The 72089-nt window shown below is 40.1% G+C and overlaps 1 protein-coding gene across 1 annotated transcript; it reads right to left on the reverse strand.

Moving 5' to 3' along the window:
- Positions 1-3480: 3480 nt before the first annotated feature.
- Positions 3481-55341, reverse strand: LOC118975148 (zinc finger protein 474-like). Its single transcript, XM_037028899.1, has 4 exons — positions 55229-55341; positions 29950-31181; positions 6841-7021; positions 3481-4190 (listed from the first exon to the last, which is right to left on the reverse strand). The coding sequence occupies exons 2-4, from the start codon at positions 30970-30972 to the stop codon at positions 4039-4041; spliced, it is 1356 nt and encodes a 451-aa protein (XP_036884794.1). The 5' UTR covers positions 30973-31181; positions 55229-55341; the 3' UTR covers positions 3481-4038.
- Between the last annotated feature and the right edge of the window lie 16748 nt (positions 55342-72089).

Below are 72089 nucleotides of genomic sequence, written 5' to 3' on the forward strand. Positions count from 1 at the left end.
CAGCAGAATATGTATGCTTTTCAAGTGCACATGGAACATTTTGTAGTATAGACCACATGTTGGGACATAAGTCTCAAGAAATTTAAGAAGATTGAAATCATATCAAACATCTTCTCTGGCCATAATGCTATGAAACTAGAAATCAATCACAAGAAGAACACTGAAAAACACACAAAGACATGGAAGCTAAATAACACATTATTAAGCAATAAATGGGTCAACAATGAGATCAAGGAAGAAATCAAAAGATACTTTGAAACAAATGACAATGAGGACACGACGATCCAAAATCTGTGGGACACTGGAAAGCCATTCTAAGAGGGAAATACATAGCATTACAGGCCTATCTCAACAAACAAGAAAAAGCTCAAATAAATTATCTAACTTCACACTTAAATGAACTTAAAAAAGAACAACAAACAAAGCCAAAGTGAGTAGAAGGAAGGGAATAATAAAGAACAGAGCAGAAAGGAATGAAATATAGTCTAAAAAAAGATACCAAAGATCAATGAATCCAAGACCTGGTTCTTCGAAAAGATAAACAAGATTGGCAAATATTAATCTAGACTCGTCAAGAAAAAAAGGCAAAGGACCCAAATAAATTAAATCAGAAATGAAAGGAGTGAAACAACAAATGACATCAAAGAAAACAAAGGATTGTAAGGAAACATGAACTATATGCCAACAAACTGGACAGACGGGATGAAATGCATAAGTTTCTAGAAACACACAAATCTTCCAAAACTAAATCAGCAAGAATCAGATAATCTGAATAGAGAGATTGCACCTAATGCAACTGGAACAGTAATCAAAAAAGTTCTGACAAACAGAAGCCTTGGACCAGATGGCTTCACAGGTAAATTTTATCCAAGAACTAACACCTCTCCTTCTCAAACTATCTCACAAAATACAAGAGGAGGGAAGACTCCCATTTTCATTGTACAAGGCCAGCATTATCCTAATTCCAAAACCAGATAAAGACACTATAAGGAAAGAAAATGATAGGCCAATATCCCTGATGAACATAGATGCTAAAATCCTCAACAAAATATTAGCAAACTGAATACAGCAATGCATCAAAAAGATCATACACTATGAACAAGTGCAATTTATTCTGGGAGCACAAGGTTAGTACAACATTCACAAATCCACAAATGTGATTCACCACATAAACAAGATGGAGGATAAAAACCACATGATCATATCAATAGGCACAGAAAAAGCTATGGACAAAATCCAGTACCCATTCACCACCAAAACTCTCAGCAAAGTGGGAATGGAGGAAACATACCTAAACATAATAAAGGCCATATATGACAAACCAACTGCCAGTATTATACTCAATGGACAAAAATTACAAGTGTTCCCCTTCAGATAGGGAATACAACAGGGATGCCTGCCTTCACCTCTCTTATTCAATGTAGTACTGGGAATTCTAGCCACAACAATCAGACAAAAAGAATAAGAGACATTGAAATTGAAAAGGAAGAAGTAAAACTGTCTTTATTTGCAGACGACATGATACTGTACAGAGAGAATCCCAAAGATTCTACCAAGAAACTACTAGAACTGATAAATGAATTCAGCAAAGTAGGATACAAAATTAATATCCAGAAATCAGTTGCATTTTTATATGCCAATAATGAATTAACAAAAAGGAAAATTAAGAAAACAATCCCATTCACAATTGCTTCACAAAGAATAAAATACCTAGGAATAAACCTAGTCCTGTACATGGAAAATTATAAGATACTGAAGAAAGAAATTGAAGAAGATGCAAATAAGCAGAAGCATATACCATGTTCATAGATGGAAGGGTTAACATATAATGTCCATACTTCCAAAAGTGATCTATAGATTCAAAATAGTTCCTATCGAGATTCCAATGATGTATTTCACAGAACTAGAACAAATATTTCAAAAATTTATATGGAACCACGAAAGCCCCTGCATAGCAACAGCAATCCTGAGAAAGAACAAATTTGCATGCTACTTTATATCAAACTATCACAAGGCCATAATAATCAAAACAGCACGGGACTGGCATAAAAACAGACACACAGATCTATGGAACAGAATAGAGAGCCCAGATATAAACCCACACCCTTACAGTCAATTAATATTTGATCAAGGAAGCAAGCACACACCATTGGATAAAGATAGTTTATTCAGTAAATGATGTGGGGAAAATTGGACAGATATATGCAGAAAAATGAAACTAGACCACCATACACAAGAATAAATTCAAAATGTATTAAAGACTTAAAAATTAGATTCAAAACCATAAAAATCCTAGAAGACACATAGGCAGCAAAATCTGAGATATTGCTTGTAGAAATTTTTTATCATATATATCTACCCAGGCAAAGAAAACAAAAAAAATATTAAAACATGGGACTATATCAAACTAAAAAGTTTTTGCACAGCAAAGGAAAACATCAACAAAATTAAAAAAAACAGTCCACAGAATGGCAGAACATATTCACTGATACTTCTGATGAGAGGTTAATATAAAAAATGTATGAAGTACTTACAAAACTCAACACCAAAAAAAAAAAAATTAAAAAATGGGCAAAGGACCTGAATAGGCACTTCTCCAAAGAAGACATACAGATGGCCAATAGACATATGAAAAGATGCTCAATGTCACTAATCATCAGAGAAATAGAAATTAAAACTACAATGAGATATCACCTCATACATGCAGAATGGCTATCACCAATAAATCAACAAATTACAAGCACTGGTGAGGATGTGGAGAAAAGAGAACTCTTTTGCACTGTTGATGGAAATACAGACTGGTGCAGCCACTGAGGAAAGCAGTATGGAGATACCTCAAAAACTTAAAAATGTATCTGTGTTTTGACCCAGCAATCCCACTTCTGGGAATATATCCGAAGAAAACCCAAACATAAATCAAAAGAACATGAACACTGCTATGTTCATTGCAGCATTATTTACAATTACCTAGATATGGAAGTAGCCCAGTGTCCATCAGCTGATGAGTGGATAAAACGACTATAGGATATTTACCCAATGGAATACTACTTCCCCATAAAAAAGAAGAGATTTTTACCCTTTCCAACAGTATGTATGAACCTGTAGAACATTATGCTAAGTGAAATAAGCCAATCAGAGAAAGCCAAATACCATATGATTTCATTCACATGTGGAATCTAATGAAAAAACTGAACTAACAAGAAAAATCAGGACAGGTTCATAGATAGAGAGCAGGATGACAGCTAAGAGGGGACGAGGTGAGGGGGTGGAGAGATTGAGCAAAAAGGGAAAAGGACTCACAGACAACAGTCTAGTGATTGCTGGGGTGTTGGGGGTTATTAGAGGACTAAATGGTAATGGACAAATACAATAAAGATTACATTTAAAAAATAAAGACTGCAAAAAATCATTTAAAAAAGAGAATATGTTTTAGATACGGTTCCAGTACTCTAAGTCTTCAGCTCTTTTTTCGAATGTCTCTCCTGTTGAAATGACCTTATAAAGAAGAGAAGATTCCATATAAATACTCAATTAAAAATACTTCCCTGGATCAGAGGAAGCAGGGAGTGGCATATTATTTCAATAAGCACAGTGATGGGAAGGAATCCAGTTTTTTCTTGGGACTAAGGAGTTGCCCGACATTGCCACCCAAAGCCTCTGTTCACTGAATAATAGTCCTGTTTGTGAGGTTCAAAATCTCACTCCGGAAAATAAAACGGGAGGAGAATGGCAACAGTTGTCTCTGAAATTTCCTTGACACAACCATGCCAGGTCTGGTGAAGGGCAACGCACTTGCAAGTACTGCCTGATGAGAGGGTGCCGTGCCGGCCCCCGATGTGTCTGCGCACAAGCATTTGCCCACCATACAGTGATCACACGCCCACCCCCAACACACTGGGCTCACGCCTACACCGTTGTCGTTGATCCGTCCCACTTCTCATTGTTCTTTTCCTCACCAGCTTTCTCTCTTTCCCGCCATACCCCCATCTCTTTCGAAAGGACTTAATTCCTGTAACACTTTCATAGGGAGAAAGGGCTTTACTTGGCGACTCTCGGTTTACAGGATCGTTGGTGAACAATCAGTCTGTCTGGCAGGAAGGTGCGCCCGCAAATATTACAGGCAACCAGCTGGCTCTGGGCACTTGTCCAAGCGGCTTCATTTAAGGCATCGAGATCATAGAAACCTTTGGCTGGAAAGTTAAAGAAAAGGAAAAGAAAATGGTAAAATGGATCAGTTTTCATTGGGGAGAACCATATTCTACTTTTTATGGAAAATATTTTCAGGAAATACCTGTTGACTGAGGCTTTTAAACAAATCATATTACTTGGGCCAGAAAAAAAATAGTTCTGTTCACTCAAGGGTCGAGTAAAGTTAGCTATGAACCAGAGGCTTTTCACTCCTTGGGTTTTAAAAAGGGAAAGGCATTGTTTTATGTGTTATGATATGCATTCTTTACTAATTATTAACATCTTTGCTTACACATTGTTTTCTTGCAAATATAACTTTTGGCCTTCTTTCAGTTGACTCTAAATATAAACTTACACAGGAAAAAGAACGTGTATTTGTATTTTCCTCTTCCATAATCCTTCAGTTAGAATGTTTTTAAAAGCCAAAACTGACAGTTGAGAGTGAATTTAAGATAAATTACATCATAAAAATTTATCATCTTTTTCAGGCCATACACTCAGAGATTCTTTAAGTAATTAAAGTGAAGAATGCAAACAGAATAGTTAATCTGACGAAAAGAAGTGCCCTTAGGAAAACAACGGAGACAGCTGAAAGATGTATAATCTTCATTGGCAGAGCACAGGAAACAAGGCATATGGCTTTATTTTAGAGAAACAGTGTGGGATTTAGCTTTAATGAACCTTATTTAAATACAATGACTTTAGTACATTAAATCGATTTTGTCTTTGAATCTCCCAAGATAGGCCCTCCAAAGGGCCTATTTGAGTAGCCGGGCACTAAAAAATACACATTTTTAAAATTTTTATCATTTTACACAGTATATATTTCATCATTAAAGCCCAGGAAATTTTAGTATGAGCTCTGTCTAATGGTTCACATAATCTTAGCAAACCTCAGATTTCTTAGCACGCCTACTTCAAATATTCTTCCCGCCCCCAGCAAATTAAACCCCAGCAAACCTAGTATTTCTCTCTTGGATATTGCTTTCTGCATAGGATATGAAAGTGTACTGTATGTGCTTTGAAAACTGTTGGAAAAATAATGGCACTCACTTTCTTCTGACTCATAAGCTTTAATATGGACCAAAAATTCCAGAATATTCATTGATTCTCACGTTCAGCGATTCATCACATCTCTAAAAGTGTTGGCATAGGGCTCTGGCTTTGGATATGAATGAAGGGTTATTTGAACTCTATGACTGCAGGAAGTCCATGGGGTGGAAGTGGTAATGGCAATTATTTTGGCGTAGAGATGAAGGACACCTTCAGAAATAAAAGTAACCTGAGGTCAACAGGAAAATTATAGGGGGTGCAGTTATAGGACCTACCTTTTCCATCTGTAGGCAATAACAGAAAAATGAACCAAATAGTGTTCTCAAAGTAGTCATTTCTTTTACCTCTTATAGACTTGTGATAATTATGCTCAAGCAGAGAAAGTGGTTGAGATCAGAAGTGAAGCAAATGTATTTTTGATACCGAATTCGAATTGGTAGGAAAGAGTCTCAGTGAGGTAAACAATCTTTTTGTAGACAAAGATTTTAATTTCAACGAAGGATTTTTTTCATCTTGAGTTCTTTCCTCACCTGTACTCAGAGTCTTTCTCTTAGCAAGACCTGTGAATAGTTGAATTCTAGAAGCATCTAGGACTTCATTATGACAATCTAAATTCCATTCTGTGAATTGTTAAAAACTCTCTTTGGGTTACATCTCTAATAAGAGTGCTTTGGACTAAATGATACTAAATAACCTCCAAGGTGCCTTCCAGTTCTTCAAATCTATGGCTACGTAAGGAGAATGAATGAATTGGATGAAACTCCTCTTAAAACCAAAATGATATTCCTTTGAGTATAACTAGAGGATCCACTGAGAAAATGACAATCATACAAATGAGAAAGTCAGAGCTTGTACAGCAAGTAATATCCTGGGAACTACTCTATTCTCATACCCTAAGTGAATATGCCAAAGTCTCTAACGAGGCCACGCATAGTAGTTCATGGAGTTCCACTTTCATCTGGCTTGTGCATTACTTAATAAAGTACTGATGGCAAAATTTTAAAAACCTGGACATTTTCTATAAAAGTCTATATTTCCAATTCATTTGTATTTTTGAAAGGTAACACCACACTATGCTAAATTTCTCAGTGATAACACATTGAAAAATGTGCTTCAGCTCAAAGCTCCCAGCTGAAACTGGGAGCAGCTGTCTGCGTTAGAAGGAGCTAGTACTTTCCAGTCTTCATGGACCCCTTTCACACATGGACCAGTTTATTCAATTTCAAAACCTGATTAGTGGACCCTGTAAGCCTTCAACTTTGGTGCCCCTGTTCTACAAACTCTAAGATGCATTTTATTTGAAAATATGCCACCAGATATCATACGTTTGATAATACATGAAAACAAATTTGAGACATATTTAAATTCCAGCAGGCCCCTCTCCTTGCACAATTTTGCCAGGATGTGGTATCTTTAGATCTCAGCATCGGAGGAGAACACTTTGGGCAGGCATTCCAAAGCCATTTTTCCGATTCAGCTATAGCCAACACAATAAATAAATATTATTGGTTTCAGTTGTGTGAACAAGAGAAAAAAGTCTAAAGTTTAGAGAGAAAAGTTTCCCCTTATGCACTCAAGCCTTTTCATCCACAAACTTACCACTGATGGTCCTGACTTCAGGTTTCTTAGGTTCTGGTCTCCTTAACTCTTTAGGCAGCAAGTTGTTTTCATTATGCCATTTTTTCAGACACTGTGGCTCATGAATGGCAATAGATTTTGTTCCATATTCACGACCACAAATGTAGCAAATGATTGTTGGTGGACGCCTAATCATTTTCAGCTGCAAATAATAGAAAATATCTGTTATATAAACTTTAGACAATTATACAGGGTCGGGCAGAAGCAGCGCCTACTTGAGTGTGGTTGGGAGGGTACGTGAATGTCTCACACACGGTGGACAGCAATTTGAACACTTCACCTAAAATGTCATATGGTGGACATTTGAGTGTGATATAGTTGTGTTACAGAATTGCATGCTTATGATTTTGTAATAAACATTTTTGTAATAATCAGGGGCATTATTTATGCCAGGCCCTGTATTTCAAAATTGTAACCTTTAAATTATCTATAAAAGAAATGCTTTTTAAAAAAATTCCAAGGAGTCTGGTCAAGTTCACCTTTTGGGGAATTAAGAGAACTAAGTTATGTTATGTGAGTGATTGGAACTGGGTGAGGATGTGGGTTTGGGAGAGGGACAGAAAATAGAGATGAGCTAGCCAGAATTCTACTTATTGGTACTTCATTTAATAAACATTGATTGATTGTCTTCTGACTATTCTCCATGATGGGAGAATACAATGACAAATCAGGTAGGAATCAACCTCTCAAAAACATCGGGCTCCGGAACACCAATATGTCTGAGAAGTAAAGTAATAAGTGTCCTTGGAGAGTTTATATGCCTGCCCTTATTCCCTCGGATAAACAACTTTCTACTGCAAGCTCCTCTGGTTTTCGCCATTTCTGACCTGGTGTAGCCTCCACCCACAGGCAGAATAGCTAGTCCATTACATATGGAAGCTGGTGGATAAATACCCAGCTTCCTCCCTAAGACTGCTTCCACCCCGTCTTCTAGTAAGTCCCCATTGAGACTGTACCACAGTTGTCCATGAACACACTATATAAGCTTCCTCCTCTTCCCCATCTCTCCTGCCACTACTTTCTGGGTTTTTCTGGAATCACGTCCCAAATAAATTGCTTGAACTCAAATCCTTTTCTTAGCATTTGTTTCAGAGAATAACGTCTAAGGATGAGTCAAGAATAAATGCAGTAGGGAGCCTCTGCTTCTGATATTAAAAGTTACAAGAAACATTGCTTCCATCTAAACCATAAGAACAAAACAGCCTACAGAATAATACTTTTTGAGCCCTTTGGAGATTCTAAATTGCAAGATATGTTAATAAATGAAAGGGACTGCATGAATTCAATGGCGGATTGGCAGAACCAAGAGAAGAGCTCCCACATTCCAGCTTTACATTCATACGGGCAGAATTGATCTACCTCATGCAGGGGCAGGGCAGCTGAATGGGAACCCCACTCTCTCACCACCGGGTCTTATACTCACTAAGAGGAGGTGACCGGCTAACCTCTCTTTGGAGAGAGGCAGGAGCATTGAGAGAAACCATTACCTAGTTAAGAACATAGGGCCTCCCCAAATCTGAGGGTAGAGGTTTAGAATTAGGTTTTGCACTGAGTCCCAGATAAGAGCAGTCTACTTTTGGGGTGACAATAAGAGGGACTCCCTTTCTGCCACGGGCATGGCCACTACCACCAGAGTCTAAGGGTGCAGAGGAGAACGGGGAGGGGCCCTTGGGCTCTAGGCCTTACACTAAGTGCAAGGCAGGGGCAGTTTACCACTGGAGGGATTTAAAGGCTGTAGCCCATTGAACATAACTAAAGCAAAGAGAAGTTCCAAACCTTCCCAAATTACAGACTACACTGGCAGGACCACTTATACTCACAGCCTGACAGAAGAGGCATACTCATTTCTGGGCACAAGTAAAATCTACCTCAGAATCTTATAGTGTCCAGTATTCAGTCATGCATACATAAGCACAAAGAAATTAGAATCTAGAATCATCATATCTTAAGTGTAGCCAATATCAAGGTATGACCTAGATTTTGGGATTATCTGAGTAAATTATTTTTATTTAGTTATTTATTTTATTTTTAAATAATCATTAAAATAATTGCAATAAAGTATTATAATTATTTGAAAAGGATCTATGTTAAAGGATCTAGAGGAAGAGATAGACAGCAAGCATAAAAATATGGAAAATTAAAACAGAGATAAAAAGCAAGTAAAAATTATTCAAGAAAACCAAAATAATAGGAAATTGTTAATCAGGAGAATAACCTATAATTGCAGTTCAAGAAAGTCAGTTTAGTTGTTATGTGTCTAAATGGGCTAGAAGGGCAGCATATCTCTGAGAGCTTGAACACTCATGGCCCTGGGCTAAGGAAAGCGTGGGTCCAAGAGNAGTTATTTATTTTATTTTTAAATAATCATTAAAATAATTGCAATAAAGTATTATAATTATTTGAAAAGGATCTATGTTAAAGGATCTAGAGGAAGAGATAGACAGCAAGCATAAAAATATGGAAAATTAAAACAGAGATAAAAAGCAAGTAAAAATTATTTAAGAAAACCAAAATAATAGGAAATTGTTAATCAGGAGAATAACCTATAATTGCAGTTCAAGAAAGTCAGTTTGGTTGTTATGTGTCTAAATGGGCTAGAAGGGCAGCATATCTCTGAGAGCTTGAACACTCATGGCCCTGGGCTAAGGAAAGCGTGGGTCCAAGAGAACCACCGTTTTATTCTAGGTAACAAGGAGTATGGCGGTGACTGACTGAAAGGGGGAAATCAAGAAAGGTTGGAGAGAAAAAAAATAGAACCTGTTCTGGACCTGCTGCATTTGACACTTCAGTAGAATTTAAATGTGAATAAATCCAACATAAACAGGAAATAGAGGCCTGTAATTCAGGGTTAATAAGCTTCAGAGCTATTAACACAGAAAAGACACTAAAACAATGAAAATGCAAGAAAAGGAGTAGATAGAGATTGTTTGAAGAAAAGTTCTCCAGAGGATATGTACAACAAGGAGATTGGGCCAGGGAAACCGCAGCCTACACAGATAAATGTTCCAGTTTGCAGTTAAAGAAACGGGGAATAGAGACAAAAGACTCCACTCAGAATTCTGGAAACACTTCCAGTTTCCAGAAAGACGGTCTCAAAAGTTAGTTTGTCAAAAGCTGCAGAGAAGAAGCGCAGTTGAAAAAGATCGTTAGATTTGGTTACCAATAGGTGATAAGCCAGTGACTTTTGGTTGTTTAGTTCCAATGGGGTGATAAGGATAAAAACCACAGTGTTAGCAGTTAAACATCAGGTCGAGGAGAAGAGGAATACACGTCCAAAAAAGCTCACAGAGAGGACATTTGAGAGATAAGTAGCCTGAAGAAAGATTTGTTTTGTTATTGTTTTCAGGGTAGGAGTACCCCTGGTAGAAAGAGAGTCTGCAGGCCTAAGAGAAAAGGGATAATCAATTTTACAAAGCCCTCAGAAGAGGCAGGCGGAGACGTAATCAAAGGTGTAATTGTGGATGTTAGCCTCTGAGAAAGGGGAAGAAAGAGGACAGATGAAGTTAGAAAAAGGTTGTAGAGAAGGAAGGAAGGTGGAGCTCACATAAGATGAACTTAGTCTTTTATGGATGAGGTAGAGTGACCTTTAAAGAATAAAGAGATTCAGATTCTGGGACATAGCAGAGTGATGAATACCGGGATTAGGCAGCACTGCAAGGAATGTGATGGTGATTCAATGAGGGGAGAACACTCACCTCATGATGGGAAAGACCCAGTTAGGTTGAGTGGCAAGAAATTTTAGTGGTATCAAATGACCTTTTCCACTATGTTCTTAAGTAGCACCAGGTGGCGTGAAAGCAGAAACTAAGCTGGTGGTGTGGTCTTCTTTGGCAAAATAAAACATGGTAAATGTGTGTGTTTGTTTTAGAACCAGCCTGCTTTTAACTAAGACTATTGGAGGTTACACCTGCAGTGGAGGGTGCACAGAGGAGGAATAAAATCAGATTTAGCACGTATATAATGTCTGCATAGCCGAGTGGAAACAACATATTTTAGATGGACAAATCCACAATTAATATAGACAAAACAAAATGCAAAATAGTTATTCACTTGAGGATCTAAGTTTTTTTTAAAGCACATTCTTTGAAGTAGAATATTTTTATTCTGTTATTCTGTACTGAATTATGCCAGTAGACTGCATTCATACAAATAAATAAGTAGTTGTTAATCCTTTCTTGTTATTAGCCATGTAGATTCTAACATCTAAAAAGTGACTTTATGAAGGGAATTCAAGACCTAAGAGAAAGGATAAAGCAGAAGCGATAATTTTGAAAATATACAAAAGTTCTTTACTATGTTTTACACATTTATTTACTTGAAAGATTAATTACATGCAGGGGTTTTTTAGCTTAAACATGAAAAGGGTTGTTTTGCTTTGGGAATAATGAATTTATTAAAATTCCATATGGAAAATATGAGCCAAATCCTGTATTTGACCAAGCATATAAGGAAAATAAATGGTGGGGTCATAAATGAAGAATGTCACATTGTCAGAAGGTTTCTTTTGGAAGGAAAAATTAGAAGAAAACAGGCAGACAGAGGCCAGAAGACATGCACAAAATAACTTAAAGGGATGTGGGAGAAAATTAATACCATAAAAAGGCTAAGATGTTCTACATTATGTTTTCCAAAGCATGCCGCATGCTCTGTGTTTGTGGTTGAACTGCAGTTGAACCTGCAACCTACTCCATATTCTCAGGTTTTGAACATCTCACTTCTAAGTCATGCTCTGGAGAAGTGCAAGCCACCCAGACACAGCCGAAGAGAAAAATGCATCCCTGTGGGTCTGAATGGAGATAAGAGACCCTCTTTTATCTTTCATTAATTTCACAATTGTCAGTCAGAAACTTCCAGGGAAAGTGGAATAATCTCCAACTTGTGGTTATTGCCAGTATCCCAGCTGCCAAGATTTTACCCTTCAGTCTCTTTGTCCAGTTTTCAGATGAAAGTGGGTGTGTGGGAGATGGAGGAGAAGAACAGGAAGAGGAGAGCATAGCCCTGGCAGAAGGGGCAGAGGGCTTGCTTGGCTCATGTGCTAACGTGGCACAGCCTAACAGAGCAAGGCAGAGGCCGTGGAAGGCTTCCCACGGGGCCTGTTTACACAGGCCCTTGCCAGGGCCTGCCAGCCCCAGGAAAGTGTACCCAAAGGAAGGCAAAGGGGAGGTTGGTAAGTCTAAAGTTTCTGCAAAAGATCCCATCAACAGTTTTCCCGTCAACATTTCAGCTGTTTTGGGAGAGAGGCTCTACTTTTTAACATCTAGGCAAAATATTTTTAAAATCTTCACCTCAGAATCTACGTAAGTGCTATTTCGGGTGTAAACTGTTTCATGGGATGGGGGAGACCACGTGCGCCTACATACAAAGTTTATTAGGGGATCATCACGATTTTGCCTTTATTCTTCCAGCTTCCTGGGAAAGTCTGCTAGGACTGGATGCAGACAGAGGCGCTGAACGCTTCAGGGAAAGCTTTCATGTGTGTATTTCTTTTAACTTGAATCCACTCACTTTCATATGTTTTCAATCATTTTGCTGGCCACTATTGGAATAATCATTTTATTTTCCATGCAGAGCCTTTTTCTTTTTATTAATGTCTTTTGTGTGTCAGGAGCACCTCATGTTCAATCTCTGAGGCCAGGACTGTGCAATGCAAAGGGAAGTGAGCATTAACAACTTTTCTCCTACTTAGTGTAGATGACCTGTCATCCATCCATTCACTTTTACAATTTAAAATAATGCCCCCATTAAAGCAAGAGGGAAAGAATAAGGACCAAGAAAAGGGGGTGTTTTGTTGGACAACCTTCAGAGAGGTATTGCCAGAAGAAAAATGGATGTAGTTTCATAAAACTAGACTAGGATGCCTATTTTCAAAGAGTTTCAAATAGCTGTCAGTGACCTCCCTGATAGTGCGGGCTGAAAGGAAGTCACAGTGAACTATACAACTCAATAGCAGATAGAGCTTATAAAGGAAGTATAACAACTGGTTAGAAGAAAAAATATTTCTAACATTAAATACTATTGCATGAGTCTTAAAAGAGATATTAAAACTAAAGTGAAAGTCATTACTAGCAGTTTTATAAAAGATCAGAAACACTCTACATAAGAAACCCTTCTTATATTAATCCTACCATAAATTCTAAGCAATAATAGTGTGAAATTATAGTTGTGCAATATTATTTACATGGGAGTTAGGAGAACATGACTCAAGGATGTAGCTTTTTGAGAATTTGAAGTAGAATAGATATTAGAAGTGATCATTACAGGCAATAGGTCTTTGAAAATGTGATGACTGCTATGATCATCTCCCCAGGAAAATACGCAGGTATACAGAATTATGGATATAATTTTCAATGATTGGGGGACTCAGTAAAACTCGTCCATTAACCCCAGGAAGTGAGTTGTTGGGCTTTCAGGAAGAGCCAAACTTTTTCCCAAATAGATGCTCCTTTGTATAAGGAGCCACTTGGCACTGTTTAAAAGACTCAGAAGGCACTGACTTGAAGCCCGCAGGAACTTATGAAATACACCACTTTTGGCTTTAGGGTCATCTTAAGCCTTGCTTTGCCTAAAACAGTCTCTATTATACCCATTGTCATTTATTCTCTAATTGTCCTTGTTTAATTAATAAATTATATAGTTGCTCTACTTCCAACCCATTTTGAAAAACATCAGTTAATATAAAATATAAGCAATCAAGAGACAAAACAACAAAAAAGCTCAGAAATATTGAAGCTGTGATTATGAGACTGCCAATTAATTCACTTAAATGTAGAAGAAGGTGAAATGACTACAGAAATTATGATTTGATTAGAGAAGAAAATATAAAAGAAGCACACCTTGACAAATAAAAATGCTTGTAAAAATTGGCAAGGGAATGAGAGGGGCAAAGATTTTAATGATGCTAAATTGTTCAGACCTTTCAGGCCAAACAGTCAATTGAAAGAGTATAAAACTAAAACATGGAGTTAAAAAATTTCAAATCCTTTCATAATTTATTTTTGTTTTTAACTTTAGTGGGTCTTTTAAAAACCAATAGAGCAGGAAGACTGCTAAGGGGAAAGGGAGGCTGGGGATGGAAGGATTGAGCAAAAAGGAAAAAGGACTCAGGGACATGGACAACAGTGTGGTGATTGCTGGGGGGAGGGAGTATAGGGGGACTTAATGGTAATGGAGAAAAATACAATCAAGATTAAATCAAAATAAAATACCCCCCAAACCAAAAACTAGTATTTTTTTAGTGAAGAAACATTTTTCTGAGATTTTGCAATATCATCAATTACACATTATTTCCTTTTTGTCAAATTCAAATAAAGTTAAATATAATCTCTATTAATAATAACAGACATGATGATCTCACTTCTATTTAAAAATCTGCATGAATTATTAATTTATATGTTTGTATATATAGAACCGTGCCTGAAATGATATTCACTGAGATCCAACTAGTTTGAGAATAATTTTAATACTTTCCTAATGACTTGAATTTTTATAATGAACCTGTGTCATTTTTACAGGAATAGTAAAATAATTATTAAGAGTAAACTTGAGTCAAAGCTTTAGCAGAAATCAATCCTAAAAAAAAAAAATCAAGTGGAGCCACAGTAACTTTCTGAAAATTCCCTAAATAACTGATAAAAGATGATAGCAAATGTTTTCTATACAATAGTTTAATACTATAATTAATTAGTAATTAAAATTAGAAATAATATTAGGGATGGATTCAGCTTTATATAGCTTAAAATAAAAGTACATTGAAAAATGAAAATATCTATAGCATTTTGAATTACACTGTTCCAATATACTATGTTATTATGTCAACTGTGCATAGTTGAATATACATCAGTTAAATGTTTGTATGATGCAACTCAATTGAAGTCCTACACTTCTGCTCTGTTACTTTGAAAAGCAGTAAGAAGGGCCTGGAAAAATAATCTGAGGACAGGATTTAGCATGAGTCTGTTTCTACCATAAGATAACCTAAATATAGCTTTTGTAGATATTTTAATTTCATTCAGGTTTGTTTTCTTGGCTTGGTTGCATCAGTCAAAAAGATAAATTCACAAATAACTAAATGGGACCATATGGTATTAGCCATCATGTATTGAAAGTGGCAGCCAAAAAGATAATGTGGGGGATGGCTGGAATGAATCATCTCTTGGGTTTTGTATTGCCCATTGTGGCTGGACTGACAAATCACCACACATTTTCAGCCTCCCCCCTCCCCCCTGCACTTGACTATGCTCTGTGTAAACTTGGTCTCTCTGAAATGACACCAGGAATTTCTGTGGTTCTTCATAACTACAGAATAAAGGCCAAATACTTTATACTGACTTTGTTCATGCCCAGTCTTCTCCCTATGAAACAGGTCTGCCAGCCACACCAAACTCAGCTCCCTCCAAGCTAGAGGTCACAGTCCTAGGCTTTGCTGTCTCCATGGCTGTATTCATCTGTTCCTTCCAGCACTGAAATAGAATATAGCACCTTCACCACGCTAAAGGTTATGGGGAACCCCAATCCTCCTTAGTACTAAACACAAACACATAAACTACTAATTAGAACATAAAATAAGTGCCATGATAAGAACATGTAAGTGCCATGACAGCACCATAGGAGGCAGAAGAAGGGAGAAAGGGAAGAGTTGTGACCAGCAGCCAGTGAAGAGGGTGATATTTGAAGTAGGTTTGTTGAATGCATGGAACTGTGCTGGTATGGAGAGGACTCCCTCAAACAAACAGTACCTACTCACAACTGGCTAGTCCTGTAGTGTGTTCATATAAAACCTATAATGTGCATAGTGAAAAGACTAATCAGAGGAAAAGTGAAAGCAAGGATCAGCCTGTTCAATATCAGACTGAAACAGGAGTGGTCAGACCTTGAGAACACAGTCGATGTTGGCACATTTTCTATGTGTCTTTCCACCTTGGTCCTGGCCCCAGACCCCATCCTCCTGTCATTAGGAGCTGCCCATGGGTCAGTAACTGGGAAGCGAGTTGACAGACAGTACTAGAAGCAAGTACTTCCTAGGTCAAGAGAGCTGCATCGAGCACATTAGGATGCTGTGCTGTTTTGGGAGTCGGGCGGAGTGGGCAATGCATAAAGTAATGAAGAGGGTCTTGATCTTGTGGAGACCTGAGTGCAAGGGTAAGGACTCAATACCTATGAGACAGAATCAGATCAAGAAGTAAGCCGGGGGCAATTCATAATTTTTTAAAGATTTTATTTAGACAGAGGGAAAAGGAAGAAGCAAGAGAAGGAAACAAACATTAATATGTGGTTGCCTCTCACGTGCCCCCAACCCCCACTGGGACCCACAACCCATGTATATGCCCTGACTGGGAATCGAACTGGTGACCCTTTTGGTTCACAGACCAGTGCTCAATCCACTGAGCCACACCGGCCAAAGCTATAATTTCTATATATTAAAACATCTTGATTCTTCCATTTTGAAGAAATACAAACTCGCTCTGCCTTCCCTGAAAGAGACTGAAGAACCCTCCAATGATAATAGTACTAATGCAGCTGGAAACATCAGGAATACATAAACAAAATGTAGTAATGAGATCCAATGGAGCATTACTCAGCAGTTAAAAAAAAGAATTGGTGTTATTTGCACCAACATGGATGAAACTCAGTCATTATACTAAACAAAGACAGACACAAAAGAATATGTTACCACCTGATTCCATTTATATAAAATCCAAACTAAGCTGTAATGATTGAAAATCAGACCAGGAACTGCCTGGAAGCTGGAGGTAGAAGGAAGTATGAAGGGGTAAGGAAGCTTTGGGGGTGATGAAAATGAAAATGTTCTGCATCTTGATTATGGTGGTGACCTAACAGGTGCATAAAACTGTCAAAACTCGCTGAATTGCACGTGTTTGATAGACGCAGTTTCGTGTTTGTAGGTTGTTTGCCCGCACAGCAGACCAGAAACCACCCGTGCAGACTAGTTTAGTGGAGTCCTTTTGCATTGCCCTGTTCACGCAGCACAGTCGGTTCAAAGTCAGCTGTACACATTGTCAGATAAAACCCCAAAATTAAATAATGTATTTTAGAGTGGCTTTTGCCAGGAACTGAAGAATATTTTTATAGGTGATCTATATTCTGAACTCTTTAAGTCACCTCCTAAGAAATTTTCCAGTTGGAAAAAAAATGGGAGAAAACTGAAAAAGAAAAAGAACTAAAGAAAACAAGAAAATGTTCTTTTGAGGATTTTTCCCCAGGACATTAAAGCCTTTGCCAGAGAAAGTACATGAGACAGCAATGCGCTCCACATGCAGTTCCCACCAGAAGAGTCCGAGGCTGGGGTGTCAGGGCCTGAGCCCCACAGCAGAGGTGACAGATTCAAAAAGCAGGCCTGCCAGTCTGTGCCCGTGCCCACAGCATCTGGCCTGATGGACACACACCTGACAACAGGTCCTTGTCTTTCAGTAAAAGGAACCTTGTCGTCCTTTAGCATATGAGTGAGTGTGTTTGTGCGCACAAAAGGCATAAAAGGCCAGCCATTTTTTTCAGTTGATTTCAGAAACACCGAAAGTCTCCCTTTGCCTCAAACAATCCATTCCTTTACATTGTCCTCAGCTTTGTTCTTGACCTTCCTCCTAGCCAAAATTACCATTTCTAGGCTCATTCCCCTCAGGAAGAAAGAGAGAGTTGAGAGCTTCGGCCCTAGAAGGTCACAAATACAATTGTGTATCTGCTACCACCAGGGAGCAGAGGAAGCTCCCACATTCGCTTGCTCATTGCGAGGCAGTCCTCGGCTGGATTTATTCGCTGTCATTGACACAGTTGGCCTGTTCTTTGTGAGGGCCCATTTTAGTGGGCTGTGCTCAACCAGCCATGTCAAAATGTTAAAGTGCCCTTTTTATTACCAAATATGCATGCAAATGAAATGCCTGGCTCTTTCCCCCAAGTAACATGTTTCACACATTACTCAGAAACAAACAAACGAAAAATGGAGAAAGTGTAATGGTCTCTCTCCATCTCTCTCTCTCTCTCTGTTTAATTTGCATCATAACAATTCCTGCATCAAAACAGCCACATACCCAGTGTTTATTTGGGGACATTTGTTTACCTGAGTCAAAAAGAAATCAAGGGACCCAGAGGTGAGAAAGCATCTTGCAAGGGACATAGTCCCTGCTGACTTGAACCATGACTGAGTAAATTAGATAAAGGTGCTCCGCTTCAACATCCTTTCAAACCATCTGGTTGTGATCACTAATCTGTATGCGACAAGTCACAAGATGCAGTGTGAAGTGGTGGCTCTGGGAGAGAGACACATGACAATCCTTACCCCGACTCAGGACTCAACCTAGGACCGGCCCTCTGTGTTCATGGCACTTTGTTTCTCAGACAAAGCGTGACTGGTAACAAGCACAGTATGGCCAGTCTGTAAATATCTGGGTTTAATCAGATATTTTTCAACTTCACAGAAGCCAATAAAGCAATGGGATTCCAAATGTGGATACTCAAGTTGCACTGGGAGCAGAAAGAACTGAGACATCTGCTGAAAACATAGCTGAGCGTGATTCGGGAGCTTGAGACCTGCGCTGAATGGGAATGCATCTGGAGGAAAGGCCTGTGTCTCGGGACCACTGCAGCCCAGATGTTGTTGCTCAGGAAGAATGATCTGGTTATGGGCAATGTGCCAGGCACTGTGCTAGGCTCAGAACCGGGAATTGACCCTAACACGGGAATAATCACGCTTAACTCACCACCTCTATTTGGGAACTGTTTCTTGCTTATCCTCAGCTTTTGCTCTAGGACAGTAAGTAAGGCAGACAGATCCCTGTTTGCCATACACAGAGCCCATTCCACCTGGAATCAGTCAAGAGACAGGACAGGGTGTGAAAGGGACGGGCTGAGTGGAAGAAGAATTTTCTTAACTTCTCTGTTCATTGGCATGTTTGAACTCAGGTTGATTAGTTCTGAAAATACTCTCCAGATGTGAAACTGCCCTAGGATCCCAGAGTTTCTGTGGCCCTATAAAATTCTTAGAAGGTTCAGCTCCCAGACACCTGATCCACAAGAATGGCCTCATTGTTTTGGAGACTCCCACAGGTAAATCCATCTATGGGTTGGCAGCTGGAGTGAGTTACCCCGTGCTCAGGTATGAAGTGTGCATGCCAGTGGTCCCTGCACACAAGGACCACACAACGATTGGGTCCCTTCATGGGTCCCTTATGACCCAGGCTGTCCTCTTCAGAGCATCTCACACAGTCTACACACCAGAACTCTTTCCCCTCTGCCTCATACTCTGGGACATCAGGGGGTAAATTAATGGACCAACAACCATTTCAACCATCAGGCAGGCATGGTTTCCTTGATCAGCACAATGTTCTTAACAAGTTTTATATGTGAATGTTTTTAGGTGGGATTCACTCTCCAGGATACCACAGGTTCCACCATTCCCTATTGTCTAATACTCAGCCTGTCCGGCCCTGAAAGCATTTGACCGGGTGACTCTGAGTAGCTTATTTTCCCACTCCCTTCTTCCCATTCATCTCCCCAGTACAAAGCATTCACCTTATATCCCATTTGTAAAAAATGACCCAAACTTATGGTTAATTTGTATGAATGCGCCAATGGCTAAAAAGGGTGTGTTACCTATCTAGGAAATCCGTAGCTGGCATCTCCTATGAAGTTAGCAGTGCTTTGAGTGAAAAGCCTGAATCTCTCACTGTGGAACTAAAACAGCCTGCCAGGGAGTGGGAGAGGTATTTTAGAAAAGAAGTTTGATGCAGTGAGACATTAGAGAGCGTCACGCTGAAAACCCCCTGCTGCCTTTGAATTCAAACACTTGGGCCATTACAACACAATTTGACTGGAGGCTCAAAGCCTATCCTTAGACAACAGAAACACCTACATTAGTGGACGAGACTATTTTCTAAGACCACAGGCACATAGTCAGTAATCATTTAATCCTCAAGTCATTTACTTGTTGCAGGATTTTTTTGGTTCCCTGACTTTTAGCTGGATCCCAGGCTGTCAAAGACAGGGCCCATCCTGCCAGGGTCTGAGGGGAGTGTGTGACTGTGCAGCTGCCGGGGCGGGGGGGGTGGGGTCATTCCATTGACAGTGTTCTCTCTGCATGACCAAGTGAAAAACAAAACAAAGGATACGGACCTACGCTGCTGTTTCAAATTTTCCACACCCATGATCCCTTCCATTAGGCCAAATAATTAAAATATCTGTGGTAAGTGCATAGGGCATATCATAGAATGCAGAAAATTTGGATAGAGAAATAAGGGGGAAAGTGTTTCTTCCCATACTTGAGGCAAAAAGAGTAAAAACTCTTTTAGAAATCCTTGTGAATATTCCAACCCTGAAAATGTCTGACCAAATAGCAGCTAAGAGTTGCCTAGTGCTTTCTGAGTGCCAGGCCCTGTACTAAGCACTTACTGTGCTGTAGCTCAGTAATTCTCAAAATGATTCTCTGGGAAAGACTCGGTACCCCTGTTTTCCAAACCAGGAAACTGAGGCACACTCTGAGCTGTGAGTAGATGATGAAGCTGGTTTTCACTCAGACGGTGGGCCTTCGGGCAGGGCCTCAGTGAAGGGGGCAGGGAGGAGTTGACAAGTGACAACTTCTCAGGTACCACCATCTCAGGCCCTTTCTTTCTCAGCATTCTTTCCTTTTAGCCTCTCACAGTGGGGAAACTGGAGCTGGGGGGAAGTTCTATAATTTGCTCAAAATTGGGCATCTATTACCTGATTCCAGGTCTGTCTGATTCCAGCTGCTTCTAGAAACAGGGGAAGGTCATCAGTGGCTAGTGGAGCATCGTGCTCTGCCCACAGAGTGTGTGTCCGCAGAGTCAGCCATTAGGTGGCATTTGAGAGAAACTATCAAAATTTCTACATCGCTCTCTCTCCATTACTTCAAAAGTTCACTCCTTTGAGTTCAACGCTGCCCTCTCCCCCTCCTCTTGTAAAATGCAAATACTACTATAAGAGATTTTTCTATGAAGGAATTTATCAGATCCTCCCAACCTCCTAACCACAGAACAGGATGGGGTTGGTAGAAGCTGAAAGGAAAAGGGAGATCAGAATATGAGGCCAGGTACCCAAGACTCAGTCTCAAAGTCAGAATTTTGCCTGAGGCCATTGAAAGCACAATTTCAACAAACTTGCCTGAGACTGAATGTGTACCATGAAGTTTCCACTCCCCCAGCCATGTCCTACACATGCAGACATAGTTACATAGCATTTTAATATATAGGAGTAACTACAGAGTTCAACCTCAAACCTCAACAATTACAGAGTTTGATTGTCTAGAAACCACAGGTATTTCACATTTACTTCTGGTGCTTTCAAACAATTCTACTCAAATATCACATCTGGAAGGATCGTTGTTTGAGATGAAATTGTTTTTGGAAATCACTGGATGCCACGTAAAAGAATTTTTCCAATCTAACCTATTGGCCAAGTATTAGTCTGTTACCTATGATTTGGAGATTTATTTTGCTCCTTTGAACAATAAGAAAGACTTGGCCATTCATTTGGAAATGCTGTTAGTATTCAAGTACCTTCATATACCTCATTTAAAAAAATAAACTATTGATATTTTGAATATATGCTTGCATTTTAGTTATTTAATTGCTCATCCTGAGCTGTAGAGCTGGAAAATATAAGTCAAAGAACAAATTCCAGATAAGATTCTGAGTCTGAAAGGAATATAGCTCCTTAGCTGTTTTTTCTTGTGAAAAAACTGCTTTTGATTTTGATCACTTAGAGTGATACTTATTAGAAAGTAAGGGGTTTAAATAAATCTCCTTGAAAATTCTTGTAAGAATAACAAGGACATGCTAGAAAAATATGGACAGAGGATGTCCCTGGTGTTTGGTTCATGCCTGGTACCAGGCCTGACCCTCCTGGTCAGATGGCTTCCAGGTCATGGAGTAAAATGAAGCAACAACGGAGCAGTGGGGACTGGAAAACTCACAAACTGAGACGACCAATCATCTTTTCCAGTGACTATAGTTAGAGAGGAAAAAAAGGAACCTGGAACTTAGAAGGTGGGTATTTCCAGTGCCTGATTTGTTTACAACTTAGATGCTGAAGGGCCTCCAGTTCATGGGGAAGGCCAAGGAAAGAAATTTTCCATTCAAAAAAGGAGAAAGATGTCACCTCGGATAGGCCAGAAAGAATTTTAATCCCAAAAGACAGCTTTGTTTCATTTTATCAGAGTTCTGGAGCCTAATTCCTCCCTATCCTTGCTCAGTCCCTCTGCCTCTGGCTCCCTGAGGCTTTAGGCTCAGACAAGTGACACTTTTATGTTTTTACTTCCTCTGCTTAACCAAAGGTAGCCTGGGATACGAGAGCTTCTTGGGGACCTTAAATGACAGGATCATGGTGTATGAGCCGGTGCTTAGAGCAAGAATATTGGAAAATTACCGAGTTCCTGGATTTATTAGGCCTGTCTTCAATTTGTAGAGCATTTCTTTAAGTATAAGACAGCCTCACAGAAGTGATATTCAAAAGAGACAACGGAAGCAAGAAGGAGGTGAATCACACAATGCAAAGGGAAAGCAAGAGGCAGCACCCTAAGTCGAATCCTCTCAATGCTCCACTGGTCGAAGAGCTAAAGCTGAGCTTCACATTTGGCGGCGACGACATTCTTTGCACAGGAGAGTCGCCTCTGTCTCAACAGGAATTCCTCCAAGGTTTCTTGTATTACCCTTGGGGAAGTTCTAAGAATTTGAGGAGCGATTTTAATTGTTGATGTTGGAATTCAGATTCTTAAGAACTATGTATATCCGTTCAGTCACAACACGAAGCTTCACTCAGTGTCTATCACCAGAAAAGGCAGGCATCTACGTACTTGGGGCTGGAAGCAGGGACGTGGGGGTTACAGGGAGAAGCAGGTTTATGAAGACGTGAAATTGTTTAAGCTAGGTTAATTCTCTGAGAGTATGGCATGTTGTAGTGTTGTTCAGTTTAGACCCCAATACTATTTGAATTAATAATACACAATCCTCTCCTCTCACAGAAGTTATAATTGCTATTTTTTTTTTCTGGAGAAGCAGAAAAGCTCATATTGGAGGTCCAAGGCAATGACCACCCTCTTTTGCTTTGGTCTTCAGGCTCTCAGAGAGGTGGTTGTACCTGTCATGGTCTCTCCCATCATGGATCTGTAATCATAACTTGAACCTGATTTTTAAAGATAATTATGTTAGGTTGTAACTTGTACAGACAAGCATTATCCTTCAAAGTTTTATATTGAAAAGCCATAGAACAATGTTGCTGGTGATGCTCTTGCGCTAAAATTTGTCACTCTCCTCACTACCATCAACACACAAATATTCCACCCACACAATATACAGGGTGGGCAAAAGTAGGCTTATTATTCACATTATTATTCACATGGAAAATAATACAATAATTAAACAAATAATACAAGAATAAACTCTGTTTCATGTACTCACAACTGTAACCCTAGTCTTGCCTCACCCATTATGTACAGATTCTTTCGGAGGGGTTTTAGAAACAACAGCACAGAAGAAAACTGGCCTTATTACCTCCAAGTTGCGCTTTGTAAACCCGAGAGTTATGGGATCCTAAAAGGCTGCCCTGGTGCTCAGGCATGGTTGGCACCAAGGAGAGAGGAAGTGGCGTGTGAACTTGCATATTAGTGGTCCAGCTGCCAGCATCATCGGGCGGGCCCTTTGTGAGGTTGAGGCTGGTTTTTATGACATCAGCAGAGCTGAGGACGTGAACTAGGGCCACTGAAAATGACTACAAGGGTGGAAACCCCCAGAAGAATCCTGTTGAATGTTCTACCTACCACCTCCAAAGAGTTCCAAGTCAGTCCTGTGTTTGGGAGGCAAAGGGTTCATAGAGGCAAAGGGTTCTATGAGCCTCAGCCTTGATTAGCCGAAGGCATGAAGAGACAAAGGACGAAGTAGTCTCTTAAAGTGAACCCTTCTCTCCCCTTACACCTCTCTCTTTCCCACGTGAGACACTTGATAAGATGGCCTGGTATTTCATTGAGACGAGAAAAGCTAACAGATTGTAGCTCCTTCGTCTTCCCATTAACACCTGCAAACTGCCTTCCCCTGTATTCCACCTCCTCCTGAAATGAAAACGTGCCCCCTTATGAAACTCTCTGAATGGGGGTCCCCACCCCCCAGGGAGCATTCCTCCCTTAGACTTCACACTTGCCCTTATCACACCTGCTTCTTCAACTCTCTCCACTGGATCACAGTCCTAAACATCAAATACAGTTAGATACAGGGCTGTCCACCCTTTTGGCATCTCTGGACCACACTGGAAGAAGAAGAGTTGTCTTGGGCCACACAGTAAACACATTGTGACACGTAGTCCCCCACAAAAAACCTCATAATGTTTTAAGTAAATTTACATTGTGTGTTGAGCTGCATTCCCAGATGTCCTGGGCTGCATGTGGCCCATGGCGTGCGGGTTGGACACCCCTGGAACTTTAGAAGCTCCCATCTATTACATCTTCTAAAGAAATTTCTCTTACCCCATTATCTATTCCCAGGCTACCCATTATTTCTCTCCTTGTCTTCAAAGCCAAACTTCTAAAACCACATCCTGTCTTTATCACCCATACACTCTGCAACCCGCACCACCGCACTGAATGGGTTCTTTCCAAGGTTATCAGGCTAAATCCACTTTGCCAAGTCAAATAGACATGTTTCTGGCCCCCATCCTTTTCAGCCTCTCCGCAGTTTTCCACACCCTTCTTCTGGACACTTTCTCTGATCTCAGTTTCTGTGGCACCGCAGTTCTGTCTCTTCTCTGCTGTCTCCAGGCACTCACTCATTCGCCAGCTCCTTCCCCTCTAATCCCTAAGTGTGGGAATGCCTCTTAGCTCAGCCCTGGGTCTATTTTTATAACCCTACACTCATTCTGATGACTTTAAATACATGTTAATACTGAAGAAATGTATATGCCAGCCCAGTCTTCTTTTTTGAAATCCAGACTTATATATTCAGTTTGACTTACCCACTTAGATTTCTCCCAAGCATTCTGAATTCAATAGGCCCAGAGGATCTATTTATCTTAACCGCAAAGAACTACACTTTCTCAAGTCTTCTCCATCTTAGAAAATAGCACAGTTGCTTAGAAATCTGGGAGTCATCCATGACCCCCCTCCTCACCTCCCCACATGCTTACCAGCACCAAGTTTTGCTCACTATGCCTTATCCCCATCTCTGCTACCAATGCTCTTCACCAAACCAGCATCAGCTCTCACTATGTCCACAGAGCAATTGGACAGAACAATGTTGTTTCTACAGCTTTATCTTGTGTGCTTGCCCCCTGCTCCATTAGGCCCTGGCCCTTGTGGACTTCTTAGTTCCATTTTAAGATCTTTCTTACCTCAACACCTTCACACAGGCAAGCTCCCTTTGACCAGACTGTCTTCTCCCCCTATTTTACTCTGAGCTAATGAGTTCACACCATTTATGTCTCAGGTTGAATGTCACTTCCTCTCAGATGTTTTCTTAACCCAAGACCTCGAATGTCCACTCCCACTAAGAGACACTGTCCTATCACAGTTTGAAATTTTATATTGATTTCACATTTCCTTCACAAGTCTCCATGGGATCAAGAACTGTGTCTGTCTTTCTTATGACTATGTTTCATACTTCGCCAATGCCTACCAATAAATATTTGTTGAANCCTTTGACCAGACTGTCTTCTCCCCCTATTTTACTCTGAGCTAATGAGTTCACACCATTTATGTCTCAGGTTGAATGTCACTTCCTCTCAGATGTTTTCTTAACCCAAGACCTCGAATGTCCACTCCCACTAAGAGACACTGTCCTATCACAGTTTGAAATTTTGTATTGATTTCACATTTCCTTCACAAGTCTCCATGGGATCAAGAACTGTGTCTGTCTTTCTTATGTTTCATACTTCGCCAATGCCTACCAATAAATATTTGTTGAATGAACGGACTTCTGTCCTCTTTGTCCTATTTAGCACTCACAGGCTGGCAGCACAGCCACACCATTTTGCGTCACACATGAGCCCCTCTCTATGACAGAAAAGATAGGAGTCTTTGTAACCACATAGATTTGAATCCACTGTGATCCACTGAATCCAGCGTGATCTGGGCAAGTTGCTTAACTTCACTTGCTTCACCAGAAAGTGGGGGAAATAATGTGTCTTTTAGTAATATTATAAAGATTAAAATGAGATCATGTACATAAAGATTGATCATAAAAGCACTCAAAAAAGTTCCCTTCCCTTTCTTCCATGCCTCCAATCCGTCTCACCCAGTAGATACACACACACACACACACACACACCTTTTGACAGTGTGAGACTGTCCATCTAACCCTTCTGAATCTTTCTTATTGTGACTTTCTTAAGGAGAGTTTTGCCTTTAGAGAATGAGACACTTAACCATGAAACAGAATTTATAACATTAAACCAAATATGTAACTGAAGTCCTAAATAACTGGAGTTTATACTATAAGGGTACTTTCTCCAATGTATTTGGAGGTAACACAAAGAGAAAGGCAATGATATTTTTGATAGTGTGGAAGATATTACTTTAAAAGGAAACACCAGATGGCAGCAAAGATGCTAAAGAACTATCTGAAGGGATTTTTAAGCTCAAACCTGAGCATCTGGGGTGGTGGCTTAAAACTGCATTGAGAGATACAATCATTTCTAGAAAAGATAGCTTCCCTAAAGAAAAAAATAAGGCCTACTTTATCATATAGGAAGGGATTTTTGGAAAGGTGTGCCACATGTTACAAGCATAATGTTAAAAAAATAACCCCAAGAATTATCTAACCAATAAAAGATCAGACAAAGGCTTCATTTTGGTTTATAGTTAAATTCAATTAACTCTATCAATTTGTGTTCCAATTAGCTAGAAAGGGCCTAAAACCAAAAAAATGAAATACTGTTGGCTTCTAGAAAGGCCAATATTTTACTAAATATTTAATGTGAATATCAAAATCCACTCATGTTAAAAAGGAGCAGAAATGACCTCCGTTACTGTACTCCTCAGCATCCTTAGCAAACTATTTAGTAAAACAGACACCAACACACCTCACCAAATAAATGCAATATTAAAATTCAAAGTTATCATCTATGATTCTCTATAGTATGCATCAAAATCTCACCTGGGATTCATACCACTACTAAAATCTTGCTAAATTGGATATTGCTTATTCCAGTTTTCCTTCTTTTAGGTGGAAGAAAGGCAGTTTAGTGCTGCTGATAGCACCATGCAGTGGCAGAGCCCCAAGCCTGGGGCAGGCACACCTTCTAAATACAGACCCAAATTGGGGCTTTACTCCTCTCCCATACTGCTTAGTGCCCTTCACAACTTTGCTATGAGATTAGGAGGAGTGAATGCAGCCCTATGTTTTGAATGGGAAGCAACAGGACAACTCAAGCCCGCACACGGTGGTTATACAGCAGGCGAATGCACCGGGCCCACTGAGGTCTTGGAAGAGAATTTGCCTTAGTGGCACTTGTTTAGGTTGAGAAATGATTGAAAGATGACAGAAGCAACTGTGTCATAAGAGGATCGAGCCAATCTATATTGGAAGAACATTGTGAGCAGAAGGTAATTCACTCTGCCAGCGAAACAGTCATTGTTGCCCAACTGGAGGGAGTTGTTTTCCAAGGACCGTGATCATGGTTCTGAAAGTTTTCTTCTTACCTGAGTTCACTACAAGACCAAGGCCCCTGGGAACATCAGCAAGTCCATTGGTTCTAATCAGAAGTCAAATCAAGGATTCTAGAGGGAAATTGTTATAGTTGACTAGAGAAGAAATAAATCAAACATTCGAACTGTAAAAAGAATGCGTGTGCATCATAGTCAGCCAAAAGTCGACCGTCACAGGCAGATGAAATTCTGAAATCTAATAATGAATAGGGCAGTGATCTTTATGGAAAATGTATGATTCATGGCACTGTCTAAATTTTCAATGATATAAAGAAAAAAATCAGTAACAGACAGGATCATTTCACAAACAACATGATTATTTTGTATAATCTGCATGGCAAACCTCTTTTTTTAGCGAAGGAATAAAGTCCATTGCTTTAAGAATCATGCCTCTTTGAAGCCTAGGAGATTTCTCCATTGTAATTAAACTAAGCTTGCTTTAAATCTGGTGACTAAAGAGACCCTGAATTACATGACCTTTCTATGACTTCCTCTGTAGCCCACATGGTCCCCCAAACAGGCTAGCACACATCCATCGGACAGCCGTGGGCACCACTTTCTCGCTGACATGTGCCTTTTCAAGTCTGGAAGCAGGCCAGGTCCTGCAGATGCCCTTGTTCTGACAAACTCCCCCTACACTATTCAAAACACACACAGCATCAAGGGCCATTGCTGGCCTCCCCTCCTGACATGCTCTGCTCCAGCTGACTGCATGAGTCAGAAGGTGTCTTCTTGTGAAGCCATGGGCCCAGGCCAGCCTCTTTTAGCAGTCGTGACTGAGTGAGAACATGCTGTGCTCAGCCTGTTGGCTCCACTCTTGGGAGCACAAAGTATGTGTTATAACAACAAGCCCGAGAATCCTGACCACACTTCCCTATCTCGAGATCCATAATGAGAACGTTTGAAGTAAATGCATACAATCGGGGAAAAGGGCTGAAAGTCATGCACTAACAGAGTTTCTGATTGTGACCCTGAGACACAATCCTTTTGCTCTTTGAATCCAGACCCCACATGTTTTGGAAAAAAAGCAACAACCAGAAGATGAGAAAAACAGATCATGTTTATGAGACCAGCTTGCAGTCCATGCCACATGTAAGAGTTTGGGTTTTTATTCAGCAAAGAAACCATCCATTCTTTCTTCAAGGTTTATCGGAAAACTCACCCAGTTCCCGTGAGTCTGACTCTTCACCTTTAGTATCACTGTTTTAAAATCTTCTAAAACAGCAAGTCCATAATAATTTCATTTTCATCATGGAAATAAGAGAAGAGTACTAGATATTTTCCAAAATAATGCAATGAAAAAGTAAGGAAGAAAACTGGGATTAAAAATAAAAGCTCTCCCCACCCCCCAACTCCCTCTGGTTTAATCCTTTGCGATAGCTTAAGTACCTTTAATTTCCCCAAACAGCCCATTTAAAGAACCCCACAGGTGGGTGTTTCAAGTAGCAAGGTCACAGAAAAAAAAAGACTTGGACCACTTCCTATTTCTCATGATTTGACATTCTGTAAGGTATGATACGGAAGTGTACATCTGCTCCCCAGGCTTAATGGTAGGTCAAAGCCCATGGACCACGCGGTTTTGCATGGAGACACCCTCATAAGTATCCTTCCCCGATCCTGGCTGATGATGAAACACCAGGTGAAGGCCCAGCCCCTGGGGTCACGGAGTCATGCTTATTTGCAATTGCCCAGGTGGTGAGTCAGGGCATGGTGTCTAACCCAAACACAAGGTACAGAGCAGCCGCGGGAGCTCAGCATTTCCCAGAACCATGGACATACACCTAGTTGCTTGGATGTCCAGACTGGGGTTCATTCTCCACATATTACAATCATGTAAGTGTTAAAAGAAAACACGCTGTATTCGCAGAGCATGTCTACTTCTGCAAGTGTTCCAGTGTTTAATTATGGCTAAAGTCATTTGGGGTTTTTGACACAGATTCTATTTTAGTAAGATAAACTCAGCATAACCCAGATTGCCAAAAATGAATTCCTAAGGTAGACGACTAAAATAAACTGGTAATAAATATTGGCTTTTGGAACAGGAATTATAGCCCTGTAATGTAGACATAGCATTAATGACTCATTTTCAAATAACAGTCTCTCCCAAGGATTATTGGTATGTGGGATCAGGGAAGCAAGAGGTCCATCTCTCTCTCTGTTTTAGGCAGCAGAATGGAAAAGGACTATGAACCCACCAGGCAAAGATATTCTTATATCTACTTTGCCAACAGAGATTCAGCCCCTGGAGTTCGACAGGGATCAACTTGGACAGGCTGCATTGAGGCAGAAATAGGCTTTGAAAGAAACCATCCTAGGGGTTGAGGCAGTTGATTCTGGGTCAGTTGTCTCTCATGCCCCTGGAGGCGGGATGTACTACTCCCAGGTCCACCCAGTGCCTCTCATGTGGCGTGAATTACCTTATCAGTCACAGTGGGTGCTGCCGTGTTCCTTTGCTGCTTGACATTAGTGGATTCTTTTAAGCCACCTTTACTCCCTAAGGTCAAGTTCTGGACTTGTGGCCCACTTGGTTGAGCTTTACAACTTCTCTGGTGTACCAGAAGGCGGTCGGGGGCAAAGGTCCGGCTACAATTTGGGCAGGGCACAAGCTGAGCTTGACTTGGCCCCTCCCCAGTAACAAGGGGCTGAGGCTTCTGTGGGAGTGGCTGGCGGAGCTCCCTGGGGAGCCGGTCATTTTCTATTTTCCACTTTTCCAGGCATTTGGGCTCATGGATAGGGAGAGAGAGGGTGCCAAATTCCCTGCCACAAATGTAGCAGATGACAGTCTTTGGCCGAGCTGGGATGCCACCAGAAACTTTCTTAAGACCAGCAAGATCAACAGAGTTGTTGGGGTTTGGTGCTCTGGGCCCCTCTCCCTTTGGCTTGCAACTTCTCTGGTGAACAAGAAGACGATCTGGCAAGAATGTGCGGCCGCAGGATTCACAGGGCAGCAGCTGAGCCTGAGAACTCTGGAATGCTGCCTCGTTCACTGCCTGAAGATTGTAGGACCCACTGCCACCGAGAGGCTGTGGTTTGGAGGGTTCTGGCCTCCTCAGGTGCTTGGGTAACTTGCTGTTTTCAATACGCCACTTCTCCAAGCACTGTGGCTCGTGGATGGCAAGTGACTGGGACCCAAATTCTCGGCCACAGATATAGCATATGGGGAGCCCAGGCCGGCGGGATGGGATCACAGGTCGGCCGGCTTGGCTTTCCGACATAATTTTCTTACTGGATCGTTTTGAGAGTATTACAGTTCCAGGTCTATTTTTCTGAGGATTTTTCTTTATTTCTTTACCAGGATTGACATGCTCTGTTTCTGGCAAAAGGCTAGAATGGGAGTCACGAGGCAGAACAGCTTGATTGATAAGGAAGGTAGTTTCTTTAGAATGGTGGAAAGTCTGTTGTGATTGTTTGGAAACCCTCTTCTCCTTTCCTCTTTCCATTAACAAAGAAATCTTTTTCTAGTCCTTGCTCCAGTTTCAGCCCAGATTCATTTGAGACTTCTTAGGGCAGAGGCTGGCAAAGTTGGCTGACCTGGGGTTCCACATTGTTGCAGCATCTTAGACCTAAAGACCGTGACTCAGAGCTTCAGTGCAAGGCAGCATCCTGGGACACTGGGAAGTCGCCATTAAGCCTCAGATACCTGCAAGATCTGTGGGGGAAACAAGCCAAGAAGTTAGTGAACCTGCCCATACATGCCCCTGCTGGATCAAAAGTTGATAAAGAGCAGTATCTTTTTTTTTCTCTTTTTATTTGATCTAGTGTCTTCTTTGGCTAGCCTGGCAACGAGTATATAAGACTTTTTCTGTGAGTGTTGAAATAAACTTGAAGAAAATTTCTATTATGAATTGCACTTACTGTATTGAAAGGAGTATTCTGCCCAAAGAAAAATGGACACTTACAGCACATCATAGACACATATGACCCAAACCAGCCAAGGCAGCGTGCTGAGATCACAGGAGAGAGAACCAAGAACTGTAGAAACGGTATTAACGGAGCCACAGATCGTGTGAAAAGACCTCCTCCGACTGCCTTAGGTACTCTTCACATTTGAGGGCCGTGGATCTTGTTGGTAGCTCTTTGATGTCTAGGGGCCTCTTTTCAGAATAAAGATTTTAAAAGCAAAAAATAAAATAAAATTCTTACCATTACAAGTGAAACTGATTTTATTGAAATAATTTGCAAATATTTTTACTTGTTGCATATATTTTATTTGCGGTACAGTAATGTGCCAGACTTTTTGAGTGTCTGAGGGTCTAAGGTTAAGAACTCTTACAGAAGAGATAATTCAACAGTGACTATTATGAGAACATTATGAAATATTATTAAACTATTATGAAAACTCTCAGAGGGGGCACACACGTCTCATAACCTACTAGGCAACCACTTTCCTTTACGATGGGAATGGAGCACTAACAAACTAGGGCCCTACCTGTCAAACCAAGAATCCATCTCAAGCCTAGACTCTTCCTGGTGGGGTACACACAGATAGATCTTCCCCGGGAAGAAGCAGCTCAGGTTTTGCTTCATGCTCTTCTTATAACTCTTGTGCTCACTATCCTATTTTATATATCTCTATCTCTACCTATTTATCTATCTATCAGCTTCCAAATGTTTTTTATAAAAATGGCCTATAGTTTTCCCAAACAAACCAGAGAAAAAGGGCTGAAGCCTAAGGAGTTTTTACCTTGGGGAAAGCCATGAGACAATTTTACCCCAGGCTTACAACCTAGCCCCAAGAAAGATTATTGTTCAGAAGTTTTAGGAGCATCTTCACTTCCCGAAGGGTGACCCGGATCTGCGTTAGAGGTTTTGTAGAATCCGGTCCCAATCACAGACAGTTGACCACAGCAGACACTTGAGTTCAGTCAGAGCAAGAACGGCAGTGCCAGGAATATCCAAACCCTGGCGGGGCATCGTGCTTGATAAAGTAACAAAAGAGCCATGAGGCCTGTGCCCGGTTCTTGTATTTTGGTGCCAAGAAAGGTCTGAATCTTTGTAGTTATGACTATCAAATGAGCTCTGGCACGGAAAAGGAAGTTATTCGTCATTTTGACAGATCCTAAGACAGTGATATTAACACATGTGACAAAAGAATGTGTTGGCCTCAGAGTGGCTAGCACAGAAAACGAAGCTTAGAGAAACAAAATTTATCACTTGATCAGCACCATCCAAAGGAGAAAATGGACCTAGAGAACACAGAATTCTGGCAAAATTATTTCATAGGTTTTATCAGCAGATGGGTGAAATAACCTCTCACACAACTCTGTTGGTTCTGATTTCTTGTTCACCAAGGATCTCCTGTTTCGAATTTTCCTTGGTACAAGGAAGTTTCAGGCACCAAAAGCAGTTAAGAAGACAGATTGGAAAGACCAATGCAAACAAATGAACTTACTTCTCCCTTCCTTTCTCAGTCTCTCTCTCTTTCTTTTTCTCTCTCTCTTTCACACACACACACACACACACACACACACACACACTGTTCCCAGCAGATCAGAGTATGGAGAAAGCCCCATGACTTGCCTTAACAACTCCTCCATTTCTCTTGTGATAAGAGAACTAATATGAATTGAATGCCACCAGTGCATCAGATATGGTACTCATTTTTACATATATAATGTAATTCTCAAACAGTTATGAGGCAGGTATTATTATTTTGGTTTTATAAATGTAGAAATTATGACTCAGAAAAGACAAATAACTTGCCCAAGACAGTCAGTGTCTAAATGACAGAACTAGGAATCAGTTCCAACTCCCTTTGGCTCCAATACTCAGCAGTTTCCATTATTCATCCTGCCTAAAATTCCGCCGGCAGAGCTTCTTCTCTTTCGTTTTTATCCATTTTAATCGACAATTCATATGTCCCATGGGAAGGTCATAAAGTCCCCACCAGCCTTTAGGAGGAGGAAGAGGCAAAAGAAAGAAGGGGAATAGGGCACAGAAGGAGAGAAACCTCTGCAGTGGAAAAAGCAGGAAAGACAGATGGGAGCTACCAGAGACAGTGCTTTTCCTTAAGTGACAGAGATCATTTATTTCACTTTGAGTAGTTTTCTAGACGAACCCTTGCCCAGCACCATGTGCAGTGAAGAGCCTTTTCCTGGTCTCACCAACATCCTTAAGAAAAATTCTACACTACTACGCAGGGGTGAGGATGAGCGAGGAGGAACTGGGATGGTATAATGGGTGCAGGGTGGCAGGAAAGGCTGCCCAAAGAGAGCAGCTGGCTTTTGGTTTGAAGCCACTTCACCAGATGAGAGATCGCTCTTTGTGCTTGCAGGTGTGTGCGCACGACACGTATTTTCTCGGAAGCCAACATAAGCATCATAAAATTCCCAATGGCATCTTCTTTTCTTTTTCTACAATTTCTTTCTTCCTCCAATGTCCTCTTGAAATTTTTGTCTCCTTGCCATTAAAGGCATCAAAATATAAAAGCTGAGGTAGCTGGAAGCGAGTGAAATTTTTGGAGATTGAAAAATGTTCTGCCAGGGATTCTGACAAGGCACAGTTTGGTCAACTGCTTCATTCTGTAAGTTAGTTCTAAAAGCAAAAATGCTGGAAAGTACTAAATACATGTGCTTAAATTACTTAAGAAATTGGCCTGTCACCCAGACACACTGTAAATAAACGTTGCTAGTTTCTAAAGAGAACCACGTTGCAAAGCCAGCTAGTTTCACCCCAAGCATCCATGGAGAAATGTCCCTTCCAATTGGCCTGAATTATTCATTTTGACCATAGTTTCACATCGGAGATTTAAAGAGCGTCTTGGAAGGCACCACATGTTATCAGGACGATGCCATGTTTTCATGCCTTTTGGGGTTAATGGGGAGGGAGAGACAAACTCACAGAGATGAATGTAATAAACAACCTTGGAAATATAAAACCTATATTAGCAGTAGAAGGTGCTTCTCTATAAAAAGGGGGAAAGAACACAAACAAAGTGATTACATTTTTTAAAAAATGATTTAGTCCTTTGGAAAAAAATAGATATCTGATACACGAGCCCTTCCCTATTACCATAGAATCCAAAATTTTTTTCTAGAAGCACATTCTACTTTATTTATTTTTATTTATTTAATTGTTGTTCAAGTAGTTTTCTGTCTTTGACTCCCATCCCAGCCCACCCCCCCCAGGGATCCGCACCTCCCTCCCATTTCTACCCCTCTTAGTTGTTGTCCATGTGTCCTTTATACTAGTTCCTGTAAATCCAAAGTTCTTTAAATCAATAAATGAATAAATAAGAAAGATGGCATTGGGGCTAATGCTACCTCTCAGAAAATTAGTAAAATAGAGCAGGTTTATCCTTAACATCCTCCAACCCCCCTGTTCAGCAGCCTCAACTCTCCCCTGCCTAGTGCTCTCATATACTCTGCAGTTTTCCTTGCCATGAAATCTCACTTTCCAATAGGAGGTGATAGACTTATTCACATCAAAGCTTATGATTGATGAGATAATATCCCTCCCAGAGTCTGGCAGAGACAGCTAGTTTCTTACAAATAGTCATTCTGCCCAACTCACTCAAATTAAGAGAGCACCAATTTTCAGTTAGGTACATGATTTTCCAACTAAGTCTACAGGCTCCTTTATAGCTAGCGAAGCACTGTGTGCAGCTTGTCAGAGCTTTTTTTGAAATATAAGGATACAGCTCGCTCCTCTTCCTTACTTTTATGGATGCTTAGACTATGGATGTGATGGCTGGTGCTATAGCTGCCATATTGGATTCTATTACATTCATGCAGTCTTGACATGACAGAGTAAAGACCTGGATGAACTTGAGTCTCTGATAATGTCAGTGCCACCATTAAAGTACCTCCCTTGGGCTTTATGAGCATAAAAGAAATAAATGTCTATTGTATTTTAGCCCCTTTCCAGACTTTTACTCACATGAAAACCTAATGGTAATTGAGATATAGTTGTATTTTAACAGATGTCATTGGTTTAGCATAAAGTAAAATCTAATAGTAATATTTCAAATTTTAGGGTCTTGTCTTTTTGATGAGAGAAATTTTTTTTTGAGAAAGTGTATGTTTGGGGGCAAAACTGACTTATAAAATATATACTCTTTCCTGAAAATCAGAAATAAGAAACTTGAAACTGTAAATATCGAACCAATGGTTTTTTAAAAAGTGACTCACAAACCATCCTTTCCTAGAATTCTTTTGAGCGAATCTGAATGACATATTTTACTTCCAGAAAATAAAAAGTTTTGCCCATGATGAGCCTTAGAAAGAGCTAGGAGGCATCATTGTGGTACCAGTTATTAACTCAATGTCTCTGTACCCAGGATGCTCTTTTCTATGCTCAGCTTTGTGATGCAGGCACTGGGACTCCGCATACACCATTTCTGAGTTGCCAGCTGGCTCTGAGTTATGCTCTGCCAATAGCAGTAATGGAGTAAGAATGCAAGGTTGGAGGAGGAAGAGAGGACTTGCTCCTTTTTAAAGGCTTCCTGTCTGCTTGTGGTTCCTGTGAACTTCCTTCTCCCTCCGCGCCCGCCCCCCCACCCAGCACTGCTTCGCCCCAGCAGAAGCAGTTCTTTCCCGTAGCAGCAGCGGAAATCGGTTTACAGTTTTCTAACACTGGCAAACCAGACTCTCTTCCCCTCCCCAACCAGGCAGTATCACCACTCAGTCTGTGCCTTCTCCTCGGGGACCTGATTTTCAGCTCCATTAAACATGTCCTCTGAGTGTCTGAGTTTTAATCATTCAAACTTCTTCCCCTTGATACTTGACCTTTGTACTGGTAGTTGTCACCTTTACATGGTAGTGTTCTCTCTTTGCTCCGGTAGTTTCTAGGTAACAACTTCATTCCTGGTTAATAAAATTTTATACTAAATTCCCTTTATGTAATATGTTTCATGAATTCTCTCTCCTGATTAACATAACCACCCTCAGAATATATGTAATAGAAATCTATGATTTTATAGCTATGCATTACTTTACTATTGCAATAAACATTAACTCTAATAAATGATTTCATAGCATCTTAGAAAATAATATGATGTTCATCTGAACATTCAACCCTCAACTCATTCAGAACAGTGACCACATATTTTTGTAATTTTTATGCCCTCTCCGTGTCTCAAGAGCTAGAAAGTGTTGCTCTTCTATTTTTTTTTTACTATTTTCTTTTCTTATTTCATACTTATTGCATTTTCCTCATCACCATTTAGTCCCCTTACACCCACATTTCTACTTGTGACTGAACTAAATCTTAAGGAAGAACCTCACATTTTAGGCATAGTCACATTTTCCATAATTCTTTGCGACACTCTTCTGCTTCTGCCCAGTGGTAAGGCCAACACTGCCGCAGAGGGAAGCTAAATAAGGCAAGCACGCTCACGGATGGAGTGACCAGGAAGTGGTGAGGGGAGCCGGTTCAGCTCACTCTAGGTGGTTCCCTGCAGCCCCTTCGGGGTACCCCATGGACCATCAGAATTGGCAGTTCTCAGTGATTCTGATGTGAATGGACAAAAGGCCAGGTGAGAGTATCTGGGAATTGGAGATAATATGGTTTTGGAAAGACAGGCACAGCACCTGAAAGGTAAAAATGGAAATACTTTAACTTGAGGCATCTGATTGCCCAGGAACATGGCTGTCCGCAGTGGCATTTCCATGCTGATTTTGAAGAGACAATGCAGATTTTCCCCTTTCTTGTTTCTCTTTCATTGTAGAGAATTTCAAACCAACAAATAAGTTTCTTCGCTTCCATTCAGTCTGTCAGCTATAGACGTAAGAGTCTATAGTGTTAGGAAAGCTACGGAAACAAACTGGGAGAGATGCACTCTTTATGCTTCTAAGTAGAGCCTTCTTCTGCAAGGACATTTTAAGATGTTGAGGCTCAAAATATCTCCCTGTGACAGCTATTGTTAGATTGAGCCTACAATTTTCACTCTATATTGAGTGTCCAAATTACAGAATACTCAAGAGTCCTGCATGCCACACAGGTGTGACCATGTAATTGTAGTATTGACATTTGGTAGAGAACTGGTTCCGGAAAGTGTGTGATATATAGAAATTCAGAGAATAGAGCAAAAAAAAGTGGGGCAGCCAGGCCATTGAACAAGAGACGATTCTACATACCATATTTTCTGGCATTTTGGGCAGTTCTATTCCAATAACATAGCTCTATTCCAAATACCCCTTTCTCAACTTTAAAGCAGCAGTTCATTTGCTATATCTGGCCCATAGATGTGTTCTTTCTGGCCTACATAGAGTTAAAAATATTTGAATTAACTTCCATTATTTTAAAATTGGAAGATGTCACATTAAATCTAGATTTTTGTTTTGGGGGGAAAAAAAGATGTGGCCACATCCAACATAAGCTGATGCTGAGTACGGACTGTGCATATAGGTCAGACGGCCAGTCTTCGCTCTTCCAAAGTTTCTCATCAGCCCCTCGATCCATTAGTGTATATTTCATGCTTGATTCTCAAAATATTTGAGTTTCTGGCCATTTATGATCCTTGCTTTAAAATGTCCCTCCCCCCTCTGCATTTTTTCTTCTCAATTAAATATTTGAAAATCATTTCAAGAGGCACTTGCCCTCAAAAAACTGGGAAGCTAGTTGAAGTCTTTTCCATGGGAGATAGTTACTAAAAGCATGAAATACATACTGGTAAAAAGTCAGAACAGAAACTTCTTCCTACAGTAGATGAAGCTTAAATACTCGATTCTCAGAGGGAGGGAACCACCAAAGGGCAAAGGAAGGAAGCAGTGGCCTGAAAGCAATTTTCATACATTACTGGAGGGTCATAGGAAATGAGGCATCTGATTTCAGAGTGAAAAAAATTAAGCAGTCAGTGTTCAGGTCAGTTACAGGAGAGATAATGGAAGAAAGAGAAAAAAGAAAAAGAAAAACCAACAGGCAAAAATGTGTTTTGGAGACTATCTGATCTTATGGAAGGCATTCCCAAAATTATAGTTATCCGTTAATATATTAAGAACTACTCTTCTGCTTAAGCCAACAGTCTTTGATTTATCATTAAATAATTTCCCAGATGAAGGATGTTGACTTTCTTGTTATTTGCCTAAAGAAAGGATCTGTCAATAAAAAGAATCATAACCAAGCTATTAACAATAATATATTGTTGATTTTCCAAGATTTGGGCTGCAAATACTTCATAAGGGAATTATGCTTCCTTGTAGGAATTACAGAATTTGGTGCATATTTTCTTTCTGCTGAGCTGACCATTTTGTCAACTACCACTGATAAATCAGTTCAAACTGAAAATGTGTAGGAACAGCACAATAATTCCTTCTCAACCTAGAATGAAGTATCTGATATCCATCAACTGTTTAAAATTGAAGTTATTATCAGAAAAAATAATGTAGGAAAACTACAGATGCCCTTGTTTCAGTATTACATTTTAAAAAAACAAATGCAAGTAGATGCGTGTTTACTAGTGCCTGTCATGTGATAATGCTTGCTCAGAGTTCCCACTGTCTTCACGCTCATGATTTATTGTCTCAAAGTCCTAACTCAGTGCAGGGCCTTTGGCATGGTCTTCTAAGCCACAGAGCGATGGTATCAGAAGTGTGATTGCTGGACCAGTGCATTCAGGTGGAAACAAACAGTGAAGAATACAGCTGCCCTTGAAGGAAGCGGCTTGGCCAGGATACTTGGCTTAGGAGAGCTGGGCTTTGCTGTATCCTGGAGGAACCTTTTATTAACCACATCACCCACTTACCTCACGACAGCCTCAAAATTGTACCTTAGCCCTCTCCATCTCCAGGAGGTCAATGCCTCCCAGAGCCTGGCTAACACTTAAATGGATCATCATTACCGTTCATTACAGTCGTCAACACCTTTTGTTAATAATGCTCTCTCCACCCAAAGCTGTTTCTGAGGAAAGTCCCTGGGAAGAAAGTCAAAAACAGGGCCGAGCCCACGAGGCAGGCTGGGTTTCTGCTGCGTGTGTGATGAATGTGCCTCTGTGTTCTGATATGCGTGGCATGACTTCCCTGCTCCTGACCCTGAGAACTTGGAGGCTTATGTTCAAGCTTAAGGCTATTTCTGAACATGGGCTGTTGATTGCTGTGTTCTCCCCACGTCTCTCATCCTCCTAGGTAAATAAGTCTTCAAAAATCTATTGTCATTCCATTTGACATTCCTGAATCTCATGAACAAGGAGCTCTTTCACAGGCCGATGGTGTAAGGCTGCTGATCATTCAGAATTGTCCACACTACAGCCTTTTATTGCTCAGGAATCTCACATGGGAGAAAGCTGACATGTTAGAGAAAACCACTAAAAGGAGTTTCTGGGAGGGACTCATCAATTCTCCATGTCCTCACAGCCAAAGCCAAACATGAAATGTGGTAACAGCTCTTTATTTACAAACATCCTGAGCTTATAGATTTTTATTTTTTTGTGGTTGAAAATTTACCAGAAGCCTCCTTCCATCCCATGCCCAATAACTATCAAATAGCAAGGGAGTCAGTGAGAGTATCAGTTGCTTTGTTGTTTTCCTTTAGCACACAGCAAAAAGATCCCTGTGCATTTTAAGCTGTGCCTAGGATCAGAAAGATAGACATATTTGATTAGAAGATTTCAATTTAAAATCAACTCTTTGGATGCCAGTTTTTTTCCTCTTCCTTGTGTTTTCAACAGGCTTTTCCCCTCATCTTTTGTGTTCTCTTTCAATTTCTTTCATTGTTTCCATTGTCTCCATTGTCTGGTGCCTCCACTTTAAGTCCAGAGGGTTCCAACACACTAAGGACAAATTGCCATTAGGAAGGGAATAGAGAATGTGGTGCCCTGTGGTTGCCTCCACTGCTAATTTGCTCTAGAGGGACAAGGCAATGCCAAGCAGCTAAGTTCTAGAAATGTGTGGCTTGTATTTGAATTCCATTAAGTTCTGGAGAAAGCGGGACAAGAAGTGGTGGGCCCAATCAATCATTATTTTATGGTTCTATAAGTCAGAGGTCCACCATGGATCCCCTGAGGCTAAAATCAAGGTACAGCCAAGGGTGGCGTCTTGCTACAGCAGTACTAGCAGGCTGGTATAGCAGTACCATTGGAAAGAGAGCAGCACTGTGAATGCAGCCTTCTGCAAAAAATGTTCCTCAGTTACTTTGTCCACATTGTGCTCAGAATCTTAATAGTCAGCTCACAGTCACCAACTCTCGGTGCCACTGGAAGCACCATGGGGTGGGGGAGTCCATCCCAGGGGCCTCCCTGAGAGGCCCCAGGCAGCCCTCTAGAATGAGTTTACAATTCAGTGTATAGTAACAAAAGCATAAATGTTCACATAAAATTATACAGTGGGGTCCAGAATCTCTCTCCAGCTCCGGGGGGAACCTTCAACCAGTGTGACTAAGGAAATAATCCTCCCAGCTTCTACATTCTCCTCAGTGTCCTCTGTACATCTTTGCTGTTCTCTCTTCAAGTTCATTCTCCCCTTTGCCCTCTGACTATATTCTTTGTTTTGCATTTGCATATTTTTACCAGGTGGAGTCTTTATTGAATATTTTCTTCTTATACTTGATTTAAATTCACTCTGTTTTTGGTTAACAGACAAAATTTCTTGTTAATTAGAGTGCTGTGTGCATAACAATGTTTTCCTTCTCTACTTTCCACCATTTTCTCAGGACCATGATCAATCTTCTCTAATTGGAGGTGGACGTTTAAACCCTTCCTAAGTGGAGAGGGTCACTTCTAGTTTGGATTCTGTGGGAGCCCGCCAGGCCACAGGGGACCAAGGACAGAGTCCCCCACTGTGAAAATGGTGGCGGGACTTGGTTTCTGGTCCCTGGAGCCGGCGGGTATCTTGACATCTTCCGGACCTTCTCCTTCTCAGCCTTGAAGGAAAGAACAAGATCTTGGCATATGCGTCATGTTCCAAGAAAGTGATAGTCATGAGGACACTGTTATCTTTGGGCTCATGTTCTCAGGATATGAGAACATCTTGCCCTCTTGATAGCCTTCGGGAGTGTACAAACTTTTGTAAAACAACATTGTTCTCAGGCCACTGCAGTTCTGCATATAAGCCAGCAGTTCCTTGAATAAAGTTGCCATTTGCCAGCAGAGCCTATGGTCCTCTCCATTCTTTTAAGTCCTTCACCTCACCTCGCGACCACCCTTGCTGCTGCGGGCAGCGGCAGGATTCTGAGCTAAGAAGTTAGTTCCATTTTGTAGAGTCATTTCCTATTTGGAACCGTAGGGTATCAGAATATGCCACTTGGATTATTTTGAATTGAAGGCAACTAAGAGAAAAACAGACACAAGAAAAGTTCTTGCCTTCCCTCTATTTGCCTAATAGCAAAACACACATTTGTAAAGGTGTATCCTTTCCTTATAACAGGAAATGAGGGCACAGCTCACCAGGAGACAACTCTAGACTCATCAGTCCTCAGACAGGCACCAAGAGGAACCTATGTAACAGTATTATTAAACAGACCATCTTCCACTGGTTTCTCCCATGGGTAAGTACTTTCCCATGGTTTGCTGACTCTAAAAGCCTACATCCTTTCCCCTTTGTCTCGCCCCTTCTCCACAAATGTATTGTTTTTTGTTAAGATGCTATAGAAACCTCAAGTTCTTACCACCCTTTAAATTACTCATCACTGAGTCCTCCCATGCATTTGCCCAATGCACATGTTAATAAATTGTTTTTCTCTTGTTAATCTGCCATCTGTCCATTGATTTCACAGGCCCAGCCACTGAACCAAATAAGGTGGAGAATTTTTTCCTCTCCCACAGAGTTTTAGAATTTAAAAAATCATCCAACATGCCACACCCTGGAACCTTTTGTATAATCCTATTAAATGGCATCAATAATTCATGGTCATTACTATTTAGTCATCTCATATGTACTACATAAACAAGCGCAAAGCAAAAATAAAAGTTGGAATTCATTATATAAATAGCATAATGTTAGAGATGCTGCCTGTAGTGCTCAGAAAGAAGAGGTGGGTTTCAGCCCAGGCTGGGTGCTCAGCTGATTAGAGCACTGTTCCCATGTGCCATGGTTGCAGGTTTGATCCCCAGTCAGGGCACATACAAGAATCAGTCAATGAATGCATAAGTAAGTGGAAGACCAAATCAGTCTCTTCCTCCTTCTCTCTCTCTCTCAAATCAATTAAAAATAGATTTCATTTTAATACAGCAGTGAAACTGAGTATTTTGTCTATAACTGAGTCATATTTGGACCTTCTCTGTAGGTAGAAGAGAGTCATACAGGGAAAATTATTGCATTAACATGATGTAGTCACCAGAAACACAAGACATCGCTTGCTACTCTCCTGCCCGTGTGCTCCTTTACAAAGAAAGACCAACGAAATAATTCAGCTTCAGAGTGTGTTGTTTAAAGCTTTGGTGAATAGTTGGCCTGCTTATTATCATCATGGCCCTAGACCTCAGCTGTGGTCACGTGATCTACTGCTGAGCCAGGCCTCCCTCATTCGGCACTGATGCAGTTGGCTATTTGGATCTAATTGTAGAAGTTAACATTTTCCTAGGTGCATTTCCTCCCATTTGGTTTTATCACATCATGATCCTTTAAAATGGACCTTGATACCCAGATATTAAAAATTAATGTTCAGTTTTTAGGCCTGATGATATTATAATTTGATTTTAATTGTCATTTTATTGAGATAATTATAGATTCGCATGCAGTTCAAGGAAATAGTAGAGATCCTTTGTACACTAGTTTTGCTCAATGGCAACATTTTAAACATTATAGTATAGTATCTCAACCAGAATGCTGATGTTGATACAATCCACTTTTACCTGCACTCAGGAGTGTGTGTATATTAAGCTCTATACAATTTTGCCACCTGCACACCCACCACTCTAGTCAAGATAATGAACACGCCCAACATCACCAGGATCTGTCATTTGCTACTTCATTCCTACCTCTTTCTCCACTGCACCCTCCACGTCCCCATCTCTTATTCTCAGAAAACATTAATCTGTCTTCCATTTCTAAATTTTTTCATTTCAGAATGTTATATAAATAAAATTATGTCATACATAACCTTTTGGGATTGGCTTTTTTCTCTAAGCAAAATTTCTTGGAGGATCATCCAAGTTGTTTCATGTTTTAATAATTAGTTGCATTTAGAGTAAACTTTCTGACATCATTCTTAGCGATACCTTTTTTTCATATATCTCCTTGAGCAAGGGAAGCCAAAGAAAAAATAATAGATGTGACTACATCAAATTAAAGTAGTTTGCACAGCCAAGGAAACCATCAACAAAACAAATATACAACCTACTGAATGGGAGGACATACATGCCAAGGAGAAGACATCTGATGGTTAAAATCCAAAATATATAAAGAATTTATACAATTAAAGAAATCCAATGAAAACATAGGCAGTAGACCTGAATAGACATTTCTCCCAAGAGGACATATAGAGGGCCAAAAGACATATGAAAAGATGCTCAGCATCACTAATCATCAGGAAAATGCAAATTAAAAGCACAATGAGATATCATCTCACACCTGCCAGGATGGCTATCATCAATAACAACAAACAACAAGTGTTGGTGAGGATGTAGCAAAAAGAGAACTCTTGTACACTGTTGGTGATATTGTAATTCAGTACATTTGCTATTGAAAACAGTATGGATATTCCTCAAAAATTCAAAAGTTGACCTGTTATATGATCCAGCAAATTCCACTTCTGGGTATTTATCTGAAGAAAACAAAAATACTAATTCAAAAAGATATATGCACCCTTATGTTAAGTGTAGCATTACTAGTAATAGCTAAGATATGGAAGTAACCTAGATGTTCCTTAATAGATAAATGGACAAAGTAGCATACATATAAGAGGTCTGTCCAGAAAAAGCCCAGCCATTGTTAATATAAGGAGAAAAGTTTGGGTAACATGTGTAACCTGGCAGCCAAGGAGAGTGGACTAGAAGGTGCATATGTGAACAATGACGACTTCACTGTACTAGTCAGTGGGGGTGGTAGACACCATTGAGTGGGTATATTTACTCTATGGTCATTGCATTCAAAATGACTGAGTAGAGCAATGAATTGGCATTAAATTTTGCATTGAGCAGAACACTCCTCCATGGAAACTATTTGGAGGATTCAGAAGGCTTTCGGAGATGATGCAATGAGTGCAGCACAAATACAAGTGTGGCACAAAAGCTTCAAAGATGGTTGAGAATCTGTTGAAAGTGTTGCACATTCCGGAAGGCCTGCAACAAACAGAAGACCTGAGAATGCTGAACATGTGCAGGCTGTAATCAACAAAGATCAGTGACTGACAGTTGAGAGCCAGAAGCAGGTCTGGAGATTCCAAAAACTACCCTGTCTGGGATTTTGACACAGGATCTCGGCGTGAAATATGTCGTAGCAAAGTCCATTCCACAGCTTCTGTTATCAGAGCAGAAAGCACATCGTGCTACAGTTGTTAATGACTTGATTCAGACCACTACCAGTGAATTAGATTTCTCTGGAGATGACTTGTGGGTCTACCGCACTATCCAGAAATAAAGGCCCAGTCATCGCAATGGAAGTCATGAAGGCATGGCAAAATTGCAGCAATCTCAAGACCATGTTAACTGTTTTTTATTGGGAAGGTGCTATCACAAGCGCGCCCCTCCAGGCCAAACAATTAATGAGGAGTACTACCTCCATGTTCTTTATCAGTTGAGAGATGCAATATGATGAAAACGTCCCCAGCTATGGGCAACTGGTGATTGACAGCCTCATCACAAAAACACACCCGCTCATGCATCATGTCTAGTACAGAGTTTTGGTGAAATATCAAACCACCCAGGAGACTGAGCCCCGCCTTCAGCCCATATTTGGTACCCTGTAGCTTCTGGCTTTTTCCAAAACTAAAATCACCTTTGAAAGGGAAGAGATTTCAGACTGTTGGTGGGATTCAGGAAAATACAACAGGGTAGCTGATGGTGATTCCAACAAAGGATTTTGCAGTGTCTTGAACAGTGGGAGAGATGCTGGGAGAACTGTGTGAGGTCCCAACATGCCTTCTTTGAAGGGGACTGAGGCATCATTGTCCTCTATACAATGTTTCTTTCATTTTGTATTTTCTTCAATAAATGTCTCTATTTTTCATAGTACATGAATGAATACTTTCTGGACAGACTTCATATACAATGAAATATTATTCAACAATAAAAAATAAAATCATCATTTGTGACAACATGGATGTACCTAGAGGGTATTATGCTAAGTGGAATATGTCAGACAGAAAGACAAATAGTGCATGATCTCACTTATATGTATGGAATTTTAAAAGTCTAAATCAGTGAATAAAGTAAAACAGAAATAGATTCACAGATATTGAGAAAGAGCTGATGGGAGGAAATGAGAATTTAGAAATTAGAAGAAAAATATTAGGGAAGTCCTGGCTAGTCATTCAGAAAAAGTCAATAATTAGCTGTTTTTTATTGCTGAGTAGTATTCTGTGACATATACCACAATTTGTTTTATCTGTTTAAAGACATTTGGGCTGATTACAGTTTACCTATTAAAAATAAAGTTACTAGAAAGATGTGTGTGCAAAATAACAGCATCATTTCAGCTAGTTCTTGAAAGATGAATAGAAGTTAGGTAGAAAGAGAAGAGGGCAAAATGTTTCCAATTGACAGAGCAGCATATGCAAAGATGTGGAACCCTAAATGACCATAATGTGTTTAACAAATTCTGGAACTTGGTTTGTGCCAGGAAGAACAGGTGGATGCACAGCATGACAATGTGTGTGGGAGGGGTTTGAGTGTGAGTATGCCTATGAGCAGATGGGTATGTATGTGAGTAGATGAGTGTGTGAATGGATGAGTGTGTATGTGAGCATGAGTGTGTAAATGGATATTAGTTGGTGGGTGTGCAAGGATGGGTGTGAATAGATGGGTGGGATTATGGGTACACGTATGAGTATGTGTAGTTGAGTGTGAGTATATGTATATGTGAGTGTGTAAATGGATGAGTGTATGGGTGTGGGTATGTCCATGTGTATGAGTGGATGGATGTGTGTGTAGGGGTAACTGAGAGTAGATAGTATTATGTGAGTGGATGTAAGTGTGAGGATGGGTATGCATTGTTAAATGTGCTATGTATATGAATGTGTGTGTGGATGGGTATGAGTGATTGGGGTGTGTGTATAGGTGTGAGTAGATGACTACTTAGGGATGAGACTGGCTAGGTGTGACTGTAAATGAGTGTGTATATGAGTTTGTAGATAGATGTGAGTGGTTGCACACATATGTGTGTGCATGTGTGTAAATGGATGGCTAGTAAGATGTGGTTGAATGACAGAGAGAAAACAATGGTGAATGACTGATATAAGCAACTGGGAAGGTAGATTGGAAACAAATTATAAAAAGCATTGTAGTTAATCTCAGAAATTTTGATTACCCCTATGGAGATGAGGAATCCTTATAGATTTTCTTATAATACACATATAACTGAAAAAAGATCTTGAGTAATGAAATCTGGAGAACATCAACATTTAACCCTTAAGGACTACACAAAGGAAGTTCTCTAGTTTCCTAAAAGGATCTGTTGTAGAGCTTCCTCTAAATGCTGTTTTAGTTGGAAAATAGATTACTCTGATTTACAAAATGAAATTTGTACCTAACTTCATGAGACTGTATGCTACAGAAAGTCAGACTTGTATGGCTTGTTCCTTCCAGTTCTGATATTCCATTTAATACTGGTTCAAACAGTTGCCTCCATGGCCCATCTTAAGTTCCTAGTAGCTGACATATGTCTAGATATTTTGATTAAAAATCATGACAAATGCTTCTGGACCAGGAAGCAAACTTTTGCTGTAGAATTTTGCTGCATTTAGACAGAGCTTATTTCTAACAACAGCTTCCCTTTGGATGCTAAACCAATTCCCATTCCTCTTTCTGTGTGGCATGGATCAGAGCATTCAGATATTAATTCTGATACTATCACATTGGGAAAAAAAAGTCCAAGTTCAAGCGAAGTATGAAATATACTGATAAAGTTTTATTTGCTAAGAAAAGTAGAAAAAAGTGATTTATAACAGGGAATCAAGCATATCCCTCCTGTAATCTCAGACCAAATTCAAATGTTAACTTGAAAGTGCCTATAAGTTTTAAAATCTTGTGATATATAACTATCCTGTGCCTCAGTTTGATTTTATGTTTATGGGATGATAATACTTATCTTGTAGGGTTATTTTAAGGATTAAAAGTAAGTTAACAACATGCTTAGCACATTCTGTAGTAGGTAATAAGTATGATGTCATAATTGTTATCATATGGTTTTAATATCTGTCATTATCCCTGTATTTTTGTAAACAATCCAGCGGGCTGGAAATCTAGTTAGGAGACTATAGAATTTTGAAATAATTCTCTCATTTTCTAAAATATTCTGAGGAATCCCAAAGTTTTCATTCTCTGACTAACTTGAGTCACATTTTATTAAAAACATTCTAACCTGAAGTCCTGAAAAGAAAATACTAAGAAGTTATGAGAAATCTGAGAAAAAATATTTTCTAGAATGATCAAGTCTAATCAGTATGAAACATGTGACTTAATTCCCCATTCTCCAATCTGAACTGATTGGAACACAGCTGGGCACTGGACATAAGGATGCCAACCTGTAGGCCACCAGCCATCTGTGACATAACCTGGCATCAAAAGATGAACTGGAACAATCACATTTCTCTCTTGGGAAGGATCATTGCTAGCAGTGGTTGCTAAAGCAGAAAGGACACAGAGAAAGAGTTGTGAAGTTGAGCAGAAGCCTGAAACATCACAGCAAATAAATTACTCATAAGCTGAAGACAGACTAGAGGGAGAGGAAGTGACTTGGTGAAAGAGAGTAGAGCCTGGCAACAGGCTCATGTTGAGACACTCGGTTGGAAGTCTATGAGGCTGCTGGTTGGGCACAAAAGACATGTGAGGTTCTAGAGTCTTCATATCTTTCTCTGTGTCTGTAGAATACCTGTGCTCCTGGTACATTCTGGTATTCCTGTTAGAAACAGAAGAAGCCTTTGTCACGATGTCCCAAATAAGAAATGAAAAATTCTTTCAGGTGCTATTATTGTCAATCATGTCAGGTATAAAAGAGGAAGCAGGTCAACTAACAGGTAGAAAAAGAGTGTGACCAGGCTGGGTTTGCAGAGTTTGACTATGGACAGGACTTTCTCCCCTTCTTCTAAGAAAAAAAAAAAGCAGAGTGAGGTTTCTAGTTCTGCTCATATTTTTGAAAAAAATCAAGAAGTGGTTTGAGAAGGAAAGGCATTAGCTCTTCTTGGAATGTTTGGTAAAATTCATCTGTGAAGCCATCTGCTCCAGGGCTTTTGTTTGTTGGGAGTTTTTTTGATCACTGCTTCAGTTTCACTAGGTGTAGTCTGTCTGTTCAGGTTCTCTGATTCTTCTTGATTTAGTTTTGGAAGGTTCTATGTTTCTAGGAATGTATCCATTTTGTTCAGGTTGTCCAGATTGTTGGCATATAGTTGTCCATAATATTTTCTTACAATACTTTGTATTTCCTTGGTGTCAGTTGTTGTTTCTCCTCCTTCATTTCTGATTTTATTTATTTGGGTTGTTTTCTTTTTTTTTCTTGAGGAGTCTGGTTAAAGGTTTGTCAATCTTGCTTGTCTTCTCAAAGAACCAGCTCCTGGATACATTGATCTTTTGCATCATTTTTAGACTCTATTTTGTTTATTTCTGTTCTGACCATTATTTTCTTCCTTTTGCTCACTTTGGGCTTTGTTTGTTGTTCTTTTTCAAATTCTTTTAAGTGCAAAGTTAGATTGTTTATTTGAGCTGTTTCTTATTTTTTGAGATAAGCCTGTGATGCTATGAATTTCTCTTTTAGGATTGCTTTCTCAGTGTCCCACAAACTTTGGATTGTTGCGTCCTCATTCACCACAATTCCTACTAAGATTCCACTGATGTATTTCAAAGAAACAGAAAAAATATCTCAAAAATTTATATGGAACCACCAAAGGTCCCATATAGCAACAGCAATCCTGAGATAGAACAAAGTTGGAAGAATCATGCTACCTATATACCAAACTATACTACAAGGACAAAGTAATCAAAAAAGTATGGTAATTGCATAAAAACAGATATATAGATCAATGGAACAGAACAAAGAACCCAAATATCAACCCACTACTTTATAGCCAATTAATATTTGACAGAGGAAGCAAGCACATATAATGGGGTAAAGATAATTTATTCAACACATGGTGTTGCAAAAATTGTACAGACATGTCTAGAAAAATGAAACTAGACTACCTTCTTACACTACACACAAGAATAATTCAAAGTGAATCAAAGACTTAAACATTACATCCAAAACCATAAAAATTGTAGAAGGAAACAGGCAGCAAGATCCTGGACATTGTTCATAGCAATATCTTATAGAATATACTCTCTAGGCAAGAAAAACAAAAGAAAAAATAAGCAAATGGGACAACATCAAATAAAAAGTCTTTGCACGGCAGAGAAGACCATCAATGAAATAAAAAGGCAATCCATGGAATGAGTGACCATCTGATAAGGGGTTAATATCCATAAGTTATAAAGATCTTATAAAACTCAATACCAGACAAACACAATCCAATTAAAATATGGGCAAAGGAACTAATTAGACACTACTACAAAGAGGACATACAGATGGCCAATAGACATATGAAAAGATGCTCAATGTCACTAATCATCAGAGAAATGCAAATTAAAACCACAATGAGATATCACCTCACACATGTCAGAATGGCTATCATTAATAAATCAACAAACAAGTGCTGGCAAAGATGTGGAGAAAAGGGCTCCCTTTTGCACTGTTGATGGGAATGCAGATTGGTGAAGCTAATGGGGGAAGCAGTATTGAGATACCTCAAAAAATTAAAAATGGATCTGCCCTTTGACCCAGCATTGCCACATCTGGGAATATATCCAAAGAAACAAAAAACACTAATTAAAAAGAGCATAAGTACCCCTATGTTCACTGCATCATTATTTGCAATCACCAAGATATGGAAATAGCCCAAGTGTCCATCAGTAGATAAGAGGATAAAACAACTATGTGAAATTTACACAATAAAAGTATGTGGACTTCTGGACAAGATGGAGGCATAGGTAGATGCAGTGTACTTCCAAGCACAACCAAAAAAAGGACAACAACAAATTTAAAAACAAAAAACAGCAAGAACTGACAGAAAGTTGAACTGTATGGAAGTCCGACAATCACAAAGTTAGAGGAGAAACATTCAACCAGACTGGTAGAAGAGGCAGAGATGGGCAGCTGTGAAGAGAGGACTCACAGCAAGGTGGTGGCTGGTGGAGCAGGTGGGCCCACCTTTGCATGCAGATAAACCAGGAGGAACATCTGGGGAGCAAGACAGACCATGCAACCCAGGGTTCCAGTGCAGGGAAATAAAGCCTCAAAACCTCTGGCTGAAAAAAAACCTGTGAGCCCTGAGGTGGCAGGAGAAACTCCCAGCCTCATGGGAGATTTCACTGGAGAGCCCCACAGGGTCCTAGAACATACACAAACCCACCACCCTGGGAATGAGCACCCAATTTACTTGTGAGTAGTGGGAAAAGTGACTGAAAGCTGACAGAGTGCCAAGCAAGTAGCATTGTCCCCTCTTGGGCCCCTCCCCCACATACAGTGCCACAATGTAGCAAAGTGGGTTGCCCCACCCTGAAAAACACCTAATGCTCCACCCCTTACTATGTAACAGGTACACAGAGAAAAAATGCCTAAATGAAAGAACAGATCCAAGCTCCAGAAAAATACAACTAAGTGATAAGAGCTAGCCAACCTATCAGATACACAATTCTAAACACCAGTAATCAGGATGCTCACAGAAATGGTTGAATATGGTCACCAAATAGAGGAAAAAGTGAAGGCTATGAAAAGTGAAATAAAACAAAATGTACATGGAACAGTGACAGAAAAGAAACTGGGACTCAAATCAACAGTTTGAACCAGAAGGAAGAAATAAACATTCAACTGGAACATAATGAAGAAACAAGGATTCAAAAAAATGAGAAGAGGATGAGGAACCTCCAGGACAAATTTAAATGTTCCAACATCTGAATCAGAGGGGTGCCAGAAGGAGAAGAGCAAGAGCAAGAAATTGAAAACATATTTGAAAACATAATGAGGGAGAACTTTCCAAATTTGGCAGAAGAACTAGACTTCCAGGAAGTCCAGGAAGCTCAGAGAGTCCCAAAGAAGTTGGTCCCAAGGAGGTACATACCAAGGCACATCATAATTACATTATCCAAGATGAAAGATAAGGAGAGAATCTTAAAAGCAGCAAGAGGAAAGGAGACAGTCACCTACAAAGGAGTTCCCATAAGACTATCAGCTGATTTCTCAAAAGAAACCTTTCAGGTAAGAAGGGGCTGGAAAGAAGTATTCAAAATCATGAAAGGCAAGGATCTACATCTAAGATGATTCTGTCCAGCAAAGCTATCACTTGGAATGGAAGGGCAGATAAAGTGTTTGCCAGATAAGGTCAAGTTAAAGGAATTCATCATCACCAAGCCCTTATTATATGAAATGTTAAAGGGACTTATCTAGAAAAAAGATAAAAAATATGAACAGTAAAATGACAACAAATTCACAACTATTAACAACCAAACCTAAAAAAGAACCAACAAAACAAACTAAGCAAATAACTGGAATAGGAACAGAACCACAGAAATGGAGATCACATGCAGGGTTATCAGTGGGGGGTGCAGAAGGGGAGAAGTGGAGAAAGGTACAGGGAATAAGTAGCATAAATAGAAGGTAGAAAATAGACAGGGGGAGGTTAAGAATAGTATAGGAAATGTGAAAGCCAAAGAAGTTATATGTACAACCCATGAACATGAACTAAAGTGGCTGGGGGAATGTGGGTAGGAGGGAGTGTGCAGGGTGGAATAAAGAGAGGGGGAAATGGGACTACTGTAATAGCATAATCAATACAATGTATTTTTTTAAAAAGAAAAAAAGAAATACATGCACTATTTGGCCATAAAAAAGAAGAAACTTGTACCTTTTGTGACACAGTGGATAGGACAGGAGAACATCATGGGAAAATAAGCCCATCGGAAAAAGACAAATGCAATATGATTTCACTCATATGTGGAATCTAATGAACAAACGGAACTAACAAGGAAAAGTGGGACAGACCTATAGTTAGAGAGCCGATGACAGCTAGTCAGAGGGGATAGGGAGTGGAAAAGAGGAAAAGGGCTCACAGACATGCACAACAGTGTGGGGATTGCTGGGGGCAGGAAGAAATAAGGGAACTAAACAGTACTGGAAAAATTACAATAAAGAGTAAATAAAAAACAAAATAATTCAAGAAAGAGACCTGATGAGCATAGGACTGAGAAGCCAGTGGGGGCAATACTCGATTCACAGTCTACTCAGCAGAAATAGAACATTGTTGAGAAGCTCCTTTGACTTTTCTCTAGAATTCTGCAACTTCTGTGAAAAATTACCTACTAATTATTTTGGTGTCTGAAACAGAGAACAGACTCTACTCAAGTCTTTGGCGAGGAATTCCCCTGGAACATGCAGTTCTTGTGCTTCCTGAGGCCCGCTTGTGAGATTCCCTTGTGTTTCCATGCACATGTATCCTTATAATAAATGCCCCACTGTCTAAGGACACTTGAGTCCAGTAAGAAAGCCTGGCTGTGACTGGATTTATTTAATAATCCATTCGTCCCAGAATATTGCTTCTGGCAGTGGAGCCCCAAACAGATATTTGGTGACATAATTTCTGCATTCCCATCACCACCACCACATTATTCATCAAAGGTATTTCCCAATAACCCAACCCTTCCACCCGTGAGTGAACAGGCTGATTATTACAATGTGTTTACTTCAACCATGTATCTGTTAGAATTCTGTATCACTTCAAATAAAGACAATCCTACTTCAGTCACCCAAAGAAATAGAGGCGTATGTTTCCATCAAAGTAAGAAGCCTTTAAAAAAAAAGCAATACCCATGTTTCAATACCAATGCTTCAGTGGCAGTCTTGGCCTTTCCCTCAGGATGCAACTACTACACTACACCTATGGCCTTATTTAAATGATGGCATTCTGTCATCTTCAGAAAGAAAGAAGGGACCGATCCTACGCTCCACAATCCTTGCATCCAGTAGAGCTCTTTTCCTGTGCGGGTTTTGTGCGATGGTTTGTGGGCAGCCCAGCTTGCAGGTGAACGGGGCAGCATTCCATCAGCCTCAGTGCAGGGGGCACCACCAGCAGGCCCTGTGAGCATTCTCTCTCTTCCTTTGATTCTTCTTTACCTTTCCTGCCCTTTCTCGCCCAGAAGCCCCATCTACAAAGGCTGCTCTTCTAAAACATGGCGATGAACTCCCAAGCCAATTAAAAATGTTTTCCTTCTTCTCTATCTCGAGAACGACTTCACTACCGTGGATCCCAGGGTGGGGAGGTGCAGATGGGATGTGCTTCACACAACCTCCTTTGCTTCACTGGACTTTGGAGATTAGATCCCTCAAGTGCTTTACGTTTTAAGTCACCATTCTCTCTTCACAGTTGTCTTCTTAAGCTTCCATTGAAGTGTGGTAATCTGGTTTTCATTTGTTTGTTGACAGTTTTCCTACTTTTTCTCATTTTTCAAATACCAGGGTATTATAATGCCATGATTAAGTGGAACAATATATAAAATGGACTGAAATACCTCAAGACATTATGGAATCAATATTTGAAAATGCATAGATTTAGGATCTGTCCTATAAATATCATATGAAAGAATGTCACAATTCTAGGCTATAAATCTTGATCTTGTTGATTAACTGTTAAATTTTAGTTGTAACATTAACTTTAAAATAGATTGTTACCCTTTTAAAGACTGTTAAATTGTTGGCAAATCACAACAGGACTTATTTAGGCATCAATGGATAGTGCCTATTTAACTGATGTTAGCCAGAACACTATTTCTGTGATACTTACTGATGAGCTTGTTTTGAGAGCCTCTGTTGAAAATTTTATTTGGAAACTTTTTGTCACTGATAAATGCCCCAACAGTTAAAATAGTTAAATGTCACTTGATGTAGTACTTGACATAGGAAATAGGCCGACTAAAAACGAAAATGTGCTTTTAATTTTTGTGGATTGAAATGTCATGTTTCATATATAAGACAGTTCACTTGGAACTGAACAGATAATCTATTTGTTTTACTGTTGTGCAGTCACTTGGTATATTTGAGAGGAAATGCCATGAACTGATATAAGTAATAATACTAATATCTTACTATACACTTCTGATTTTAGAATGAACTATAATGCAAATAGTTATTCACACATTAAAGATATGTATTTCCATCCTTTCTATGGGTATGTATAGTTGCTTAGCAAGAGGCTAGAATTTTATCAGTTATATTGTTATCAGGTTATGGGGCATTCTGCTTCCAGCTGCTCACTCACATAAACACATGCACGCTCATACACACCCCTTTACACATCCCTCCCCATATTCCTTCTAGGTCAAGAGGATCTATTGATAACAATGTCACCATCCTCTAGTAATGACTCTTGCCAGGACATGGTCCCTCTAGCACTCACTTGGTAGTGACACGCTGGACTATAACCAGGTCAGATGGTACTAATAAGGACAATTGTTGGCTACAAATCTCGCTGAAAATTGAATTCTGAGTCTTTCGTCAATTGCTTGTTTCTTTTATCTCCAATCCTCACTACTTCTTGTTTTGTTCTTTGTTCATTTGACAGTAATTTTAATTTAAAATAAACTCCGACCTTCTCTTTGACTTGGGAGAAAACACTGGTTGTGAGCCAGGCTGTGACGATCAGGAGGATGTTTGGCTCTTCCTTGGCTCTCCAGCTCAGCTCCTGATCTTATGGTGGGCCTGCGTGGGAGATGTGGGGCCCAGGAGAAGAGAGCAGGAAGAAAAGCAAAAGGGACTGGTAGACACTCTAAAAAATAGTTAAGCATGTCTTTATTCCTTATATGATTACCCATAGGATCTGGCAGAAAAGTAAATATCTTATTGTGCTCCAGTCATTTCTTATACTTTCTTTCTGCTCCTTGTCTCACCTCTTTTTTCTGCTTTTTTCATCTTATTGCATCCCCTTTCCCACATTCTTGCATTCCTGTTTTCATCCCACTCCTTTGGTATTACATAACCTCTTACACTATGCCAGTTCACACAGGGTCACTGCTTTTTCTGTCATTGACACGGCTGGTTACCTTTTTCAGAGAGTTTGCCTGTGCTCCTAGGTTTACTGAAAGGCAGAAGAACGGACGTGCCTCACCATCCACGTGCTGTTGCAGCCACAGTGGGTGAATAACCTCTTCCATCTTTGCTGCCTCTAATCTATCTTTTTCAGAGGAGTCATACTCAACTACTTAAATTACAAAACAAGTTCTAAGCCTCCCTTGACTGAATGTTTCATGGTTGTCCCATTGCTGTCAAAACAAAATCCGAACTCCTGACCACGAAGGCCCTCTCTAACCTGGTGCCTCCTTAAGTCTCTGCCTTCATCTCCCTTTGACGCTCTCTTGTCTGCACTGCACTTCATCGAAGTTCACATTTCAGTTCCTCAAACAAACCAAATTCATGCTCACTCGAGTAGGCTGGGGGAGAGACTGGAAAGGGGGGTCTGTACATGCTCTTGCCACTGATTTTTGCATAGCTTTCTCATTTTGCCCTCCGGCCTCTATTTAAATATCATCAACTCAAAGAGACCCTTTCTGGTTACTCTTTCTCAAGTAATTTCTCTCTCTCTCTCAAATACGCAGACATGTGCACACATTTGAAATTACACATGCACATAAATGCAGAAGCAGATAAACATGCACATACAAACACATTATTCAGACACATGCATGCACAGACACATCCATGCACAGACACATGCATGCACATACTGATGTACACATGCACCACCATTTCCACTTCCAACACATTTATGTTTATTGACTGTGTAATTTCTTCATAGCATGTACTGAATATGTTTTTGCCTTGTTTGCGTATACATATGGTATTTGTTTCCTCCACTTGACTATAGACTCCAAGACATGAGGGGCTCATTTGCCCTCTACAGTTATATATCCAGCACCTAGCCCAGTACAAGGCACGTGGGAGGTGCTAACAAAATATGCTGAGTCTTGCATAAGCAGAGATTAGCTTGACTTTATATTAAATTTTTAAGCAGAGATCAAGTTGTTATTTATATAAAGGAATAAAAACACACAAAGACTTTTGTTAAGGAAGAGTTAACAGCTAGTTTTGTGGTATTTGTTCAAGTCTTCAGGACACCTGAAAATCCTCATTCAATCCTTACAATACTAACTCGAGAGATTAATATTCTAGTGTTAGAAGTGTTAACTACCAAACTCAAGAGAAATGAGGCTCCAGTTAGGGACTATGTACTGGGTCAAGCCCTATATCTCAAGGCAAAGGTCATTTACAAGGCCATGAGCCACTAGCATTGATGACATGGAGCTTTCCTCCACTACCACCCCTCCCCATCCCCCTGAGACTGGAGCTAAGAAGGCACACCAGAGACGACTGTATGACTGGGTTGACACGAGCACTGGGTGCTGTATGACTGGGTCGACAGTTAAGGAGAAGCAAAGACCTTGTCTTTCCTGAGCTGAGTTTATTCATACATTGTGTCTCTTGACCATAGGAGTGCAGATGACTTTCAAAGTGTAATTCTCCTAGGAAGTCATCTCTCTTCTGAAGAGCACCCCAAAGCACCAGGCACTCAGAGGAAGTTTCAAGGCCACTGTCCCCTAACTGTTAATGTATGATCTTGGAAAAGATCATCAGAATTCCTTGAACATTACAATGAGGGTCAACAAACTACAGCTTGTAAGCCAAATCTGGCCAGCTGTCTACCTCTTATTATAAATAAGATTCTATCAAAACACGGCCACCCTTATTCATTTATGTATTTGTTTTTGACAGCTTTGGCCCTACAACTGATGAGCATGTGGCCTATAAGGCCTAAATTATTTATTATTTGGGTATTTATAGGAAGAGTTTAATACTTTCTGCATTAGAGCATACAAATAAGACTCCATTTTATTTGAACAGTGAAACATCAATTATTAATCAATGTGAATTTACAAAATAGCATTCAGTGCAACCAAAATGCTACTGAGCTTTGCTTGCATAGAATTCTATCCGCCTTCTGTTAGAATCTTCTCTCAAAAAAATATGTTTGCCTACATTTCACACCGTGGACATTCTTGTCATCATTGTTAACCAATTGACCACTTGTGTCCTTTGCGTCTCCCTCACTGCCGCTCCCAGCATGGTATGTGTCTATTCCTACTCGTAGTCTGTGATATTTTTACAATGCTTCAGTTTATGAGACTCCACAGGAATTGCCAGTCCCTTGGGAAAGTTGTTTTGGAATGGTTCACATTCTTTGCTATTGACAAAATTTTTAGAATTGTGTACATACTTGTATTCTTAAAAATGTTTCATTCGCCAGAGATTTTGGAAATTAAAAAAAAAAACAAGAATATTACACATTCATATGAATGTTATGGGCACAGAGAAGAAAAAGCCATATTAAGATCTAGTTTACAAACAAATTTCTCTTAGAAATAATGTACAAGATTAAAATTCTAAAGTAAACTAAAAAATGCAACTGAAAAAGTGATATTTTACATTTCCAGGTTCAAAAGAAATGGATGTTTTATGGCAGTGATAGCAAACTTGGAAAGCCTAAGGAAGTGTTTTCCTCAGTAAGCCTTCAAGCATTGATAATTTTCTGTCAGTTCATAGTTCACAGAGCATTTAATCTGATGTTTATTTTACCAGGCATGGATTTTTTCTGTAATTATGATAAACACATTATTAAATAGGTAATAAAATAGGTATAATAAGTAATTTATGAACCAAGAAATATTCTCCTTTCCTTGCCTAGAATAATGTCTGGGATGTAACAGGCAATCAGTCAATCAATTAATCAATCAATTGATTAATCGATCAATTAATTAGTTTTTAAAGTTCAAGTCACATTCTGTATAAAATGGATTTGAAAAATACATCTTTTTTTACTGCAATTATCATTTTGAATAAATTTAGTATTTTATATTTTTGGTTTTTGTTTAGTATATAATCGTTACTGCCATTGTTGACCTAGATATGGAGAAGGCTAGCAAAAGGGAATTAGACATTGAGCTTAATAAAACGGAGAGCATAAGCCTACTTGCTAACCAGGAAGCTACAGCTTCATTCCCCGCAGGGGATTACAGCACTGTGCTGGGCCACGGGGAGCAATGCTCCTCCCTTGCCCTCTCCAGTACCGGATTGTTGTGGGGGGGCAGGGGGACCAGAGACCTGTCAGTGTAAATAGGGAGGGTGGACCTATCAAAGCCCATGAAAGATGGACCAGGTGACTTTCACTTCTTGAAAAAGTCACCTGGTCCATCCCAAAATCAAACCCCAGGGGAACAAGAATGTTCTCCCTCTCTCTTGCTTGTGACCTGCACTTGTACGGTGTTCTGGTCTATTTTCTCCATGGACACGTGGCTCTAGCAGCCACATTCCCAGGGTCATACAACTCCACACACAGGCTCCAGGAGGGAGCCTGAAATGGCCTGAGCTAGAAACACGCTAAGCTAGCCAGGCGTGGACTGGACTGTTCTTTAATATGGAGCAAACACTCTGGGTAGTGGGCTTCATCCTGGACCTACTGGAGACAAGATTGGACTTTTTCCCAAGGCAAGATGGATGGAGATGAGATATTGGGAAGTCAGGAGAGGAACCCCTTTACTGTACATCATCAATAAATCACACCACAGAGCCACATCCTCCCATGCAGGTCTCAGGAAATTCTTTCCCATTAGACACTGCAAGGGCCTGACTTCTACCAATAAGAGAATCACTTAAAATTAAATTACAATAGTCTCCCCTTATCCAGAGCAAAGGTTTTGTTTTCTGTGGTTTCAGTTACCCTCAGTCGATCAGGGCCCAAAAATATTGAATGGAAAATTCCAGAAATAAACAATTCATAACTTTTAAACATGTGCCACTCAGAGTAGCATTCTCACACCATCTCTCTCTGTCCCCGGGGACGTGATTCATGCTTTTGTCCAGAATGTCTGTGCTATTTGCACTCCCCACCCATCAGTGATTTAGAAGCCATCTGGGTTATCAAATCTACTGTCACGGTGTCACGGTGCTTTGTGATGAAGCCACTCTTACTTTACTCACTCATGGCCTGAGGTGAGTTGTAGTGAGGCTGGCAATGTGGGCGCGCCAAAGAGAAGCCATAAAGTGCTTCCTTTAAGTGAAAAGGTGAGTAAAATAAGGTATTTTCAAAGAGGCCATATTCACATAACTTTTGTTGCAGTATATTGTTATAACTGTTTTATTTTTAAAACAGTTATAGCAATATTATTAGTTATTAGTGTTAATTATTAGTTAACATATTATTATGTTATTAGTGTTTTATTAGTTATTATTATTATTAGTTATTAGTGTTAATCTCTGTGCCAAATTTATAAATTATCATAGGTAAGCATGTAAAGGAAAGAAACATAGTATGTATAGGGTTTGGTACCATTCTTGGTTTCAAGCATCTTTGAGGGGGAGGGGTGGAACTACTGTATAGCCTAGGGAAAAATTTGGACTATGTTGGGAACAAGAAAAATGGTCTCAGCCCCAAGGAGCCTGAAACCCTAGCAGACACCCTATAAGTTGATTGCCATCTGTTTAGTTTCAAAATTTCCCTTTCAGTTGAGTCAGACCCCACCCTGTTCCCACGTGTGGGCTCTGTAAGCCAATAATCTGCTTCTGTGCAAACGCTTGGTTGATGGCCTATATATAAGGACTTAGCTGTAAGCGCTAGGTGCGAATCCTGGATGAGCCCCCTGCGGGCACCATGTCTCTGGACACTTTGAGGGATCGCCCCTGCGCAGGTTAAACTTGGCCAATAAAGTAACATCTTTGAATCCTTGAAAGTCTCCGACATTTGTTCTCATGGTTGGTGGATGTAACAGACTACATGCAAAAAAATGCTCAACCGTATTCGAACTCTTGTGCTGGGAAGCAGTCATGGAAGGACTCAACTTGTATATTTGTTTTTAATACTTACTTCACTACTTATAAGCCAAGATAAGCTGGCTTTTTAAAAATTAATGATGCCAATAAAAATAGATAGATAGATTCATGTAAAAGAGTAGAGTCCAGAAATATATGGTTGATCACATATGTGGTCAATTTATTTTTGATGAAGATGCCAAGGCAATTCAATGGAGAGAGGAAAATCTTTTTAAAAAATGATGGTGAAACAACTGGACATATATAAAGGAAAATTAATATCAACTCTCTACTTTCACCACATACAAAAAATTAACTCAACATGGATCATAGAACTAAATATAAAAGCTATATAAAATATATAAATATAAAACTGTAAAGCTTTTAAAAGAAAGCATAGGAGAAAATCTTTATGACCTCAATATTTGTAAAGACTTCTTAGAGAAAATACAAAAATCACTCAATTTAAAAGAAAAAGAATTTAAAATTTTCCTTCATATAAATTAGAAACTTATGCTCTTTAGAAGAAAACACCATTAAGAATTAAAAGACAAGCCATAGATTGGGAAGAAATGTTTGCAAAACATGTTTGGAAAGGATTTATATCATATATAAAAAGTATGTATTACGTCAGATATCAAGCCATCCAGTTTTTTTTTAATGAACAAAAGCTTTGAATAGATTATTCACAACAGAAATGTATAGTCAATAAGCTCTTGAATTAAAATTCAAGATCCATAGTTGTTAGGCATTAGAAAAATGTAAATTAGCTCTGGCTGTTGTGGCTCCATGGATTGAGCTCTGGCCCGTGAACTGAAAGGTCACTAATTCGATTCCCACTCAGGGCACATGCCTGGGTTGCCAAACAGGTCCCCATCTGAGCACCTGTGAGAGGCAACCTATCAATGTTTCTCTCCCTCTCTTCCTGCTTCCCCCTCTCCCTAAAAATAAATACAATCTTAAACAAAAAAGAAAAATAGAACTTAGAAGCACAGACATACACACACTGGAATGGCTAAAATTAAAAAGATTGCTAATGCCAAGTGTGAGCGAGGAGGTGGAAGAACCGGAACTTCTGCACGAGCCTGGTGGGAATGTGGAATTTTACAGTCACTCTAGAGAACTGTTTGTCAGTTTCTCGCAAAGTTAAATCTATATATGCTTGATAAAATAGGCACAGATGATTTATATCAGCTTTTCATCTTAGTGAAAAATTGGAAACAACGAAGTATACATCAACTGGTAAATGGATAAAGAAGCTATGGCATATTTATGCAAGAATGTTACTCCGCAATAAACATAAACAAACTACTGATGGGTACAACAATGTGAGCCCCTCTCAGAAATACTATGCTGAATAAAAGAAATCAGACACAAAAGAGAATATACTGAATTACTCCACATATGAAACCCCAGAACAAGCAGTGCTGACAGGTGTGACAGAAAGGAGATCAGGGATTTCCTGGTGGGTAAATGGCTGGGTGAAGAATGGACTGAGGAGGCTAATGGACGTGCTCTTACGTCGACATTGTTTGTAGTTACATGGATGCAATGATTTGTCAAAGCTTACCAAATTGTGTACTTAAAATGGAGGCACCTTACTACATCCGTAAAAATGATATTAAAAAGAGAAAATCTAAATGGTCAAAATATGTGAACAGATGCTTAGTAAAAGAAACGTACAGATCTCCAATGGCTCATGTAAAAATGCTCAGCTTCATGAGTCATCAGGGAAACGCAAACTTAACCACAGTGACATACCATTTTATACCCATTAGAACGTTGAACACATACCTGCCTTATCATCCATCCATTTCAATCCAAGATAAATGAAAACATATGTCCACCAAAAGATTTGTGCAAGAATGTGTATAGCAGCTTTAGCTACAGGAGATCGAAACTGGAAACAAACCAAACCCCAATCCATAAAAGAACAGATAAACAAATGTGGAATACTCCTATGATGCAATAATACTCACTTGTAAAAAGAATTGAACTACTGATACACATAGCAACATGGAAGCACCTCAAAAACATCCTGCTGAGTCAAAGAAGTCAGATACAAGAGTATCTATGGTATTACTCCATTTACATAAAGTTCATGAACAGTCAAATTATTCTCCAGTGGCAGAAACAGGAACAGTGAGAAAAAGGCTATGAAGAAAAAACTGACATCTTAATTCATGTGATGGGTTACATGGTTGTATATATTTATCAAACTCATTGATTTTAGGAAATCGAATTCAAGTTCTTAAGATCAGTTACATTTTAATCCATGTAAATTTTACCTCAATTAATAAAAATATTTACCAGGTCAATTGAGTAATTATAGCCTTTATCACTCTTTTCTTTCAGAGATAATTTGGCTAATAAACATACCATCCTGGATTAACATTAAAAATGTATTTTATTACTTTTCTTTGAAGAAAATTCTTTTTATAATCATTTCTTCAAAAACCATTTGATTCCCTTTTAACCAATAGAACATTTAATCCATAGTTTGCAGTATTGCCAGCATCATTCAGTGACATAAACTACTTGTTATTTTGTTTAGTAGTACTTGAAGTTTTTTACTATATACTGGTGAGAAAGAAGTGGAAGAGATCAAGAGCATCTAAAATATGCAGCCATTATTAGTTGAAAGGTAAGATTTGAGACTGACTAGCTACCAGAAAAGAGAGAAAGAGCACACCTTCTGAGAGGCTCACCTTATAACATTTGTTCTTTGTTTTTCTATTCTGCCCTCTATCCTGGCCTGCTGTGCCCCTCCGGGAGGGGGCTGGTAGAAACCGGAGCAGAGCGGCCAGAAGCTCCTAGGTTCCCGTCCCCTCTTGCAGGAGTCCCTATAGTGTGTGAGGCTGTGCAACAGGAACCCTACTTAGTCTTTGTCGTCTGGAGGTATCCTGGCAACCTGTCAACAAAAGGGACAGGGCTGAGTTCTCTAGTAACCCATTGGAAAAATCCAAAACAAGGGTGAGGGAATTCAGACACAGAGCACAAAATGGCCCAGCTCTCTTAGGTGACTTTACCAATGGACGAAGCATTGAACAGGGGTTGGCCAGGGTGAGTCCAAAGGCTCTTCATGGGGTGGAAGCAGGGTAGAAATAACTTTTTCCTTCCTAAGGAAGAAGAAGAAGTAAAATTTACTACATTTGTTATTGATCTTTTCTGGCATTTTAAAAAATGATCACCTACAGGGTCCAGTACAAATAATGCCCCTCTTTTATTACATACACATCTTTTATTACACAATCATAAGTCTGGAATTCTGTAACAACAGTATCACGCTCAAGCACACCACGTGACATTTTAGGTGAAAAGGTCAACGTGCTGTCCACCTCATACAAGACATTCACATACCCTACCAGCCACACTTAATGGTGGGACTTCTGCCAGACCCTGGATGTAGGGGAGCTTGGCTTCTTCTGCAAGAGGAAGGTGGATCTTCTCCATGACTCTCAGGGGTGTCTGTGCTTTGGTCTACAACACAACAAAATACAAGCTGTAGACGCTAAGGTTAGTTTATTTTCTAATGTGTTCTAAGATACAGCAAATGCTTTTTAAACATAAGGTCAGCCTTTTAAAATATACCTGAAATAATTTTTCAACTTCATATTTAAAAATACTCTGCGGTATTAAGCTAATTGTGGTGAATGAAACTCTCTGCAAGCATTAAAGCTCCTATGGTGGCTACCAGTTTATTAACATGGAAAGAAGTCCACAATATACTCCTAAAAAAGAAAAGCTACAAAACAGAATAAACAGCATGATCTCATCAAACTCCCTGTGGGCAAGTGCACGTGTGTGCTCTCACCAAAACATTAACAGTAGTAATTGCTGGGTAATGAGATTAACAAACATTTTATTAAATGCTCCTTAGGGTTAGGAGTTGGGGGGGGGAGGAACCCTAACCTCAAAGGTTTGAAAACCCTGAACCTCACCCCAGAGAAATGAATTGGGACACACAGGTGATTCACAGAACTGTTAGGTGTTGAAGTGACTTCAGACCCTGCAGTCTAAAGTACCTGTTGGATAATGAGGTCCCACATCCTAACACTCTAATACTCAAAAGATGGCTAGGTGCATGCTCTGCAGAGATATACAGATATCTCAATTACACTATCAGGTAAAATAGCTCTAATTTCAATGCTTTTCTTCTGAACCCTTTCATAAGACATCATATATAAATGATGAAAGGTCTAAAATGATTTCAGAGCTGCTATAAGAGTCGCTATCAATTGAGAGGGGATAAGGAAACTTAGTTTTACATTTGGCTTTTTATCAACTTATAGGTCCCTGGTTAACATATTTCTTACTTTTCATAAACTGCATGCTTTCTCAGCTCAGCCCGATTGTGAGCTAAAAGAGATATTTCTGTACAGTTAATTGCCCAATAAAGAAACACCATCACAAAGGCACATGCAGTATCCAGTCCAGTGGCTGGCTATTTGGGTCAGATGGCAGGACAGATAGGAAGTGCTGGCCTAGAACAGGACAGGCCCAGGAAAACACGGAGAGAGCTGGTATTTCCATGCTAAAATAGCTCAAAGAGTTCTTTATCTGGACAGGAGCAAGCACTTTGGGAGTCCTGAGAATAACAGTTCTGAGGCGGAGGGTACACGTGTCAGCTGAGCAGGGGAAGGTGCTCACAGCCTTTTTCCCTGGTGAGGTTGCCACGTCACCAGCTGCTTTCCTGCAGTCTGCAGTCTGCAGTCCTAGGAGCTGCTTCTGAAACTGGCTGGAGAGGAGCCTTTGTTTTCTCATTCTAGCCCCATCGGCAATTCATGGGTTTGTAGTTTCAGCTTAACTGGAACTCCCTGGTGTTCAAGTTTATTTCATCTTGGTAAACCAGGCCTTCCTAGGTGCCTGCCCTCCTCTCTCTCTCTCAATTTGTCTCTCCCCCCACCCCCCTCCTTCCCTCTCCCTCACTGTTTCTCTGCCTTTTAATGGGACCAACACTTTTAAGTGACTTATTTTTTTTAATCAAGTTCAAAAGGCATCTTAGATATTAAATAGCTCTTACAACACAACTTTTTGATGATTTAAGTGTAAATGAAGCAGAAACATATGGATTCCATTTCCCATAAATCACACACGGCCCTTAAAAAATCAAGGGAGAATGTGCTCAGCACGATGTATTCTGTTCGGTTGAACCCAAAACATCTGAAAAATACTTGGAGGCTGATGAATCCCAAATATTTACCCATCCCTATTTATAACATTGGGGGGGAAGCCCTTGATTCACGGCGACAGCCAAGCTGCTCACATCTGCTCAGTGGTCAACGAGCAACCAGTGCAAGCAAGCTTCAAGATAACTGTGTTCCCTCTTCTGTTCCCACTCCAGGCACTTAACTCACCCTCAGATCAAAGACACTGAAGCCTTTACTTAAACAGAGCTAGTCTGGTTTGGTATTGCCCTAGCTTTTCTCACTTAAAACAATTGCGAGTTGTTTCTCGCTATTTGATGTCCAGTCATGTTTGTGTCACTGTGGGCTGGTGCCAGCCTCCACCAATAATCCAGATCTGACCCCTTGTGGCAACAGCCCCACCGCAAGGAATTCTGGCTCGTGTTCCCTTCATAAAACCACAGCTGCTGTGCCTGCACAAGTCGCTGACTTTTTCATTAAAGGAATAAATCATGATGATTTTACGGAGCAGGAGTAATGCTACTCCCTGCCAGTACCTCTGATGGTCCTGCTGTCTCTTCATTGATGCAAAGGCCAAATCTTATGCTGAAAGCTACTGATAAGTTTATTTAAACTGGGCAGGGACTACATTCTGCGTGCAAGAATTTCTCTCTCTCCCTTTTTTTTAACAGCAGCAGCAGGAACTCAAACAGGATGTTTGTGAAGTTTGGCAAAATAGGTCCACTGGGCGTCTTGTTCTTTTCTGGCCAGTTGTTTACTTCGCCTTCCTGTGTAACTCCAGCTCAGCCAGTGCCAGCCACCTGACATCCCTTATCGCGAATCCTTGAACAACCCTACAAGATGAAGTGTTAGTATCCTTGCTTTACCCATGATCAAACTAGGGGGTAGAGGTTTCAAACAACTTGCCCCTGATGGCCAGGCTAATCCAGAGTAAATTTAGGTTTGAAATGTACGTCTTTCTGGTACCTGGCCACCCACCCCCTCCCCCTGCCTCCTGTGTACCTCGCTGTCAGGTGGCCACACAGAGCAGCCCGGCCTCAACAGCACCTTTTGTGAAGCCCTTTGTTCCAAGAAAAGTCTCCGCAAAGTGGAGTTTTATGCAATACACTGAATTTGCAAATGTCTATATTTACAACATTGCAGAGGTTCTGTGGAAGACCAGAAAGAAAGGGGGAGGATATGCTTTAAATACACTTTTAAAACTAAAAAAAAAAAAAAGGTTTGATATAGCAGAGTCCTAACCAACACATCTTAAATCCTCAAGGATGCCTTATCCCGGCGTGGTGTTTCTCAACCTTTTTTTCATTATTGCTCCCCTTCCAAGTTTATATATCTCTCAAATCCCCCTCACCCATGAAGTTTTAATAACACTGATATATCTTACATCTGCTGATGTACTGTGGTCCTTTGGTGAGCCATAGACCAATGTATTATCTAAAATGATGTCACCTCCAAAGCCAGTTTTTATTGCCTGTGTGGGAGTGCATGCCGAATGGATATACATCCAAAGAGCAAAGGGCTGACAATGCTGGCCTCAGATAAGCTGATATACAGAAAGAAAGAGGCCCCAGAAACCATGGAGACTCTTCCCAAATTTTCAAAACAAAAAGCACAGCGACTTGTCCTGTAACTGTATTCAAGCAAAAAAAACCTTTTTTTTTGAGAAAGGCAATACATATATCATATTTTCTATGCACTTGAGTGGTTGTTATCATAAAAGTTGTACTTTGGAGCTGAAGTATCCTTTAAAATAGCCTCTAGTCAAGCCAACTGTCCTCAGATAAAAAGATAGTACTGGCCTAGCTTTTTAAAATTAATGCAGCACCTAAGCAGAGGACTTGTTATTTGTTTATATGCCACAGATTTAAACTCAAACTCCAATTAAAAAAAATTCTCAGAAGACTCTCTTGTTTTATCTCTGGCACAAACACAAACACGCCATGGCTGATAGAAGGATTTCTTTCTTCCGATCTCCCTTTCTATGTACAGGAGATGCTTCTTCAGTACTCTATCTGGCCCTCCATGGATAAAGAAATATTTTGTGTATGTACTGTGTTACAAAAGCTCCTGTGTCAAGGGCCTGAGATTTTAAATATCTGCTGTGAGTCTAGACAGCTCATCAGAGGCTCTGGCCCGTCAAACTCTCTGAGCAGAGCTCTCCACCCTGCTTCTCCACTTGTCTTTCAACACCCTTGAAACCAGACCAAACACAGTCTGTGGACATAGTAGGTGCTCAGTCAACATTCACCTACTAAGCTGGGTACGTACACCTTTTTTTAATTAAAAGTGATAATAACAGTGACCTGCTTGGTTGAAGATGACTAAAATTTATAAGATGTGAAGGCCAGATTAATACTTACGGTTTTTCTACTTAATATAGTAGAGACATTTTGAAATAATTTTCCCTTTCTTTTTAGAGGATTGGCACAAGTCCAGTGCCTTGTGGCATGTGAACAATAAATGTTTAATAAATACTTGGTCACTGGTTTATTACCCACAGATTTCTAAAGCTGGTTTAAATTAGGTTGCTCATGGCTGATAACAGTCTAATATTTACCTTTTCATGTGCATTTTATGAAAAGCATTTCAACCCTTAATTGGAAACAGTAACTTTTAAGGGAATTCCCTCTTATTCTTATTCTTTCCACAGGTCTCAAAGGAAGGAGGTTTCTTCTCTGGTAATTTGCTCCCCCCATTAGTCCTTCCTCCCTAGGACCTTTAACTTCTTCTATTCTGCTGGCTTCTTCCCCTCAACCTTCATTCAAGTCTCAGGTGCCTCATCTTAAAAAAAAAAAAAAACAATCTGCATTTGCCCTGTGCACCTACCTTCATTTTTACCCTCTCTAGCCTATCATTTGGATTCTTCTATTCTTTTCTCTCACTGGAAGCAGCTTCTTAGAACATCATCGGTGGCATTTCAATCAACTCGGACAAATGCTTCTCCAGTTTCTCGTACCCACAGTGACTTTGATGGATTTCATAATATCACTCTCACAGCTATTAGAAATATTCTCCTCTCACCCTGGCTGGCGTAGCTCAGTGGATTGAGTGTGGGCCTGTGAACCAGGCAATCATGGTTCAACTCCCAGTCAGGGCACATGCCTGGGTTGTGGGACAGTTCCCGGCAGGGGACACACCACAGGCAACCATACATTGATATTTCTCTCTCTCTCTCTCTCTCCTTCCTTTCCCCTCTAAAGATAAATAAATAAAATCTAGGAAAAAAAATTTAAAAAAAAGAAATACTCTCCTCTCATAAATACCCATTGATTTTTTTTAAAAAGTTCACGCGGGGGGGTGGGGGGGCGGGCAGGGCTGGGAATATAAGACAGAAACCTGTACTTGAACAAGAATTAAATAAAAATTATATTTAAAAAAAAAGTTCACATTCTTCAGCCTGACTTGAGGACCTGGTGAATATAAATATAACCCACCCAAGAAGTAGAGTTCAAAAACCTGAGTCACAGCCTGCAGCTCCTGGTATAGAGGCTATTGGCATCGCCCTGAAGGAGTGGGGAGAGAGATGGCCCTGGTTAGTAGGGAGCCCTATGTTCTGAGACCTAGAGAGAAAGGAGAAAGCTTACCCTAGACTTGTGTCAGGTGATTTGCTACTGACTTCTCCCTTTGCTATTGTAGGATCAAGTTTTCTGGCTCTCCCTAGTCCCCAATTTCCAACAGAACTTTGCAGAGATAGAAACACGGTTAGAGTAATGTAACGCTGAAAACTGTACTTTAGTACATGAAAACTGTTCCAAAGCATTGGTCAGTACCAGCAAGACCAAGCTTCTTTGCCTTGTAGAGGCTCTCCCTGACTCTTCAAGCCTTAAGCTGCCTCTTGTGGAGACTCTTTCCCCATCGTCCTAAGGAGGGAGTTGCCTAAGGAAGCTAGATCGAGGGCACATGGTAAGGGAAACCAGAAGAAGGCAGTATTTTCCAGGCACTGACCCTAGTCTGACTCTGTATGAACCACAATGAAACTTGATAGGAAAACCACCCTCTGAATCAGGAGTTCTCAACCGGTGATGACTGCTCCCTGTCTAGGGTTATTTTTGGTTGTCACGTATGAGGTTGAGGGAATGTTACTGGCATCCAGTGGACAGAGGCCTGGGATGCTACTGAACATTCTACGATGCACAACACAGCCCTCCACAGCAAAGCACCGTCTTGTTGAAATGTCCATAGTGCCAAGGTTGAGCCTTATGCTCTGGACTCTCCATGTGTTCACAAGAGAATGCTTTTTTTTCTAGAATAGGCTGTGTCAAAAGGCTCTTTCCAGATTCCTGATGCATAACTAAGGGATTACATTACAAAGGAGGCAGCAGGCACAGAGTCTAAGTAGCTTAGTCATACTTCTGTAGCCAATAAGTGAGAACAACTTGGAAATGTGAACGTAGGCCCTGCCCTACCCACCTCAGAGCCTAGGTTCTTTCCACATCACCTGCCCTGAGCAGCAAGGCAGCAGACACTCAGTTGTATGTGACTAAGAATGAAATCACTTCAGCAATGCAAAAGCCAGCTAGAGAAAGTACAAAGACAGAGAACTAAATGGAGTTTTCCCCTATAAAAACTGTAATGGAATTAGAGGGGGTGGGAGTAAAGCTAGGAGCTGTCTGAAGCATGAGCAAGCGCATGCTCTGGGTATGAGGCCAGAGCCCCATTTACAAGACGATACCAAGACAAGGTCAACTGGGCTGCCCAAGGGCAGCCCCACCGAAGTTGTTCCCTAGATAAAGCAAAGATGGGCAGAGGTTCTGGTGAAGTAATAATCCTAGTTGGTCTTAATCAAGTTCTGCCTTCGAATGTGGCCTCTGGGCCTTGAAGCGCCCTGCTGTCCTGTCCCCGTAGAAACTTTCACCCTGAGCAACTCTCCCTCCCCCTCTTCTGTCCCTAGTGTCCCTTCTCAGAGCAGTGGCTCAATACATAGCCATTGAATTTTGAACTTTTTGGTTAAAGATATTGCTTTTGGTTCCTATTGTTGTTATTAATAATACAGTATGTCTCCATCAGACTACAGATGAAAAGTGTTGTTTTCTATAATTGTGGGGTTCCTGCTTTAAAAAAATATTAGTTATTGCTCTAATCTATACTCTATTCCACTTCATTTTAGAAAAGAGTCACTGAAGGTCCAGAAGGAGAAAATAATCCATTTAGTTTAACATACAGCCAAGAAAAATATGGTCCTTCTTACTCTTTCTTTCGATATTATGCTTATTTTCTCAAATGGGATATATATACATGTACACACAGGGTCTGGCAGAAGTAACGCCTGCTTTAGTGTGGTTTGTGGGGTGACAATATGGGTATAATAATTTATAGTTTTCATTTGAACATTTCACCTAAAATGTCACATGGTGTGTTTAAGTGTGATATTGTTACGTTACAGAATTATATGCCTATAATTTTGTAATAAAAAATTTTGTAATAAAAAGGGGGTGTTATTTCTGCTGGAGCCTGTATATGCAATAAAAAAATCAAACAAGGAAAAAGTGGTATACATGAAGAAATAAATTCTTAGTTCTTTTCCCACCCCTGACTCACTCCCTAGGCTCCTACTCCAGGGCCTCCCCCAGCGGTAACCTCTGTCACCAGTTCCTTGTGCGTCCTTGCAGGCAGTCTGTGCATTTACAGATGTATAGCTGTGTGCAAACACCACCTCCTGACCTGCCGGCTGGGGCTCTTCCCACTCCTCTCTGTGACAACTGCGGCTTCTATTGCTCAAGATGAGCCACGACAAAACAGATGACACATTCATGCTGTTGAAGGAAAACTCCGTGACTCAGACACAAATTGTTCCATACACCTTTCATCCTCATTACCAGGTAACTTTGCCAAGGTCAAGTGGTGACATTCTGATTTACCACTAAGCAGACTGGGTATAACTCACATTTGACGAGAATCTGAAATTCAAATACCAAAAAGAAAAAAAATATTTTCTTAAGGCCTCCGGTTTCGTAATTGAACTTGCTTTTTTGCTTTGTTGAAAATATTATTTTCCTTTTAGTTCAATGAACCTGTCTATCTGAAAGAATAAAAACAGAACTCGCCCCAATCCCTAATTAATCACCGAATCTGTGCATTTAAGATCCAGTTTTACCACATTCCTGAAATCTCCATTTAACTCTCAGGGAACAAGGACCAAGGAGCCCTGCTGTTTTGACTAGCCAGATTAAGTCGGCCAAATCCAGGCGTCAGGTATGAAATGCAAATTTGGCTAACTGTGGCTTTGCCATTTACAAGAACTTGCATTCAAATAAATCACAGATACATTTCTCTTGGCTATAGAGAGCCTTTTCAATGGTGACTTCAGCCCTCCTAAGGTTTTTGTCCGGGTTGCCTGAAAGTGGACAATTTTCACAAGTTTGCTTTGGCACCCGTGGCATGAAGTTTTATTGAAAGTCACAGTTGTTTTAGCGGGCACCACAGTCTGCCGGCAGGTCTCTGTGGGGC

This window comes from Sturnira hondurensis, unplaced genomic scaffold, assembly GCF_014824575.4.
Source record: "Sturnira hondurensis isolate 20B ecotype Veracruz unplaced genomic scaffold, ASM1482457v3 Scaffold0001509, whole genome shotgun sequence".
NCBI lineage: Eukaryota > Metazoa > Chordata > Mammalia > Chiroptera > Phyllostomidae > Sturnira > Sturnira hondurensis.

Bases quoted from the DNA above. Each gene is read 5' to 3' on its own strand.
- LOC118975148 (XM_037028899.1), bottom strand. From the start codon at position 30,972: ATGGAAAGAGGAAAGGAGAAGAGGGTTTCCAAACAATCACAACAGACT. The intron at 7,022-29,949 runs GTAATTCACGCC...TATTATTTGCAG, and splicing joins CACCCACTGTGACTGATAAG to CTGAAAATGATTAGGCGTCC. The intron at 4,191-6,840 runs GTAAGTTTGTGG...TTAACTTTCCAG, and splicing joins TGAAGTCAGGACCATCAGTG to CCAAAGGTTTCTATGATCTC.